The 72,089-nt window shown below is 39.2% G+C and overlaps 2 protein-coding genes across 2 annotated transcripts; both read right to left on the reverse strand.

Annotated features, from left to right (window-relative positions):
* Positions 1–19,870: 19,870 nt before the first annotated feature.
* Positions 19,871–23,830, reverse strand: LOC141587922 (uncharacterized). The gene has a single exon (XM_074409386.1). It carries the CDS (start codon positions 23,828–23,830, stop codon positions 19,871–19,873), a length of 3,960 nt encoding a protein of 1,319 aa, XP_074265487.1.
* Positions 23,831–40,017: 16,187 nt separating this feature from the next.
* On the reverse strand, positions 40,018–46,269 carry LOC141586614 (AP2-like ethylene-responsive transcription factor ANT). The gene is made up of 9 exons (XM_074407905.1): positions 45,404–46,269; positions 43,888–44,431; positions 43,587–43,669; positions 43,140–43,148; positions 42,922–43,010; positions 42,645–42,718; positions 42,487–42,537; positions 41,733–41,809; positions 40,018–41,032 (listed from the first exon to the last, which is right to left on the reverse strand). The coding sequence occupies exons 1-9, from the start codon at positions 45,840–45,842 to the stop codon at positions 40,500–40,502; spliced, it is 1,899 nt and encodes a 632-aa protein (XP_074264006.1). The 5' UTR covers positions 45,843–46,269; the 3' UTR covers positions 40,018–40,499.
* Between the last annotated feature and the right edge of the window lie 25,820 nt (positions 46,270–72,089).

Here is a 72,089-nt window from a genome sequence, read left to right on the forward strand (position 1 = left end):
GGATAGAAAGGAAACATCGTCACATACTTGAAAAAGCAAGAGCCTTGCGATTTCAAGCCGACTAGCCCACTCATTTTTAAGGAGAATGCATACTCACGGCAGCTTATCTTATCAATAGAACTCCGACCCCATTGTTACAAGGACGAACCCCATACGAAATTTTATACAATGAAAAACCGAAATTAGATGGTCTTAAAGTGTTTGGGTGTCTTTGTTATGCTTATAATAAAGATCGACAATGTGATAAATTTAGGGAAAAAGGCAAGCGATGTGAGTTCCTAGGATATCCACATAGCAAAAAGGGATGGAAAGTATATGATTTAATGGAAAAGAAAATATTTGTGTCTCGGGATGTGACCTTTTTTTAGCACGTCTATCCCTTTTCGTTGCCACCCAATACTACCCAGACAATCAACACCATAGAGTCCACGCAAATTAATCAGGTGGAGAGTGTTTTCGAGGAATACGAAGCAGATGGTGATGGTAGTATAAGCACGGAGCAGACCCAAGAAGTAAGGGGGGTTAATGAGATTGAATTAGAGCAGCCACGAAATGAAGTTGTGAATGAAGAAAGGGCTAAAGGCGTGAGGGAAGGCGTAGGTGTAATACCCCGTATTTTATATCGCTAATTGAGTCGAGTTAATTGTTTAGTCGTGTTGATATCGTAAGACCGAGTTACTCGTAAACTTGTTGAGACGGGTTTAACTGAACGATAGCTTACCCATTTACCAATCACGTTACCCATGACCCATTTACCATCTAACTTGATCTTTAACCTAAATTTTAACCTAGTTTTACCCTAACCATACACGCCCCTCATCTCACACGCCTCCCTTCTTCATCAACACCAATCTCAGCCTTTCACGCATAGAGAGAGAGAGAGAGTGGCCGTGGGTGTTGACGGCACAGCAGGGAAGAGCTAGAGGCTTTTGTCGACAACCGTGGGTGGCCCTGGTGGCGGTAGTGGCGGCAGGAAAAAGGTAAGAGCAACCCATCTCCTCTGTTTTCGCTTTGATGTCGGGTTTTTGGGTGTTGTTTCGTGTCTTAGGGAGGGGATGCTGGTAGTTGTTAGCAGGGTAAGGGAATAGTGTGGTAAGGGTCGAGTGTGGTGGTGGTTGTTGAGGTGGTTTTAGGCGGTGGTGGTGGCTGTGAAAGGCGGTAGCGACAGGGGTAGCGTCTGGGTTCGTGGGCTGACGGCGAGTAGGGCTGTGGTGGTTTGGCAGGGGTAAGGTAATGGTTGCGGTGGTGGTAAGGAGAGAACAGGGAGTGGTTGGTGAGGCTCGGCGGTGAACCAGGCCAAATGACGGCCCTGGTTTGACTCGCCGGCGGCAGTCGACCAGCTTGGGGTCGGTGGTTGGTGGTGGGGTCGAAGTGGGGAGCATGGCTGGTGGTTGTCACGGTGGTTAGGTGGCGCGTGGGAGTCGGGAAACGGGTTGGAAGTCGTGGGTTGGAGCGTGTTGTTTAATAGATTTTGATTCGTTTTCCTCATTATTTAAGTTATCGTATTTAGTTAATTAATTTAACTCGCGGGTTATTTAAAATGTTTAGAGACGGTTTTGAGTCGGGATTGTTAGAGTTGTTCAAATGGTTGATTCGTTTCATCGTATAATTCGTTTAATCCTCTAATTATCGTTTTGGTGTAAGTTCCGAGTTATTTAAAATAAAATAATAATTAATATTAATTAATTAATTAAAGACGGGTTTCGAGTCGGGTTTGTTAAAAGAGAAAAGTTACTATATCGGGAAAGTTTTCATTTTAAGAAATTCTATTTTTAGTAACTTCTATTTTGGGAACGGGAATGGTTAAGTGATTGTTTATCATTTAATTATCTTTCAGAGGGAGCATTGTTGTGGAATATTACTGGACACCCGACTATTTGACTGCAGTACTGAGGTAGGGAAATACACTTGACTTCTTATCGTGTTATTGAATTGTGTTGACTTGATTGTGTTTCATATGACCAAATTGTGAACGTGACTTGGTTCGTGGTTGTTGGTTACGCTATGATATGGTTGACTGAACTGTTCGTGTTGAGTGTGTTATCACAACATTTGATAGCTGGCATGATTTCATTCATTGATATACATATTGTATTGCATTGTTTACTGTTGAGCATTCATATGCATTGGAGATGGAGGATGTTGAGGTGATATAGTGTGGTGATGATGATGATGTGATAAGGCCCAGGCGGGTTCTGCAGGACTTGCCCTGGTGTCCTCACCTGCGAGCTGGCAGATCGGCTACGGTCGATATATATAGTCTACCGGGGATCGGTATGGCTGGGTTGTCCGGGTTATGAGTTATGAGATATGAGTTATGAGATATGAGTTATGATATATGTGTTGAGATGGAGATGGAGGTGACGGAGGAGCATGCATATCATATTTTTGTTGTTTCATTGTTTTCCCTACTCAACCTCGTGGTTGACCCTGTGTATTCGTGAACACCTGTGATGAACCTTTTTTATGGGGAGCAGACTTGACAGGTTTAAGAGATAGAACGGGAGCTTGATGGGCGTGAGACACTGGATCGGAAGACTTAGTAGCTAGATCATCATTTAGAAGACTTTCACTTTTATTTATGTTAGTTCCTTGTATTTTGACGTTAAAGAGGTTTTGTAATAATTAAGTTAAAAAAAAAATTATATAAATTGCCATGGAGTTTAATTTGTTATTCACTACCTCGGGAAACCGAGATGGTAACAGTCCGGTTTATTAGGGAATGTCTTGCTAAAGGCTCCTTCATAAATCGGGGTGTTACAAAGTGGTATCAGGGCGAACGATCCTCAGGCCTAAACTAATGAGCCCAATGAACGTAGGATGTGTCTAAATAAAATGAACCCCTTGGAATAAACTGTTAGGAGCTCACAGTGCGGTTAAGAAGGCGCCCTTAATACGTGCTCTTTTGCCCTCACAGTTTTGAACCAGGTAACCCGAGAGAAATTGAGTGAATGGGGTAGTTAGAAGGAAAACCTTGGATATAATCGAGTGGATGTAAACCTTGAGACCCATATATTCTAACCATTCTGCAGGACAACGTTACGGTAAGTATTTTGTATGAATGATGACGTGATCATATGATGTTGTGGAGATGAGAAATAAATTTTCGTTATCAGGCTGATAATCAATGAAGTGTTAGATTGTGATAATCGTGAGCGTGAAAATAATTACGAATTGATGATATTTACCTAGGTGGATGTTGAATGATGTGCTGATAGTACTATTATGTCTAGTGATATGCGGTTATGTGATCCCAAAGCCATGCTAGTATAGTCTTGTGGTAGTAATAAGAAACACTATTGAATTGCATGTTTTTAGTCATAGCAATCGTAATTTAGATGTAAGGAGTAGATCGAGATGCGAAGGGATTCTATGGGGTAGATGTTACGAAATACACAGTGTAAGATTTAAGTTAGGATGAGTTAGTATCGATAGTATGGTTGTAAGAGTTTGGAACATAGAAAATGAACGACTTAGTGCTGAAACCCGTTTTGTTTGATTTTACTCTTTAATTGACCTTACTGCCATTTCTTTTCTGTTTATTGCCTATGGATGAAAATTTTATGAGAGATAGCCTCATGAGTTAGTGTTCATTTGGCGTTAGTTTCATGCTTATAGGATATACGAATTAGGAGTAATAAATATTTTAGTGGGCTGTGGTCAGGAAGTTCCTGTGCAGTGATGTTTTGACCAACGATTTTGTAAAAATCCTCATTTAAATTGTATTAATAATTTTTGCATAATTCCAACTCCATCGATCAGAATATTTGCATATGTTTTCAAATTGATAAGCCACGAAAATTCTTGATGTTTCTATATTAAATGGTAAGTTTTGCAAACTGACCCAAGTTTTGGACCAATTGTTGTCACATACTTGTTTGGACCAACTGAGTTGTAAAATTCTTTAAAAATGGAATTCTTGTGCTTTAGACCTAATTCTTTTTCCCCTGTGTTTTTAACTCTCCGTATTTTATAAAAGTAGTATGAATCAAGTTTTAATCGAACGGTTATTTGTTCGTGGTCTTTGGAAGTACAACGTGAATCATGACTTGTAAAATGTGCGTTCTATGTTGAGTTTTCATACAATTGTTTGGTTATTTCATGAGCCTTATTAATGTGACCTTACAATGTTTTTATATGATGATAGTAGCACGCATGTTCAGTAGTTACGTATCTTAACAAGTGATAGAATTAAAGTTTAGTTGATAACATTGTTGGCATGATAGTATGAGTGAAATTGAATAGCTTAATTTGAATCTTAATCGAGGGTGAAGTATTTTATACGAGTCCAGTTGTTTGCATATTTTATATATGTTTGGCATGTTGTAATATCTCTGGTGTGTTCATCATATTTGTTTGGTGGTCGGATATACATAAATATAAAACTATATTATCATACCTTGGTAAAATTGGTGGCGTTAAATGTTAACTTGATTGTTCTAATACACTCGCATGAATATTTACAATAATTATGTTTAAATGTTTACACATGGATGGTAGTAATGAGTATGTCTAAATGTTCACACATGTAGAATGTCATCTGAGTTCTAACGTCTTTCATGTGAGTTGTGTGCCTATAGTTATACTTATTACCTTCATCACATTAAATTATTTCAGTTGAACCTAAACCTCTGATATGATAATAAAATAGTGTTGTTGTTCCTTATTGGATATGTTCATAGTTGTATTGTCATGAAATGCTAAGGTGATTATTTTGACGGAAATTTTTTTTTCTTATGTCAGCTATGTTGACCAATTATAATGAGATAACCCTTTGATGATTCACATGTCATGCGTACGTTTAATGATAGTCGTTATAGTTACGTGTAGTCGAACCGCGAGTTGCCTATTTGTTCAAACCGTGCAAATCAGAGAGGTTGTTCAAGTTGCTAATCTGTTGTCTTAGACAATGTTTTACAAGTTACATGATGGTATATGTACATGTTTAAGTTGTGTATACGATATCTTTTGTCTTGCTGAAAATGAGTTATACCAAGTTGCTGGACACAATTGAACGATATGGTTGCTAAAATGTTAAACACATGTGTGATATGGGAGTAATGTTGTTGTTGTCATGGATCACACGTTGTTACTTTTGTTGGGAAATATGTTTTCAGAATTTATATCATACAAACTGACTAACTCATGTTGCGTGTCTGATGAGTCAAATGGTTTTGATTATGTGTTATGTTTTCTATGGTTTTAAAGTGTTTAAGTAGTGCATATGCATCGCATGTTCTAATACTCCTGGTGATTGTTTAGTAGTAGGGCGGAATGAATGCGCATATGGTTCAATTGTTCGAAATTAGTAATAGTTTTGTCTTGGGAAAGGAAGTTGGTGGGGTCAATGTTAGATTGTATGCTGATATACGTGTATCCTTGTTGTTGATCTTTCTAAGGTTGTTGTTCTCTGGTAGATAGATAATATGAACTGTGATAATCTTGAGTTGACCAAAACCCTGGTATTTCAGTAGCTACTCTGAAAACTTGATATATAACTTTCGCACACTTAAACCTCGTGAATGTATCCTCTATCTTAACACCCTTCTACGGTAGCATCCTTGTGTCTTAATTTGCTTAACTTTCCACTTTGTAGGATGGATCCCAACAATGTACACCCGCGAGACTGTTACATGTCACTTGATGCTGACTTCAATGAGCATTGTGAGAAACTTTGTGCTGCCATGGACAAGTATGGCCATAATGGACATCCTGAGTACTTAACTAATACTCGATTAAGAGCGTATACCCTTATCGATACTATCCACGACTACGGCATACTAAAGGACAGCAAACACTTCTATATGAGAGAGTTGTCCACCCATTGCATGAGGTTATGCCGTGACCCCAATTCTGCGGCGGGGCGGATACCCGCCCGAGCATACCTTTGACTTTATATCGGGCGACACGAGATACGAATTTTATGCTAATGTACCGATCCGAAAGTACGATCGAACCACCCAAACCGGACTTTGGGGAAGAGGTGGACCAGGAAGGGAATGACATAGAAGTCACCGAATCGAGTAAGCGCGCCCTAGGATTTCGTTAGGTTAGGGTTAGTAACACCATGATCGGTCCGTTATGAAACCGTGTAAACCTTTAGCTCCTTTCTTGTTGTTCTTTTAGTTTGATGTTGTGTTTTAAGTTAAGCATGAGCTAAGTAATAAGTGTTACTTGTTGACAATCAATTAATTTCATAAATAAAACCTTGTTTTCGACTTTAATGTTAATGCGCAATCTCTTATCATGTGTTCTTTCTGTTACATGTGGTTGTGAGTGATTTCTTTGCATATGTATATGAAAGTTGAAAAGAGGTTACGAGGACGTAACCATGTTTCTAGTTGGGTAGGATTGTAAAATCTTAAGGTTTACGTTGCACTTGTTTGTAGATTGTAGTTTTGATCAAGTTGATGTTTCGTTGTGGGGTACCTATGCAAATGAGTTCTATATGTTTTGTTCTTACTTCTGTTAGTTGGTTGATGTATAAAAGGAGAGTGTGGTTAAACTACTGGTAATGAGTTATGAGTTATGGGGCCTATAAGCCGAGTTATGTTTACGGAAGTCATGCTCACGGCTTAATGTGACCATGGTTATTGAGTTACTTGAGTTTGAGATCGAAATTTAGATGGAAGATGACGGTGTTCTCAGGTGATTATTTAGTTGTTATACATTTGTGTTCTCAGGTGGTATTTGGTTGTAGTTAGTTGGGTTAAGGGAGGATGAGTTAATCTTCGGGGCGAAGTTTATTTTTAGGAGGGTAGAATGTAACATTTCGTGTCTGTTATGTTTAATTGATGTGTCAAAAGTGTGTGTTAACTGTGTTAGAAATGCGTGACGTCCGTATGTACGATATACAATACCTCTTCTGATGTTTGAGTACGGGAGCGAACTTCGGGACGAAGTTCATTTTAAGGGGGGAAGACTGTAATACCCCGTATTTTATATCGCTAATTGAGTCGAGTTAATTGTTTAGTCGTGTTGATATCGTAAGACCGAGTTACTCGTAAACTTGTTGAGACGGGTTTAACTGAACGATAGCTTACCCATTTACCAATCACGTTACCCATGACCCATTTACCATCTAACTTGATCTTTAACCTAAATTTAAACCTAGTTTTACCCTAACCATACACGCCCCTCATCTCACACGCCTCCCTTCTTCATCAACACCAATCTCAGCCTTTCACACATAGAGAGAGAGAGAGAGTGGCCGTGGGTGTTGACGGCACAGCAGGGAAGAGCTAGAGGCTTTTGTCGACAACCGTGGGTGGCCCTGGTGGCGGTAGTGGCGGAAGGAAAAAGGTAAGAGCAACCCATCTCCTCTGTTTTCGCTTTGATGTCGGGTTTTTGGGTGTTGTTTCGTGTCTTAGGGAGGGGATGCTGGTAGTTGTTGGCAGGGTAAGGGAATAGTGTGGTAAGGGTCGAGTGTGGTGGTGGTTGTTGAGGTGGTTTTAGGCGGTGGTGGTGGCTGTGAAAGGCGGTAGCGACAGGGGTAGCAAGGGGGTTTAAGCAGGGGTTTTCAGACGGGTTTAAAATGGCTAGGTTTGGGGTGGCGCCACCGTGGACTAGGGGGAGGTCGAGACGGCGGTGCCACTGTGTCTGGGTTCGTGGGCTGACGGCGAGTAGGGCTGTGGTGGTTTGGCAGGGGTAAGGTAATGGTTGCGGTGGTGGTAAGGAGAGAACAGGGAGTGGTTGGTGAGGCTCGGCGGTGAACCAGGCCAAATGACGGCCCTGGTTCGACTCGCCGGCGCGATCGACCACTTGGGGTCGGTGGTTGGTGGTGGGGTCGAAGTGGGGAGCATGGCTGGTGGTTGTCACGGTGGTTAGGTGGCGCGTGGGAGTCGGGAAACGGGTTGGAAGTCGTGGGTTGGAGCGTGTTGTTTAATAGATTTTGATTCGTTTTCCTCATTATTTAAGTTATCGTATTTAGTTAATTAATTTAACTCCCGGGTTATTTAAAATGTTTAGAGACGGTTTTGAGTCGGGATTGTTAGAGTTGTTCAAATGCTTGATTCGTTTCATCGTATAATTCGTTTAATCCTCTAATTATCGTTTTGGTTTAAGTTCCGAGTTATTTAAAATAAAATAATAATTAATATTAATTAATTAATTAAAGACGGGTTTCGAGTCGGGTTTGTTAAAAGAGAAAAGTTACTATATCGGGAAAGTTTTCATTTTAAGAAATTCTATTTTTAGTAACTTCTATTTTGGGAACGGGAATAGTTAAGTGATTGTTTATCATTTAATTATCTTTCAGAGGGAGCATTGTTGTGGAATATTACTGGACACCCGACTATTTGACTGTAGTACTGAGGTAGGGAAATACACTTGACTTCTTATCGTGTTATTGAATTGTGTTGACTTGATTGTGTTTCATATGACCAAATTGTGAACGTGACTTGGTTCGTGGTTGTTGGTTACGCTATGATATGGTTGACTGAACTGTTCGTGTTGAGTGTGTTATCACAACATTTGGTAGCTGGCATGATTTCATTCATTGATATACATATTGTATTGTATTGTTTACTGTTGAGCATTCATATGCATTGGAGATGGAGGATGTTGAGGTGATATGGTGTGGTGATGATGATGTTGTGATAAGGCCCAGGCGGGTTCTGCAGGACTTTCCCTGGTGTCCTCAGCTGCGAGCTGGCAGATCGGCTACGGTCGATATATATAGTCTACCGGGGATCGGTATGGCTGGGTTGTCCGGGTTATGAGTTATGAGATATGAGTTATGATATATGTGTTGAGATGGAGATGGAGGTGACGGAGGAGCATGCATATCATATTTTTGTTGTTTCATTGTTTTTCCTACTCAACCTCGTGGTTGACCCTGTGTATTCGTGAACACCTGTGATGAACCTTTTTATGGGGAGCAGACTTGACAGGTTTAAGAGATAGAACGGGAGCTTGATGGGCGTGAGACACTTGATCGGAAGACTTAGTAGCTAGATCATCATTTAGAAGAATTTCACTTTTATTTATGTTAGTTCCTTGTATTTTGAGGTTAAAGAGGTTTTGTAATAATTAAGTTAAAAAAAAATAATTATATAAATTGCCTTGGAGTTTAATTTGTTATTCACTACCTTGGGAAACCGAGATGGTAACAGTCCGGTTTATTAGGGAATGTCTTGCTAAAGGCTCCTTCATAAATCGGGGTGTTATAGTAGGTGAAGAGCAATTTGGTAGAGGAGCAAGACAAAAATTTGAACCAGCCTGGAGAAAGGGCTATGTATGCAAGTCGACAAGAATAATTAAACCCACTGATAACTGACGAGTCATAATTATATACATATTTATGCCTCCTCTTAGTTACTTTTGATACGGTTTTCGTGCTAGTTTATATTGATTATATGCCTTTTATGCTATAATGTTGTTACTTCCGCTATTTGGTGTTTAATGCAGGAATGAAGCATTTATGGAGCAAAGGAATGAAATGAGCACCGCGGAGTGGGCATGAAGGAATACACGGAGCATGGCACGGGAATCTAGAAGAATAAAAGAAGAGAAGTGAAGAAGACAACACGAAGAAAAGAGCTGAAACGGGAGAATACTCGATCAAACCTGAGCACACTCGATCGAATGGGAGTGTACTCGATCGAGTGCACCTAGGCTCGATCGAGTACACATCGAGCTGACAGTTTTTGCGTAATTTCCTTAAGTCGGTTATACTTTATTATAAATACCCAATTCATACCCTATGTTATGTTTACGCCTTATTTCACCTAGCTACGTCTTATTTACCCTAGAAACTCTCTCAAAACTCTTAGTTTAGTTTTATAGCTCTTATTTCGGATCTAAGCACTCTCTAATTATGGTACTATTATTAATCTTTCTTCTATTATTAATCATTTATTTATTGTTCATCTTAATATTGCCTTTAATCATGTCTTCTATTATTGTTAATGTTGTTTTTATCACTAGTATGCGTAGCTAATTTACTTATCTAGGGTGAATGGGGATCTAGGTTGTTAGAAGGGGGATTAATTAATGAATTGATAGTTAAATTGCTTATTCGTTGTTGTTCAGTTTATTATTCTTCATCTAGTTAGTTAATTACTGATCAGGGTTATTTGACTAGTATAGCGAATTGAGACTTTCACCGACCGGGTTAGAATCAATATAGGCTGCGATAATTGAATAGAGATAATTTAATGATAGCGCGATCGCATGTTAAATTAAATCTAAAGGGAATATTGAATCGACCGATCATATAACCTTAAACAACGTAATTAACTCTGTTAATGAATTAAATCTAACCCCGGATAACTACCTAGTGAACTTGATCCCTAGACTCTTTAATATTATTGAATTTTTCTTATTTACTTTATTGCAACTAGTTTTAGCAAACCAAACAAACATCCTTCAAGAAATTGGTTACGTTTAAGACGAACTTAAATATTAGCAAATAGAGCAATTATCTCGCCTCTCTCTGGATTCGACCTTTTCCTGCCACTAGCTACCAGTTAGTGATAATTTAGCATTTATTTTGATAGGCCAACGACAAAAAATAACCTTACCAATAATGCTCATCACGTCCAAACGAAGTCCCCATGACCAGGTACTCGCTATCCTTTAGTGAATCACGTTATTACGAATTGTTTTTCTAATTCTCACAAGGCTTTCTTGGCAAAGATTGATGAGACTCAGGAGCCGAGTCACTACTTTGAGGCAGCAAAAGACACGGGATGGAGAGAAGCCATGAGTAAAGAAATTGATGCGTTAGAGAAAAATGGAACATGGAAGGTCGTGTCATTGCCCGAAGGAAAGAGACCCATTGGCTTTAAGTGGGTGTAAAAAATCAAATATAAGGCAGATGGAACCATAGAGCGGTACAAAGCGAGACTTGTAGCTCAAGGGTTCACACAAATTGAAGGGGTAGATTATCATGAGACGTATGCACCGGTTGCAAAAATGACCAGTGTTCGATGCATGTTAGCAGTGGCGGTAGCAAATAAATGGACAATTGAGCAATTGGATGTAAACAACGCATTTTTACATAGAGATTTGGACGAGAAAGTGTATATGAAAATACCACAAGGCTTCGAGAAAAGGGGCGAGAATAAGGTGTGCAGATTGTTAAAATCAATATATGGTTTAAAGCAAGCTTCACGAAATTGGTTTGCGAAATTAACAAATGCCTTGAAAAGGTATGGTTTCATTCAATCATTGGTTGATTACTCATTATTCACATACAATAAAAATGGCGTTTTTGTTGTTGTTTTAGTATATGTTGACGACATGATAGTTGTAAGCAACGATAGTGCAGCATGTAGTTCTTTTAAGGCCTTCCTCGACAAGAGCTTTGGTATTAAAGATTTGGGGCGTCTCAAGTACTTCTTGGGCATCGAAGTAGCGCATGGGCCGAAAGGATTATTCCTCAACCAATGAAAATATGCATTGGGGATCGTAGAGGAAGTTGGACTGTCAAGTGCGAAGCCAGTACACACACCAATTCAGCAGCATCATCAATTAACACTAGCTAATGGTCACGTTTTGAAGGATGTGATGAAATATCGAATGCTTGTTGGAAGGTTAATATATCTTACTATCACACGGCCTGACCTTGTGTATGCTGTGCATGTGTTATCACAATTTTAAACGAGCCAAGGTAAGAGCATTGGGATGCGGCCTTACGAGTTGTGCGATATTTAAAAATGAATCCGCGCAAGGGTATCATATTTAGCAAGGAATCGAATTTGCAATTGAATGGGTATTGTGATTCAGATTGGACGAGCTGTCCGTTGACGAGAAGGTGCTTAAGTGGTTATTTTGTGTCACTTGGAAATTCACCGGTGTCTTGGAGAGCTAAAAAGCAAGTGACGGTTGCAAAATCAACGGCAGAAGCGGAATATCGAGTAATGGCAGCAGCCACAAGTGAGTTGATTTGGCTTAAGGCCTTTCTTGCATCATTGGGAGTATTCCATACACGGCCTATGAATTTATTTTGTGACAATCAAGCGACCATCCACATTACGAAGAATCCGGTTTTTCATGATCGCGCTAAACATATCAAAATAGATTGTCACCTTGTGCGACAACATTTGATCAACAAAACGATCAACACGTTTCACATCCGAAATAAAGAACAAGTAGCGGATTTATTTACGAAGGCTCTAGGAGGTGAAGCGTATGATCATTTACAGTTCAAGTTGGGACTTGGTTTACCAAGTGCTCCAACTTGAGGGGGAGTGAAAGAATATTGTATATATTATTTTGATCTTGTGTATATTGTAACTTAGGTATGTAATATCTTTTGTAATATTAGTTGAGATATTTAGGCCTAATTCTGAGGGATAGTTTTTCTAATGAATAAGTTAGTATTGTATATATGGTTTGTTTGACAAACAATGAATGATAAGGAGAATACTTCATCCTATTCCTTCCTCTGCATCTTTCGTTTTATCAAGAAAAATGTATTTAGTTCTTATCTACAATCCTAAGAGTTGTATATATCATTATTGACAAATTCTCATTTTAAGACGGCATATCCGTTCATATATACCCAAGTGGAATGAATCTGACAAAAATGGAATACATAAAATAACGCAAAAGATACCTCCATATTAAGGAAGACTAGCTAGTCGATCATTTCCCATAAAAAAAATTGGTAGTTATTGCGTAAGACTGTCTCACACTAAGAAACGATGCCATTGCGTTACCAATAAATGAACAATTTTTTTATAAAAGTGGACCGTATGGTGTAAGACCGTCTTCTGCTATAATTTACGTGAAAAAAATACTCTATATTATGCCATCGTGTAGGTACATGATATCTGGAATTGCGTATGCTTGAGATTTCATTTCCAATCATTTCCCGTCACGAATTTTAATTCTCTTGGATTGCTTTTACTTCATTAAATGGCAGTATAGATAATTAAACTTAATTCAGGCATGCGATGTTTAGGCAATTATTTGGTCCTACTTATTTGAACCACAAATAACACAAAGGATAATGTAAAAGCGTGATGATAATGATCATTGGACGTGCATTTCCGTTAAATAATACAAATCTAAACTAGGTTAAATGTAAGTAATGTAACGTTAAAGCCCAGACAAGACTGCTATATTCAGACCATAATTATTTCAAGTTAATAATGTTTTTTTCTTACCACATCAAGAAGCTAACTAGGATGTCAATTTTGGTGTTTACGATTCAAGTGTCGCATGCTGTGGAATCATTTGCTAACTACTTGCGTAGTCTTGAGCTACAATGCTATATCGGCCTTGTTATTGGGTGTAAGCTTGATATACAAATCTAATTTTCAATTCATCGATCGGTTCAAAACGGAGATGTTAAGATATAGAATCACTTATTAAGACTTAGTCAGAAATTTATCTTTTAATTAAGATGGTTCTCTCACGCAACATCTTTGAGTTTACTCACTAAATAATTAAAAAAACAAATTGTTGTGCGTGAAAAAATAGCCTAAGAAAATTGATACTTAAAACTTTTATAATATCTAATAACGAGGGACATAATTTATGACTGTTAGTGATTAAATAAGACGATAAAACTATGTTAGTTTCACTCAACTGCAAGTGTTGCATATACCGTACATAGCCACAGTGGAATGTCAAGGTAACATAGACATGAAAATCAATTTATAAATAATTTGAAGAAAGATATAAACTAATTGATCTATAATGCAATAAAAGAAAACTTTTATCAATAAATTTACGACATTTAAAAAGTTATAATTTATCTCAAAATTTATAAATGTTTATCAATGAATTAATGACAAGTAATGCCTAAATTATTTGTTAATCTTTCAAGTATTCATATTGTAAAACTATGTTTTTCAACAAATATAAACATAATTTATCTCAAAATTTAAAAGTGAATATCTATTATACTCCCTCTGTTTGGTCAATTGTTGTCCTTTCGTTTTGACACAAAGACCAAAGAGAGGGGAGAGAGTCAATAACTAAATGATAAGTGGAACAAATTGACTGAGAATGATCAAATTACTCCTCAAGTTCATTCTTAAAATAGAAAGGACAATAATTGACTGAGACACCTCAATATGAAAAAGGACAACAAATGACTGGGACAGAAGGAGTATATTTTTAATATTGAGTAATATTAGTTGACTTGACCCAACGAGTAGACACATGGTGTAGGGCATTTTGGGTTAAGCATTATAAAACGGGTTATTTTCGGTTATTTTTGTTTGTTTACCTTCTATTTTGATAATGTTTTTAATAAATGATTGATCATAAGACTTGCAATTTGATGCACACTATGTCGTTTATTTACCTTCTATTTTAATAATGTTTTAAATGCTTCCTTCATTCAACTTTTATCACCTCATTTCAATATAATACCCCTCACATATATTAGAGAAATGAGATGATAAAAGTTGAATGGAGGAATGGTAAGACTTGCAACTTGTGCACACTATGCATATGTCATCCCACAAATTCTTGTTTCAGACGGACATTTTTGGTCTTATTTGTCAGACGGATAAACTGTTGCCATTTTTTAAGAAAATATAACAAATTAATTCACAAAATGTTATGACTAGAGGTGTCGTTTTTTACCCTGAAAATGATGTGAACAATAATGGTAACATGTTATCAAAAAATAACAACATTTTATTGTAAAATGATGACATGTTACCCGTCTTATTTCAGACCAAAAGTAATGGTCTTAAGAAAAACGGACCGCATGCCATCCAATAATAGCTAAAATTGTTTCCTCCCTTTTATTTGGTCTTTGTCAAAGGCGATTTTAGGATTTGATGGGAAAGGATGCGTAAAATTTTCTAATAATGAAAACATCGAGTTTTCTGGAGAAAAAAATTACTTAGTTGGATAAATGTGTGGTGATATGGTATTGTCTATTATGTATTTATTAGAGAATATTAGAATAGAATATTAGATAGGATAGAATATTAGGAATTACATTGTTATGTGGAAAGATAATATTATGGTTAACATAATATTATCATTTAGAATATTTAGGAATATTCTTGGAGTATCTTCTAAGACGGTATACACTATATAACCGATTCATTAATAATGAGCACGTTATTCAGTTATCTCCCTTCTCACAATCTAACATGGTATCAGCCTTCCGCCGGCCGGAGATGGCGGTCTTATACCATCTCCGGCAAGTATTTCTCTACGTAAAAGAGTAGGTGCGTTTCTTTCTTTGTTTCATGAATAAAAGTAGTAATTTTATTGTTTTTTTAATAAAACAATAAATTAAACACTACTACAAATCCAGGCAACTACAACGCCCCTTTAACAACGTTTATGCACGAAAATCACAATAGACGTTGTAGAATGTATGGCGCGATTTTTACTAAACTTAATTAAAACGGGTATGGTTACATAACCGTTGTTATAAGTTTTAACAACGGGTCAAATTTGCACAACCGTTGTTAATAATTTGGCGCAAAATTGGCACAAAGTTAGTGAAAAGTAATCACAACGGGTATTTTTAAACCCGTTGTTAAAACTTATTTAACAACGGTTGTTGTTTTACAACCGTTGTTAAAACTTATTTAACAACGGTTGTTGTTTAACAACCGTTGTCAATACTTTCCATACTATAAACCACACAAACACAGATCAGCTAAAGCCACAAAACACATACATAACCTAACACAAACACAAACACAGACAAACACAAACACAAACACAGCAAACACACTTTCTCATTGTCTCTTTCTCTCTTTCTCATCGTCGCTTTATCATCTCGCCATCCTTTGTTGGTTTCATCGTCTCTTACTTTCTCTAATTATCGGGTAAATCTCGCCGTCCTTTGTTGGTTTCATCGTCTTTCATCGTCATTATTTTTTTTTTTCTAATTATTTCATTTGCATGTATGATGGGTTTTTATCGATCATTATTATGTTAATTATTATTCGCTTAATTAGCTCGTAAAACAAATTAAATAAAATAAAACAAAGAAGAAGCAAGATGATAGAGAGGAATGCATGATAAACTTAATTAATAATTCATTAATATATATATATATATATATATATATATATATATATATATATATATATATATATATATATATATATATATATATATATATATATATATATAAATACATAAATTAAAAAAGAATTACATTTCTAAAAATGCAATTCTTATATTTTCATAGAGAGTCTTATTCTCTTCTATGATATCCCTCCTCTCCTCCTTAGCTATTTGGAGGTTTCGTTGTTGATTGTTATATCGTCATATAGTTGCAACAATGCTCTCATCAAGCCATTTCTTTTGGCGTCCTTGAGTGCGGCTTGAGCATCCACAAGATAGCTCCTAAAACTGTCCTCGATGTGGAGCAACCGGCGGATGAAGTTGTTGTTGTTCTCGATCATAGTAGAAGTTTTAAGGATGTAATCGTTCATTTTGTTGATGAACTTTGGAGTTGTTTGAAAGATTAATTAGGGTTTGGAGATTGTTTTAGCAATTAGGGTTTGAAGATGGTGAGATAATGGAATAGTGGTTGAGATAATGTATGTATTTATACTAAGTAATGTGTCCTTTGAGTTATTTTTTAATTAATATAATATATGCATGTTTAGGAAGTTGTGTCATAATCATCATATCTCCCTGCTTCAAATCTTATGTAAACCCTTCTCATTCCATATATTGTCCATTCATATGCAGGGATGGCAGTAATAATGCATGCATCGGAATTATAACGGGCCCCGTAATTATGCATGCATCTAGTAATATTTAATTTAATTTTTTTTTATTTTGTAAAAACAAACAACAGCGGTTATGTAGAAACAACCCGTTGTCTTTAGTTATAACAACGGTTCTTTGTAAAGTAACCGTTGTTATAACTTTCCCACCAAAATTGAGTCACACTTTCCACAACGGGTTTTGATACTTAAAACCGTTGTTAATACTATTAACAACGGGTTGCTTAAGAAAACCAACCGTTGTTAAAACCTTTTACAACGGACGCTTTAACAATGTCCGCTATTTTATATAACAACGGTTTTTAGCCGTTGTTATAGCCTGTATCTGTAGTAGTGAAAGGACCCTTTCTCCCTCACCTTTCGTCTCCCTCACCAATACCCTACCAACCCTTACCACTCACCCACCAAACACAGCCAACCGCCACCTTACCTGACCACAAATCCCGCACCAATCCACCCTAGCCAAAGCCCGTAACCCTACCGCATTCTCAACCCCACCCTTCATCCGCCGCACGATCTGACCACCACGTCGCCTCAGCCCTACTGCCGCATTTGGCTTCTCCGTCCACGACCACCACCTCCCTGCCCTCTTTCGCCTACCCCGCCCCTAAACCACCATCTTCGCCACCCCTGCCGTTACCCTCACACCTTGGCCAATACTTTTATATTAGGAATTATATATTTCTCCACCCTCTCCCGCCGTTTATCAATCCGGTATGCCACCGACGATGGTCATTTTGTTGTTCCGTCCATGCCTACACCGCTTTCCGACTTGATGTCGTCCTCCGTTGCTTCGACAACCCTATTGCCTTGTTGCTTCGGCAACCGCCACCGTCATTGCATCCTGCTAGGATGCCCCATCTAAACCACCGCCACGTCACGTCATCGCCTTGCTGCTGTCCGCCTCGGGGTCGCCCAGCAACCACCGCTGCCTAAAGGGCCGGTCGGTATGACATGTCAGGCGTATCTTCTAGTTTGCACGTGTGCTTTATATTTTGGTTTAGGATTATTGTTTTATTTTGTTTGTACGGTTGATTGGTTTGCTTCGGTCCTCACCGTACCGGTGTTTCACGAGTTTGCTTTGGCGCTCGTGCACCAATTGTTTTTTTTTTAATTGTCGGTGTTTTACGAGTTTGCTTCGGCCCTCGTGCACCTTGACGTTTTTATTTTGTGTGTCACGAGTTGTTTCGAATCTCGTGCACCTTTAGTTTTATTGCTGTTACTATTGTGGCTTTTCCAATAGGCATGATCGAGACACGCAAGGCACTACATACGGGTAAAGCATCGACAAAGTACGAGTTGGCTCATCTGCAACGGCATTATCAACTATGTTTAGTCCAGTCAAAGTGTCCGTCAACTACCGTTTGACTGAGGGGGTGTATTAGAGAATATTAGAATAGAATATTAGATATGATATAATATTAGGAATTATATTGTTATGTGGAAAGATAATATTATGGTCATCATAATATTATCATTTAGAATATTTTGGAATATTCTTGGAGTATCATCTAAGACTGTATACACTATATAATGTAACCGATTCATTAATAATGAGCACGTCATTCAGTTATCTCCCTTCTCACAATCTAACAGTATTGTTCATTACAAGGATTGAATCAATGACCTTTAACTAAGAAATAGTTTTGACAACTACTGGACCAACATAATTTTTGTGCTCCAATACTAAACAAAATTATACTCCTTCTCCGGTCATTTATTGTCCTATTTCATTTTGGGGCGTCTCAGTTAATTTAATCATTCACACCCAATTTGTTCCACTCGTCATTCAGTGATTGACCCCTCCTCTTTCCTATGTCTTTGTGCCAAAACCAAAGAACAACAATTGATCGGGACAAATGGAGTATTTATTTTTGGGCTACCGCATCTGCATCTGCATCCACTGCATCTCATCAGATAGCTACTGGCCTTTGTATCAAAAGTCAAAATAAATAAATGATCGAAAAAAAGGGACTTGATTTTACACCAAAAAATTGCCTAGGGGCCAAATAGGTTAGGATGTTGGATCGAGAGATAATTTATTTATTTTGTTCAAATGAGTGCACTATGTCACAGGTAAGAATCGAATCAATTGAGTTAACTCTTATTCTTATCTAAGACCACCCCCAAGCAAGGTCAATTTGGGGGGTCAATTTGTGGAAGGTCACCTTAATTCTTAGTTAAGAAAAAAATTAGGATGACCTAAGGGGTGATCAAGGTGAGTAAAGGTCAATTTGTGACCCTTATTGGCTCAAATTGACCTCCTTTGTGACCCAATAGGTGTCACACTCTGGTTGGTTGTTCAATTTTTTTTTTTTTGCTTTTCTAAGATTTTATTATGTAGAATTAGTTTGGAACTTTTAGAATTATTTATTTTCATGTTTTTTTTATCTTATGTATGCGATTTTTTTTAATTATATTTGCGGTTTTTTTGGTTGTCAATGAAATCGTCTTTTCAATTTTTAAATTTTAACATTGTTATTTAATAATTTTTTTCCAGTAGTGTATCCCATTAAATTAATATTTAACATATTGGACTACTTTTATTTTATGAAAAATACAAAAATAACTTGTGTATATTTAGTTAGTAAATAACTAGTATAGATCCCGCGCGAATGCGCGGTATTTTAGATAGAAACATTAAAGAAAATAATTATAAAACCTGATATTTAACTCAATTTGAAATTTAATTGTAAATTTATTATAATTAATATTTTGTATTAATCGGTGAAAAAGGGAAAGTTCAATATAACCCAGATGTAAATATGATATAATGAAAGCTCAATAATAGACATGATATAATAAAAGTTCAATTACAGATATGATATAATAAAAGCCCAATTATAGCCAAATTCATTTAGGCGGGAAAATTTTGGAGAACTCTTATTCTTTTAGTATAAGGGGGATGATTGAAAAAGTAAAAGAGAGGTTTTAGTGAGGTAGAGAATGTGGGAAATGATTGGAAATGATGAAAGTGAAAAATAATTGGATTAATTGACCCAGGTCGTGACTTTCTGCTTGGGAGGGTGAAATGGGTCAAGTTAATAAGGGGTGATTAAGAGTAAAAATTCTGATTGACCCGATTAAGTCGGCCTTTTTACTTGGGGATGGTCTAAAGGTAATGTTGAGTGTTGACAACTAAAATCCGTGGTGAAAGCTTAGCCTTTTTTTTTTTGAGGAAAAACCCCCAAAGGGGATTACTTAATTAACGATAAATCAAACAACGCAGCCGAGTTCGCCATAGGCGGTAAAACATTCAACCAATCTACTCTACCCTCGATCCTAGGAATCGCATGAGCTAAAGCATGAGCGACACTATTGTTCAAACGATTAGTGTAAGACCATGAAACTGAAAGAAAACTATTACAAATAATAAAAATGTCATCTAAAACTTGTGCCAGAATACTTCGTCCAGATCGCTTCTCCTTCAACGCCTCGATCACCTGAAGACAGTCACTTTCCACCACCACTTTCTGGGCTCCTCTCCTCGCAGCTTCCTGTAAGGCATCCAAAATAGCAACCGCTTCCGCAACCCATGGCTCCCAAGCAACATCTCTCGCAATCGAAACACCCCATAAAACCGAACCATCACTATCTCGACATACAATACCCGTTCCAACCCCTTCACCCTCCTTTACTCCCGCGTCAACATTTAATTTAACCTCCCCCTCAGGTGCCGGTCTCCACCCCTCCTTCTCTATCTCCATTCCCGTCTCTCCTTTCCTGCTCAACCCCGCCACATCCCCCCCTACTCCCTCTTGAATCACATCAACAACCCGTCGCACCACACGGTCAGGGTCAACATCCCGCCCCTCGAAGGCCGCCTTATTGCGATGCTCCCATAGCGCCCAGCATCCCACCATAAACTTACCACAATCCCGAGCATCCAACTCCCTCCACCTTTGTTCGATCCATTCCCTCACATTGCAATGCACCACCTCGTCCTCATCATCAAGCCCTAAACTCTCCCAAACCCATTTAGCCACCCCACAATCCCGGAACAAGTGAAGACACGACTCAGAATAAGAAGAGCAAAGAAAGCAAAGAGAAGACTCACCTCTAATTCGGGCCGCAATATTATCTGTCGTTGCTAGAGCTTCACTACACAGCTGCCAGAAAAAGAGCTTGATACGAGGCCAAACCGGGATTTTCCACAATCGATTCCATAGCCATTTCTCCTTCTCCCAAACCGACGGTCCTCCTCCCTCCTCTCGGAAATCCTCAAGCATAGCATAAGCCGATTTCACCGAATATTCCCCATCCTTCTCCAACCCCCAATACCACGAGTCAGTGCCCCCGTTCGGGCTCAAGCGAATGCTCAATACCCTTTCCCTCTCAAACGGCAGAAAAAACTCCTCCACCTTCGCCAAATCCCAGCTCCTCCTACCCGGCTCCAATAAATGAGAGACCGTCAAATGTTCATTACCCACGCTGCACGGAGAAATTACCTTACCCGTCTGGGTTCCACATATCCACGCCTGCCCCCAAATCTTGGTGTCATTCCCGTCCCCCACTCGTCGCCTCAACCCCTTCTCCAACCCGGCCCTCGCTTCAAGAATACCTCTCCACGTATAACTCGGGGTGTGACCTAGCCCTGCTTCCATAAAATCAGTCGACGGGTAATACTTAGCTTTCATAACACGGGCCCATAGACAGCTGTCATTCGTAACCAACCGCCATGCCTGCTTCCCAAGAAGAGCAAGATTGAAACTACCAAAATCACGAAACCCCATACCACCCTCACATTTCGGCCGACACAATTTCCTCCAAGCAACCCAAAAAATACCTCGTTTCCCTTCCCCATGCCCCCACCAAAAGCGAGACACCATCGAGCATAATTCATTACAGAAGTTAGCAGGAATTTTAAAAACACTCATCACATAGGTAGGGAGTGAATTGGCCACTGCCTTTATAAGAACCTCCCTACCAGCCCTCGACAATATTTTCCCACGCCAACCTTGTAATCTTTTGCTCAGCTTGTCTCGAAGAATGTCAGTAATGACTTTCTTAGATCGACCTATCACCGTTGGTAACCCCAAGTAACGCTCCTGCACTTCAACTTCCGTCACACCCAAACGTTCCACGAGAACGTCCCTCTGACCTCTCGGCACACCCTTGCTAAAAGAGACCGTGGTTTTGTCTAAGCTCACAAGCTGCCCCGAAGCCGCCTCATAACTCCGTAAAATATTATTAATCACATCAGCTTCCATCAAGTTTGCACGGGTAAAAAATATGCTATCGTCTGCAAACAAGAGATGAGAGACAGCTGGAGCTGAGGCCGTCACACGCACACCATGAAGAGCATCCCTTTCAACAGCTTTTTTTAATAAATTAGACAGAGCTTCAGCACAAAGAATGAATAAATATGGGGATAGAGGATCCCCCTGTCGTAACCCCCGCTCCGGCTGGAACTCCTCCGTGGGTACACCATTAATGAGAACCGAGAAGGTGACAGAAGTAACACAATCCATAACCCGACTGACCCATGCCCCATCAAAACCCATAACCCGCAGGACTCTCCGTAAAAATTCCCATTCCACCCTGTCGTAAGCCTTAGCCATATCCAGTTTCAGAGCCATGTATCCGTCCGTCTGTCTCGAATTTTTCATGTGATGGAACAGCTCAAAAGCAACTAGAATGTTATCCGTAATTAATCGGCCCGGGGTAAAAGCGCTCTGATTTTCCGACACAATCTCTCCAAGGAAAGGTTTCAGTCTATTTGCCAGGACCTTGGACACAATCTTATAAACCACATTACATAAGCTAATGGGTCGAAAGTCGCGAATTTTATCGGGCGCCTTTTTCTTCGGAATTAGAACGATATTAGTCTTATTAAATTCATTCGGGGCCAGCTCACCCCGCAAAATACCCAACACAGCTCGGACAACATCAGGACCAATAATATGCCAATAAGAATGATAAAATAGCGCATTCATACCATCTGGTCCGGGTGCTTTAAGAGGATGCATTTGGTTTAAAGCCTCAACTACCTCTTCCTCACGGTAATCAGCTCGCAACCCCAAATTCATCCGTTCATCAACACGGCCCTCCAACCCAGCTAGCAGACCATCGAAATCACGCGGCCTTGACGACGTAAACAGCTCACGGAAATAGTTCACAGCTACCGTGCTCACTTCCTCCCTACCCATACAGCTCACTCCATCATCATTTATTAACTTAGCAATATGATTTTTCCTCTTTCTCTCCGCAGCTCTAAGATGAAAGAACTTCGTATTTCGGTCCCCATCCCGAAGCCAAAGGGCTCTCGATCTCTGCCGCCAGTACTGTTCCTCCTGTCGTTGCAAATTCGCGAGCTCAGCTACAAGTTTTTTCCTCTTGCGAACATTTTCTTCAGTACGGCTTCCCTGATTAAGCCTAGCTAGCTGTTTCCGTTTTCTCTCCATATCACACCCAATCTTGCGAATGTCACTCTTCTTCCACTTCTGCAATTCCCGGGCACACTCTCTAATGGACTCCCCCAACACTCCTCCCCCACGCTCAACTCCCCGGATAACCGCCTCTTCACACCCCATTTCCCCAACCCACATTTGCTCGAATTTGAAGGCCCTTGTCGGTTCACACTCCCTCTCCCTGTAATTAAACACCAGTTTAATGGGGGCATGGTCCGACCATTCCCGTTCCAAGTGTATCAATCTGGCATAGGGGAAAAGATCGAACCATGAGCTTGTGCCCATGGCTCTATCAATCATACTTTGTCGATTCGCCTCCCCCGCTTGCCCATTATCCCAAGTAAACTGGTGCCCCTCCCACTGCACATCTCGAAGGCCACAATCGTCGACAGCTGCTTGGAAGTTATTCATCTGCCACTGTGCTCGACTCCCTCCCAACATCTCAGTAGAAAATAAAATTTCATTGTAGTCTCCAACGCAGAGCCAAGGAAGAGTTGATTGTTCCCCTAAAATGCGTAGCAGCTTCCAAGAAAGGTGTCTGTCAGACACAGCTGGCCACCCATAAAAGCCCGTAACTCGCCACTCCTTCTCCTCCTCTCGAATAACGTAATCCATGTGATGCACAGAGGCCGAGACAAAAGTACAATCAACCTCTTTTCTCCACAAAAACGCAAGACCCCCCGACCTCCCCACGCTATCCACTTCCATACCATAATACCCTTCCAGCTTTTCACGAACCCTCCGCATTTCACGACCACACAATTTCGTCTCGCATAAAAATAGTATGGCCGGGGCTTCCCTCCGCACCAAAGCACGGAGGGCATTTACCGTGTCGGGGTTGCCCAATCCCCGACAGTTAATGCTTAGAAGATTCATTGGGCCCAGCGGGGTTGAGCACCGTCAACCTCCGCCTCAGGTATTAAGACGCCCCCGTCTATAGTTGATCGAATCTTCTTCGCTGTGGCCTCAGCCTCATCATCATTCTCCCTATCTCTTTTTCCTAACTCGCATAAAACAGAATCATCTCCCTCCCCCTGTCCCATCCTCTCCTGCCGTCGCCACCCCCTCCCTCCAAGGAACCCTCGCTGCTCTCGTTGTTCTACATCACCATCCACCCGAGAGCCATGGCCCTCTCCACTTAGCGTCATCACCACATCAGAGACCTCCTCCCCTCCTCCTCCCCTTGTTTCAATGTTCGCCGTGGCCAATTCCCCCTCTATCACAGTACCCCATCCTCCAGTGACATCACCCCGAACCCCACTAGCAATTCCATCCCCTGAATCACACATCGTCGTCCTCTTCTCACATTTTTTCACACGCAAATTAAGGGCAATGGATTGTAACTTCTCAATCATCTTTGAAATGGTATCTTCATGGCATTCTGTTTCAGTTTTTTCTGCCTCAAATTGCGCATTGAGGTCCCTCCTTGCCTTTCCCGAGAGTTCATGAGCTGTTTTCGTAACTTTCCACGGTGATGCTCGCAACCATTCCCCAAACCGTAGCTCCCCATCATCATACGGACCATCCTCGCAATCCTTCTCCCCATGTCCAATCAACCCACACCCATAGCAGAAGATAGGAAGCCGTTCATATTTAACATCAAAATTTATGATCCGCCCTCCCCTTACTTTGATTGGCACTGAGGTCTTCAAAGGCTGTCTAATATCATACATAATACGAATTCGAATAGCCCTATCAAGCTCACTATTCTGCCCCAATTCAGCATCAATAAACGACCCCAGGCACGCCCCAATATTACGGGCATTAGCTACACTAGACCTTCCCTGAACAGGCAAGTCATACACTCTCGTCCATATAGGAATGTGAAATAGCGGGACGTCAGTAGGCTTACCCGTTTCGTTAGGCTCATTGAAACACCATGCGTACTTGTCGAAGTGCCAAGGTTGGCCTTCAAGAACCCTAGCTTTGTCACGTTCCGACCCAAATCGAAATACAAAGATTTTCTCCTTTGCGTCGATAACGTTTCCAACCGTAGGCTTCGTAGGGTTCCAAAGCCTAATCATCGTTTCAACAGCCGCCTTGACATTTATGGATCTCGATGTCCATATTTTCCCAACGAGCATAAGGTCGCTCTTTCCTTCATCCGCCACTCCCCCATCTTCCCATTCAACCGCCCTAATCGAAGTCTCCCCTTCCTCCACATACTTCCCTTTCCCATCCCGAGTTTGGCCTTGAATCGAACTCCTTCCCTGGACCTGCATAGAAAAACAAAGGCAAAACAGAAAATAAAGCAAGAAAACAATTCTCTCGATCGAAATCCAGAGAAAAGCCGCGAATTAGAGGAGGAACTCAGAGGGAAAAGACGGAACCCTAGGAGAGACTAGGACAAAATATATAAAGCTTAGCCTTTTAGAAGCGCAACACTGTAAACATAATAAGAAAATTGGGTCGTAAAATGTGGCTGGCCCATCTGAATGGACGTTACTCTTGAAGTTGTGTTGTTACTAAAATCCTCTGGACTGACATTGGGCTCGGACTCCTTACAGGATTTGTACTGGTTTATTAGCCTCTATCGAGTCAGTTTGTCCATGACTCTTACATGGACCATCTTGGTTGGTATCATGGACCCAATAAAAAAACTCAAGTTCATTCAATTTTCTGTCAAAGATGGAGTACAAAAATATAAATTCAGTCAATTTAATTTAAGTAATATTTGAAAATGCGGAATTGATTTTATTTTTATAATTTTAATGTAGAAATCTAAATGTTTGAATTCAATTCCAATTCTAATCCCAAATATTTATTTGAGAAATTCATAGAATTGGACTTGGTCTTGGGCTGGACGGATTGGGGTCGAGGTCATCAATTTTTGTTCTTATTTTGAAAAAAAAAAAACAAATAGTCACAATATATATTTGTAATAAGAAAAAAATATTATAAATAAAAATATACGATGAAATTTGCATCACACAAAGAAACGTTAATAGTAATGAAATTAAAATGACTACTATATGGTACGTATTTGAGAAACACAAATTTTAACTAGTTGGAATTGATAAGAAATTGAGTCCAATTCCAATTCCAAATTCTAGGGATTTTCAAACGCTTGAAATATCTCAATTACGAAATTCAATTTCAATTCTAGATTTCCAATCATAGCATTAGATAATCTTATCTATATAAATTCAGAAGACAATACTCATTGTACAGCGCGCCACGTCATAAATACATTTTTTTTTTTTTGGAAAATCCAGGTTATGGTGGGACCCATGAGTGTGCAACGTATTTAATTATTCAGATATCCGTTTTTTCGAACATGCGCTAAATTCCGTGTCGCAACAAATTATATAAAATAATCTTATGGAATACTTCTTCGAATTAATATTATGATAAAATTTTATACATTCCGTGTAAAGAAAATGCATAACATTTACGCAAAATTAGTTACAAATGCGAGTAAATGTGATTAAATTACATAATTTTTAAAACAAAATTACATAATTTTAAAAACAAAATTACACAATAAAATTACAGAAGGATTACAGTTAGATACGGGATCGAACATGCAACGGAAATGAATTACATGTATTTTTGTTAATGTTATTGTACCACAAATTCACAACATAATTTTTTAAAACTACAGGGTACAATTTTTTTTTTTTCAAAAAACAATAATGGCGGCATATGTACTTGGAATATAAAACTCGGCATCTTAACTATCAGCCGCACACATCGAAATTGGTAGGTGACAATAATAGGAAACCGAGTTAATATAGTCTTCAACAAGCATTTAAAGCTATTTTTAATTTTTACAAGAGTAGATTACGTTATGTACATCGTTGATTTACACCAATTAGATAGGTACAATAGAAATGCGTGCAAAAACAAATATACATAAAAAAAAACATTCATTCTGACCCAAATACATACCCGTGCAATTTTGCACGGGTTTAAAACTAGTTTAGCCTAAAAGAATAAGATTGTAGTTAACTAAACTTAATTAATATTAATTTAATTTAATTATCTTGATCTGACTTAACTAAATTTTAATTAACATAATTTAGTTAAACTAAATAAAGGGGAATAACTCAACCGAATTCAATAAATTTAAAACAATTTAAACTGAATTGATATTGAAATAAGTTAATAAAGACACGGCCAACCATGCAAAATAAATCTCTCCATTTCCTCAATTGTTTCAAAGATTATTTTGTTAATCGATCAAGAGGAGTTGTATATTATTAGACCATATTTATCAGTTGTTCCTTCAGCCCTATTTAGATCTAGTTCCTGCATTAAATAAAATACTATTATATACTTTTTAACCTATCTACAAGACCTATTTCCTAATTTGGTTGTTTTATTCGTTGTTTTTGCAGCATTACCTTAACCTACTTTAAAAGTAACTAGTTTTCTTGCCCGTGTGTTGCACGGATATTAAAATAATATGTGATAAATTTCATAATAAAATGGAATATAGACATATAGTACATTGTTCATGTCTAAGATTTTATGTATGCCGCATGACCAATAAATAATTCCCGTTAACATAATATTGAAATAAGAATAGAAGAGTGTTTGATTAATAAAATACTCCCTCCTATCCACTCTTTTCTTCCTTATTTCCTAAAACGGATTATTCAGGTTTTCTTCCCCTTTCCTTTTTGAGAAAGTTTTTATTAATATTATACTCTTACCTCTTTCCACTCATCAAACCCCACTATATACTTTATTAATATTTAATTCTAATTATCCCTACCTCTCTCCAATAACCAAACCCCACTCATCTCCTTTATTAATATTTAATCATTATTATTCATACCTCTCTCCAATTACCAAACCCCACTCATATTTTTACCAATATTATACTCCCCACCCTTAATCTCCGTGCCCACTTCAAAGGGGAAAAAAAGGGTGGATAGGAGGGAGTACTTTTTTTTAGGAAAATAAAACCAATATGAAGTTTTTATATATGATACTTGGACTGATAGTTTTAAAAGTTGTTCATTAATACCTGTTTGTTTTCAATTGGTCAAGGAAAACAATAATATCTACTTTGCATAATCAAGTTAATGATGCAACAAATCTCCTTCTTTCGAATAACAACCATAATTTAATCATTGCTGGATCAAATTGTAATTATGTAAAAACATTTAGAGGTAGTTAGAATGTTATATCTCCCGGTCAAAGTATATTTGAATGTGAACCAAATTCCGACGCAATACTACATGCCTAGGGCTGCTTATGACCCCCATCTCTATAGCAATAGTCTTGGCCCCCATCTTCTCATTTGAAACAAAATATTTCACACAGACCCCGATTTTTCTTCCCTATTCATACACATGATCTAAAACAATCTCATCCCTTGAAAGATCGATCATTGTCTCCGAAACTTATTTCATATTTATCCAATCAAGTGAAAAACTAAACTAAACCCCTACTTCTAGAACAATCCACCATCCAATAGAAACTAACTCTTACTCTCGATAATGTTGTTATTTTTTTAGGAAAATAAAACCAATATGAAGTTTATATATATGATACTTGGGACTGAGAGTTTTTAGATTTTGTTCATTAATACTTGTTTGTTTTTCAATTGGTCAAGGAAAACAATAATATCTACTTTGCATAATCAACTCAATAATGCAACAAATATCCTTATTTAGAATAACAACCATAATTTAGTCATTGTTGGGTCAAATGGTATTTACGTAAAAACATTTACATGTAGTTAAATGTTATATCTCCCGGTCAAACTATAGACGTACCTTTGAATGTGAACCAAATTCCAACGCAATACTACATGGCTGGGTGTCACGGTCCGCTACTTTTGCCGGACCGTGGCGCGCTGTAACGCCCCGAAAATCAAGCAGGCAGCTCAAAATAGCTCTTTTTATGAATAGTAAACAGCAGCGGAATTACAAGGGCGTCACCGCCGTATTCCCCCTTCGGAGAATACAAGGCTTATACAATAAAAATAAATAAACTATTAAAGCTTAAAACTATTTACAACTTATACTTATTGTCCTCTATAATGTCAATTCCTCACACTTGACCTTCCCTGATACCTGTACCTGAAAAAGAGTGCAAGTAACGGAATCAGCCAACCACAGGCTGAGTATGACTCCAGTTCCCTCCACCGGCCTTATGTCATATTCTTTATTCAATAGAATTCTCCTTATTACCATATATTATCCAATTAACTTACCAAAATACAACATTCCATGCCAGGAACCAACCCGGTATCCCAAAAACATTAAATGACTATCATACCAACAGGATATATATTCATATGACACTACTACCGGTATACCATTACTGAAGAGATATAGACATTACTTTTTTTCTCATGGGCCAACGCCCTGGAGCCAACGTCTATAGTACCAACGTTGCTCCCTTGTATGGAGCCAACGCTCCCTTTTTAAAATGGGTCAACGCCCTGGAGCTAATGCTCCCTTTTTACTATGGGCCAACGCCCTGGAGCCAACGTCTATAATACCAACGTTGCTCCCTTGTATGGAGCCAACGCTCCTACTGTGTACACAGTTTTTATTCCCTGTAATGTCATCTCAAACCAATAATCGTATCCCGAATGCTACAATTGGCCAATTATGCAATATGACAACAGTAACCTTATCACAGTAATATACTTATAAGACGATAACCTATATATCATGAGAGCAGTATAACAATCATAAGATGAAATTAACAATAAAACTAATATAACCAATTATTTCTAAACTCTTATTTCAAATGTAAATAAAGGTAAATAATTACTTATATCGACAAAGGGTCCCGAAATCATACCCTATTATACACATGAATATGTATAAAGATCTCTGGCTAGCTCAAAATACCCGACTGACTTATTGCTTGTTGAATCCTATTCTTTCTTTCCTTCTCTCGTTTGCCCCTAATTGAGTTTGATGAATACCTCTAATAACAATCACATAATACTATGTATTTTTTTAATTAGGTAGTAGATAGATATGAGGATTTGAAGAGTCACTTGTTAAGCTACGTGGAAGTAGTTTGTGTAAATATTTATTATTATTATTATTATTATTATTATTATTATTATTATTATTATTATTTCCTTTTTCTTTTTCTTTTTCATAATTATCTAATAAAGTAGTAAAACCGAATGTCGTAACGAGTCCGACTCATATACTCTTAGACAAATTACTAAAATGGAGCCGTCTTCATATATACAGAAAAATATACGAGTTTAGTCTATAAAGTCTCTAATGGTCCTATTAATATATATATCTTAAAATTAATTTTATTCGGGGTATTACACGCGCACCCTTGCCCGTCTCAAGGCAAGATGCAAGCGACAAGGATCTTCGTACTAGTGAGGGATCGCCCACTAGCACGATACTCGGGTCTCGGGTCGGTGTGTGTCGGAATCCTAGTCACGATTATCAAGTCCGGCACACGAAAGCAATAAAAGTAAGCAATACGATTATTGAAAACAAGCAACAAGCAACAACAAGCTTTTGGATGAGAAGCGGTTTTTCATTGACTAGCACCTCTCATAGAGGCAAATTTGATAGTTTGGTCCTGGCAGCAGGAAACATTGAATTTACAAGTTTAGTTCAGAATAGCGATATACCTATTCATGGAAACCTATTCTAAAACTACTAAGAAAATACATACTACAAATGTACAAAGAAATGAAATTACATAAGTATAAATAAATCTAAGGGTTCAAGTGTGCGGATCGTCACACTGGGTCTGCTTATGACACCCCCCTATAACAATAGTTTTTCCCCCATCTTTTCATTTGAAACAAAAACCTTCACGCAGACCCCTCTTTTTCTTCCCTATTCACACACATGATCTAAAACAATCTGATCTCATCCCTTGAAAGATCAATCCTTGTCTTCGAAACTTCTCTCAAATTTATCCAACCAAGTGAAAAACTAAACCCTTACTTCTAGAAAAATCCACAATCCAATGGAAACTAACCCTTACTCTAGAAAATATGTTTAGAATTAATATTTAATTTAATTTGGATTGATGGGGTTAAGATTAAATTTATCAGTATGATCTTTTGAGGTTTATTGTTATTATTCATGTTACCTATATGTTTTAATACAAGCGATATTTTGCGGATAAATAACCTTATTTATTATCACTATCCTCGTTGAACTCACCACCCTCCACAAATGCACCCTCCCTCCACCCCACTAATTTACGCGCAAAATAAAACATCAGTCACTCTGATTAGTTCTTACTACTTGAAACAACCTTCAATCCACTACCACTATCACTACCTTTCTGCCACGTTTTACATCTAAGAAGTCATAAATCATATTCACCTCCATTAAAATATGGATCATTGTCTCCCTTATCGAAGACAATTTATTTCTCCTTCAACAAAGAAAAGTTTAAGAAGCAATCTTCCCTCTTATCTCTCTCCTTTTCCCTTCCTAGTCGTTTTCTCGTCCTCTCCCCTACCTCAATTCCAGATACTCAAACAAATTGTTTAGGTACTATGTTTGTAAACTGAATAAGTTTGAATATTGTATATATACACGAACTTTGTTATTTATTTCATATTGCATAATTAAATCTTACTATCTCCATCTCATTTTTATTGTCTTTTTTTATTCAAATTTTATTATCTCATAATTATTATCCCCTTTCTAGATCTAGTAAGGAAAAACTTTAGTCAACCAACTCGTAGCAATGAACCTCATTCCCACTCGAAACAACCTTTAGCCGACTACTTAATCCCTTCGATTCACACATAAAACGGTCTAACATGCAAAACTTTCATCTCTCTCTTGAAAAGTCCATCTAACTAACAGAAACCTAATCGCTACTTTATGAACTTCATCATTTTTACATCCCGTAAAGCTTAAGTTGAACATAAAAAAAAAATGCAGAAACTTAGGTTTTGTTTGATAACGACAAATTGAACATTTTTTTTAGCATTTTGAGAGTTTTTGCACTATTTAAATAACAAATGTGCTGTTTTGAGTGTTGATCATCGATATATTGAAATAGTAGATTGTGGTGTAATTTACTGTTTTACATTATGATCTTTAATTAGTACGGAGTATATTATAAGACAATAAAAATTGATTTTTTTTTTATCTCTGAGGAAATTAAAGATGAAACTTTATCTATATCATATTTATAATTAATATTCTTCACTTAAAATATATAAATTTAAGCAAGTTCAAATAAGTTATCTAAAAGTTATAAATCACACATTGTACGAAGCTGTATAATCATTTTTTTTATTAATATGAAATAAATGTCATAAACTTCATGAGAATATTAAGACGGTAGAGAAGTATAGAAGAGTTGACAAGTACGTGACCGCCTTTTAGGTTTAAATTTTTCATTTATTTTTATATTTTCGCCTAAAGGTGGTTAAAGCATTGTATTATGCATGACGAATATGTCTCACCCTTCCCAATTTGTATCTCTCCCTAAATTATACTGATGATGTGCTCAATTTACAAAAAAAAAAAAAAAAAAAAATATAGCGTCAACAATAATTAGTTTGCTCCATATAATTGAATAGTACCGTTTTTTATGCATGTAAATTTGTCTGAAGAAAAGTTTGAGAGAAACGGTCTTCACTATATTAGGGAAAGACTACACTTACCCTTTTATGTGTTTTTCATGACTTTTTTTTAATGTATCTGATAATTTGAATCATAACCTTATACTATTTCTATAATAAGTGTATCTAATTTACCTCAAGCCTCATTCAAATCTATTTTATTACTCGTGGTACCATTTTTACTTTAAATTGTAAAACAATCGCACAATAAAGTTTTTTCAAAACATTTACTCATTTGTCATAATATGATATTTCGATTTGCAAATTAGCAGCAACTTTCTTTATCTTTTAATACTCCTTGAAAAATAGATATCGAACTTTTTACTTATCAATAATTTGTGAATATCTTATTTAAATTTTGATTAATATAGTTTTATATAATGATAAATGAATGTAAATAATATAATAAAAAATTATCGATAGAAGTTGAAGTGTATTGTGAGAGAAATAACTTTAAAATTAGTAGGAGAAATACATATGACATTTGAAAAATAAACTTCGTATTATGTATAACTAAATATGACATTAGCAATAACAAAAAAACGTAGGAGCATATTTCAGCGTTCATTTTACTCTTTACATGAGTAAATTCCATGTAGTACGTATTATGCATTCATACTTGTCACAACCTAGTTCGGCCTAGAGCCTTTTAGCCTCATAATACCTCATTTTTTTTATCGAAAGTTGTTATAAAATTGGATATTATAAATATATCAGTGTTTTTTTGGCCTTCTAATTCAATAAAAAGTGGACAAATGTTAATGAATAATTTTTAATATTAATAAATTGTAGATAATTAATTTATTTCTTGTTTCAAATAATAAAATTGTAAAATTAATTAATTCTCATTTCTAATAGGAAAACCATATTCCTAATTATAATAGAAATTTTTAAATAATTATTATCTCCTAATTCTAATAGTATAATTAGGAAACATAAGCCTTAATAAATTGTTAATTTATTTCCTATTTCTAATAGGAAAATTCTAAAATAATTAATTAATTCTCATTTCTAATAGGAAAATTATATTCCTAAGTATAATAGAAAAATTGTAAATAATTAACTATCTCCTAATTCTAATGATAATAGTATAATTAGAAAAAAAAGCCTCCTTTAGTTATATACTAGATTTAATGCCCGGGCGATGCCCGGGCCAACTTGTAATAATCTATGATTATGATGTATTAATACTCTAAGGCTCCGTTCTTTTGCACTTGCTAAACTGAACATATAGAAGATGAGCTGAATTTATAAGAGCTTACTTTCTCTAAATCGAACTTATAGGGGCTGAATTGAACTTATAACTTAACTTATAGAAAAATGGGTATAAATTGAGCTAACGTCTTTAAACTGAATTTATAGGAGTTGAACTAAACTTGTAGAAGCTTAAGTTTTCTGAACTGAGCTTATATGAGCTTAACTTTTCTCAACTTAACTGAATTTATTATGATGTAATAATACGCTTAATTAGGCCGTGTGACTGAACTTTTCTCAATTTTTACATCTTCATAATAATCTATAACGTTTTAACCAAGTGGTTAAAATGAAGCACGAAAACTTAAGAAAAACGGTATTCACAAAAACTTAAGAAAAATGGTATCTTACTATGCTATCGGGAGACTACCCTTATGTACCGCATTATGTGACTTTTTATACTTGTTTATCAATCCAACGATAAGTTCATTCATACTTTTTTTATCCTTATTTAAATTAGTTATGGGATGTCATATATTTAGGCCCTGTTCTTTTGGACTAAAACTTATCTGATCTGAACTGAACTGAACTTATAGGATCTGAACTGAACTTATTGGATCCGAATCGAATCGAACTTATAGGATCCGAATCGAATCGAACTTATAGGATCTCGAATCGAATCGAATCGAACTTATAGGATCTCGAATCGAATCGAACTTATAGGATCTCGAATCGAATCGAATCGAACTTATAGGATCTCGAAGTGAACTTAAATTAAGTGAGGTATAGGATCTGAATCGAACTTATAAGATCTGAATCGAATCGAACTTATAGGATCTCGAATCGAATCGAACTTATAGAATCTGAACTGAACTTATAGGATCTGAACTGAATTGAACTGAACTTATAGGATCTGAAAGGAACTTATATTAAGTGACTTTAAGTCCAAAAGAACAGGGCCTTAATCAACAGAGTTTGTGTTTTTGTTTTCAATTTATCCCACGAATTAGATAGATACATGATTTCCTTGAACATACAATAGTCCATGTCTTAGTGTTTTGATTATCTTTTATTTTCAGTAAAATAAATTTCTCGTATGAATCATGAATGCCTCCGTTCTAATATGTAGTTATATATTTGACTTTTTTTTTATAAAGGAAATTTCGAAATAAAGATAACTATTAATTGGAACGGAGAGAGTAACAAACAACATAAATTTAGCGATATGCTTTCATGATTAGGTTCGTACTCTTCTGGACCACTTTAGCACATCAAACGACAACTTGTTGTCCAATTTCCGTTGTAAATTAGCTAGCTATGTATCTTAATAAAATTCTACGCATGATGGTTTATTATTTATCCACAATTATAATTCCATCCTAAATACTTCTAACATAAATTGACGACATATTGTGAATTATCCTCAAACCTTTCTAATTAACAATAACATAGAGGCTGATGAAGGAAACTGCTAATAAAGATTTAACGCTTAAAATCATCTAAAAAGCTATGTCACGTGATTATGGAGTACTTATTAGCAATTATTCAGTAGTATAAAGCAATAATAGTCAAGAGCGTTTATACAAAGCATCTACCGTTAATAGTGATCAATGAAAATACTTGTTAGAAAACCTACTTTATAATAAATTTATGTACAAATGTTACACAATTATTTTTAATATAATAAGAACACAACAAAAATATAGAGAGTTTATAGTATAAACGCTACGCCCATGTTACATTCTCAGTCTAGTTTTATTCCTCAAATTTCGAAATTGAGTTGCTTTATTACTATATGTGACTGATCATGATATTATTCCTAAGAAACAGTATCAATAAACACGATTAGCATAATCAACATTACAAAGTGTAGTAATAATCAACATTACAAAGTGTAGTAGTAAAAAAGAGAATTAAGAGAACCAGCATTGATAACTACGTTGTCGAAACATCAGTGTTAAGAAAATGTATAAATTTTTATGTTGACAACTATTATGAAGCTTAAAGAACCCCATCCCGACACTCCATGTTGAAACTCCAAAAACTGAATAATAATAATAATGTATTGTATTAGAAGATCTAATTAATAATAAATATACCTTTTACGATGGCATATAAATTATTTCTAGTTCGTCGAGATGATAACAACTCTTCAACAAACTGCACATACAAAAAAAAGCTCATTATTTACCACACAATTATGTATGTATGCACAAAGTCATCGTCAAAAAACCAAACATTAAATTATCTAGTAAAACATAAAAGAAAAAAACTGACACGGTATACAATATATAATCAAAGTAATAATATCAGAAAAAACAATAATATTATTCATGCTCATTATTAACAACACAAACAAAAACCACAAAAACTGGTTAGGCGATTATGCATGAGAAATCCCTTTATATAAGAAATTATTATACTTATTAGCTTAGGTCTTTATAAGTCGACAAAACTCATCCCACAAGAATCCTACCAAATTTGGCAAAAGTGACCTAAGAGCAAGTACAATGGTAAGCGACAATCAACTAGCTTGGCAATTCCACCTCATCCTCTAAGCTACTAACATTCTAAGCTAGTAAACTATTCCAATGGTTTATTAGCTTTTATACTAGCTTGATGGGACCCACAAATAATAAGAATAAATAAAAAAATTAATAGAGCTAATTTCCTATTGGTTGTTTGATAAATGTGGGGTCATCTAAGCAAGTAGCTTAATGAAGCTACTAGCTTAAGCCAAGCTAATATATATATCCTTCTCCAATGGTGTAGCAACTAGCTTGCAATTTTATGAAATTGCAAGCAAGTCCCTAAGCTACACCATTGGACTTGCTCTAATACTATCAAAGTTTTTGTTTCATGCTGAGTTATAGATATAATCAAATTCATGTTGAGTTTTCTATATTTTGATGCATTATGATATTATGATATATACGTATATAATGTTGAACTCTATTGATCATTATTTGTAGATAAGATTTGATACATGTAATTTTTTAAATTATCATTTTAAGTAGATTTTAAAAAGCTTTATTTATTAATATAGATAGATATAGATGTTGGTAGTGGACTTTTATCTTTCCTTCAATACGTAAATAATATTTTATTATATCTAATTATAAAACTTTTTTATATTATTATTGGTCGAAAGTCTTTCGCGAATGTTGGAGTCTCTGTAATCGCTCGAAAAAAGCTTCCTTTATTTATATAGATAGATATTGATTGATTGATTGATTGATAAAGATAATAATAATAATAATAATAATAATAATAATAATAATAATAATAATAATAATAATAATAAAATATCAAATATGGTCTTCATTTGTAGAACGTAAAAATTTATGAATATTGATATGATTTTTTTTTTCAAGTTTGTAAATTATAGTTAAATATGATTCTTTACATTAAAGTTGATAGGGGTTCAAAAGTGTTCCAACCGTTCTAATTTGGAATGTTTGTCATTGTTTCTCAAATCAGGTCTGGCATTTTTATTTCTTTTATCTTTATTTTATTTCTTTTAATTTTGTCTTTATTCAGGACCTATCCATAAACATGGTATTATCATCTTAATCCCTCGCCTTTGGGTATACAAGCTTAAACAGGTGTTTGATTAAGTGTTTTAGAATGAATTGGAATGGATTTTTCTATTTGAGTGTTTTATAAGCTTATTTTGAAATAGAGGTAGATTAATACAAGATGAATTTATGAAATAGTGGTCTAAAGTTTGAAATTCATATTTTCGTACATTCTATATATCACATTCGAATTCTATTTCATCCTATATATCACATTCGAATTCTATTTCATCCCATGTTTAAAACCAATGTCCACTTATTTTCTCAATATAGTACTTGGCCATGGCGGAGTTAGGGGAGGGTTAGCAGGGCGCTCGCTTCCGTTAGAAGATAGAATTTTTGAATTTTTTCTAGTTTATCTGATACCTTTAACCACTCGCCAGTCGACCCCTGTAATTTTTTTGGCTCTCGTCAATTTTAAACCCTGACTCCGACACTCGTTATATTTGTTATGGTTACTTTTTGCAACAAGGATCCTCTCTATTTTTTTTCTCTCCATTTACTCTCACAAACTCATTTAATAATATTATCTCCTCTATACTCTATTAACCCTTTATTTTTAATGCATAAATCGTAAACCGTTCGATGTTGACCAAATACAATCTAGACCGTTAATAGAATGATAGATATTTTCTTCTCTCCATTTACTCTCACAAACTCATTTAATAATATTATCTTCTCTATACTCTATTAACCCTTTATTTTTATGCTTGAATCGTAAACCGTTTAATGTTGACTAGATACAATCTAAACCGTTGATAAATAATAACCTCTCTATTTCTTTTTAGAAAATGGAGAGGATTTTGACTCTACTTTTTGTAATAAATTTTCGAAGTAACCAATGTACTAGGGTTCACATATCTTTATACTAGAGATCCAAAAATGTGTGTCACGTTTCACTACTAATGTGAAGTAGAACAAATTAACAAAAAGTATAGTTTAATGATTTTGTCTAATTAGCACCACTAAGAATCACTTTTGTACAATATTGCATCGCTAATAGTCCTAATATACTATTATTAAAATCGCACTATTATCAGTATTAATGCATTACATGATCAAACTCAACTTTACAGACAATACTTCACATATTAAAGCAAGCATGGTGTCTGTTAATGGCAAAACTTTAAACGTAAACTTTTGAATCCCACCATATAGATTTGAATCATCATCATCATGGTTCAACCTCAAAAATGGTCAAAACATGCAAATCAACCGCACGATCAGTACTTAGTGTTACACGAGGGAGATAGGATTGTGTGATGAATCTAATCTTTACTATAAGTTCGATGATGATGAGCAATGATGCCTACTTCCACTGTGTCACTGTTCTATACTAAGCAATGGAATTGCTTTTCGTGCAATTATTATATTTTTGCTCCTATTCATGTTTATTTTGAAGTCGCTCACTCGCTAAGCGACTTTATGACAAATCGCTCAGCAATTGAAGGACTTCTTTCAGAAGTAGTTTCAAATATTTCGATTCTATGTGGATTCATTTTCGCTAATATTCTCTCTATCTCAATGAGATGTTTACGTATACTTTAAACACAAAGATCAAGGTACGAAAAAAAAAGGAATTACTTTAAATATTATTAAAGATAAAGTAGAGATTAAAACATACCGAGAAAAAGAAAGTGTAAATTATTGATTGAAACACCTAAAAAAAGTGTAAATTATCAATCGGACTAAGAGGTAAGTTTCAACTTAGTCCTATTTTGTTAAATTCTTTCATTTTAAACTCCTGAGCACTTAAATCAACCGGCAATTATAGGTTGTTTTCGCTTAACCAGAGGTCACGTGTTCGAGCCCTAGGAATACATTAGTGCTAAAACTCATAAGGGAGAGTTTTACCGCTATAATGGTCCTACCTGGCTCAAATCCGGACTAAATGAAAGTAAATATTCTTTCGGATAATTTTTACTCACTTCACTTCTTAAAAACCAGCTTCGAATCAAAATGTAAAGAATTCGATAAGATGATGAGGAAATAGTGAGATGGACAGCTTACAAATTCCAAATCTTCCCTATAGGAAGTGGAAGAATATCAAATAATCACAGAGAATGTTGCAAACTTTATAGAAAGCAAAAGGCTAAGAAAAGCTAAAAGGAAAGGATATCCGCAATCATAGTGTAATGCAGATTGAGGAACATAGATAGTTGAATAACATCATCATTGGGTCAAACCTATGATCCAATCCCATTTTTGCATTATCATATCATGCAACATTAGACTATATTTTTGTACTTCAACTAGTCACTAGTAACTCCATAATTGTACTCTACATTTGTTTTGGAAAAAAAAGGTCCATAATTGGAATCGAAATTATGAGTCATTATTTCCGATTAATTAAGGAACTTATAAAGCCACTGGCTAAAGTTATAACGCCACAAACATCCTACTAAGGAATTGCAAGTGGTAATTAATTACTGCACTCATACAAATCGTGACATTAAAGATTCTTACTCTGGCATTATGAGCGCCCATAATTTAGAATACGATTCTAACAAGGCTCATCTGTTATGTCATATGAGAATTGTAGAGTCACTTCTACACATAAAAATAACGCAAACTTAAGGATAAGGCTAGGCGGACGGAATAAACTAATACACCAGAAATACTACATTAACATATGAATTAGATTTATGTACTTGATTTAGTACTAGATAACATTTTTTCTTTTTCAAAAGTACCGAAAATTAATTCAATAAAAGGGAAAGAGTTTAGAGAATTAGACATTTTCGACTACACTTAACATTACATGATACTATGGTACTACTATATGGGCAAGACTATGCCATAACCATGGAATATTAATCATTGGATATCCCTTTCAAAATCCATTACTAGTTACTACCTTTTCTTTTCCCTCCAAAAACTCTACATCCCAATAAGAGCCAAAAACTTTGCACCAAATTTGACAAAATTCCCAACATTTTTGCCAAAACAAAGGCAAAATTGGACCCCATTTTTGTGACATGTCCCTCCTAATTAAGTCTAATCACCACCCTCTAATTTCTTCCCACTAAAACACCAACTTTGTTCCCCACAAAATTAAAGATCTCCCCAACTTTCCTTTTGTTCTTTAAACACGACCCAATTAAACATCGCCCCATCCGACAAAGAGTGGATGGTTATCCATAGGTATCGCGGACTGAGCCCAAGGGCTCACCACACTACCTACCCCCATAAATCTCGAGGCCTCATTCGCACCAGGACTACCTTCCCTAGAACTATTCAAGCTAGTCACCAAAGACGAGGTGTTTGAGAAATGTGATTTAGCCGAGTCATGGGCCTCATGGCCAACGATGTCTTGTAATGCGAGTGCAAAGGAAGGATTAGCATAATGCCCATTGTTAATGCATGAATTAGATTGTTGCTCTCCTTGAGAATCATGGTATGGCATCATTTTCCAATGAGAAGAATCCCCTGCAATTTGGGCCGGTGGAGTCTCGTAATTAGGCTTGATTAGTTCAACCTTGGCCCGTTTCGCTTGATCCCCGGCTAATAAAGCATTGCTAGACATAATTTTTTCAACGTCGTAACGACTTATGTCAAAGTTAGTCACTGCACTTAGTCCTCTGAACTTGATTGCAGCAACATCATATGCTTCTGCTGCCTCCTCTTGAGTGCCTAATAATATGAAATTAGATTATCAAAAAATGGTCACATTTTATCAGTCTTAATTTCAGACGGAAAATACTTGCTGATTGTAGAATTGATTAAAGCTTGGCTATTGATAACAGCCTTACAAAAGGTTAGGCTATGATAGTCTACATAACAAGAAGTTAAGAACACATGTTTCAGCTTTTAGAAAAGCAATACAAGTAGTGGTAGCAGCTAAAACTGAAGCATGGGTGAACAGAAAAGTTGAAATAAAATGCAATCAAGACAATTTCTAAAGCTTCATTTAATGCATTGTTTTTGTAGGGAAGAGTTTGACTAAATCGGCTTTTTTTTTAACTTGCTCTCGCTTTTTTTTTCATTTTAAGGGAACATTAGTGTAAACCCATCTTAACTAAAGTCTATGCAATGGATTTGATCGACTAAATCGGCTTTTTTTAACTGGCTCTCGCTTTTTTTTTTCATTTTTTTTTTTCATTTTAAGGGAACATTAGTGTAAATCCGTCTTAACTAAAGTCTATCCAATGGACTTGATCAAACTTTTCAAAACCAAATTAGTCTCGTGTAAGATTTTTGTATTGAAACGTTTTTAGAGTACACCGATATAATTCTAGTACTTAAATTCGGAGACATTAATTTCAACTAAGTAGAAATTAAACAAAAAAGGACATGTATTGAAAGGGGAAAATGTAGGGTATGGTAGACTCACTAAAAGTCCCAAGATACAAGTCCTTATTCCCAGCAACCCTGCCTATTCTTGCTTGCCATCTACCATGTTGATGATGCCTGCAATGGAAGAAAAATCAGCCAAATATTTATGTTTACATATGAACTACATTTAAAGCAAAACCAGTTTCAAGATTATTAATATGTGATGTGATGTTTCTCAATTATTAACTTCTCTATAATTTAGGATATGGTTTGCAAAGACTCTCGATATAAGTGGAAATCTACATAGTATAAAAGCCAAGTTTTTTCTTGGCTTTTGATTGGTTGGTGATTTTTACGTGAGTCCCGTAGTATCTCTTATCCTATTTAATTACTTTCTCTCCTCAAGCCAATTCCTCTTCCCGCCATGTCTCTTATCCTATTTTAATTTCTTACGTTAAAATATAAGTTAAAATGTCACAATTTACATAAATGTTGCAATTTACAATTTTACATACATTTAACGGGTCTAACATGTCAAATACCTTTAATATAATTCTAACAATATAATCTGATATTCAAATCTCCAAATATGGACTTTATATTGTCACGGTATTGAACGCTTAATCACGCTCAATTATATGTTCATGTATCTAATGATAGCGTCTGCTATTACGACCCGTGCATTTTTTGCACGGGAATAAAACTAGTTTCCGTAAAATTCTACTGTAATAATTTACTCGTTCAACCAAATAAAATTTCGTCAATTTATATTCTTCTATCGAAAATTTTATCAAATACAGAGTACATGTTACCTTGTCACTCCTCGGTATATTGAAGCACCTCTAGAAAATCCACTACTTTTCCTGCGGTTTTACAAAGTTGCTGTATAAGAAACTATTTTCGAATGATTCACATAATAATAAGAAAACTTCATTATAAAAGAAAGTTGTGATTCCATAATCTTGACTACCTTCTCAAATGAGCAACATATTCTTGGCGCGTCATATTCTTCATTTCCTCAATTTCGTCTTTGTAATTTTCTATCTGATAAATTCAAATTTAAAACACAAACATTTCTCATTAGGGTAACTTAATGATAATTCTATCGATAAATGAGTCCATTTCACAATTAGAACTTGTACAATGGTTGAGAACTTGTCACGCCGTTTTAAGTTGTAACCCTTTCAATTTAAAAAGCGCTTTGAAAATAACTATTCCGACAAAATCATTTAAATTTTGTAACATACAGGGCAATTAGTGTGAGTTTGAAGTCCCCAGTACTTCAAGGCAGCAAGATCATAAGCTCTAGCTGCTTTTTCTTCCATATCATAACCACCTGAAATTTAACCAACAACCAAAGTCAAAATCTTCAGAAAGTGCACAAAAAAAAAAAGAATAAAAATATAAATAATAAACAAATAATTGAAAATACAGTTAGTACAGTACTATATTGAAAATTGCTTACCAAGATAGACTGAAAATTGCAGCATTTGATTAGAATGGCATCACAGCAAGGCCATGGACATGACAAAACAAAATATTGAAAATCAGGTCATCAGATTGGGCCCAAAAATATCAGAATAAATAAATAAATTACTACACTATTATTATTATTACTATAATAATAATAATAATTTTATTATAAATAATAAATCACAAATTCTCATTTGTGACAGACATATCCGTCGCAAGTTTGCGACGGGTCAAGTACTATCCATGTGGGGTAGATAAAACAAAAGCATAGTGCCTAGGGAGTAACAATTTGTTTTGTCTTATCTAACCCGTCGCAAGCTTGTGACGGATATGCCCGTCACAAGAGAAACTTGCCGTAAATAAATAATACAACTAGCATTCAAACAAAAATAATGGAAAACATAGATTCTTGATTTACAATTTGTGTTTGTTTGATTACCTTGTCTTCCTTTTCTTGTTTGCCCTTCTTTTTTGCAAGAATTGTCCCATAGATGTGCCTCATATCTTCCTGTCCACCTATGCCTGATATTTCAAAATATATCGCAACATTAAATTAGCAACATTAACATGAAGTGGCGGAGCCAGGTTTTAAAGTCAGCGGGGACGAAATATTTCAGTAAAATAAGCTAGGTAACCTCGGAAAAAATTGGAAAATTTTAACTATAAACTTTGAAATTTTCATACCTAGACACGTAGGTAAAGACCGTCTCATACAAAAGTAGCTGAAGCCGGAAACTTACTTGGTAACACCTCTATACTGAGAAGTTCTTTGGCCAAAGGTCTCAATGGATTTCCTGTGAACAGTTTGCTTATGACACACTTTCCCAAATGCTCTCTTTTTAGTAATTTCAACAGCATTACTGTAAATTACAGCAGAATCTGATGCAGCATTAGCTGTAACACAGCTTGACTGAGAACCAGGACTCATTGACAAAGACAAAGACTGCAGTTCACCACAGCTCACAGGTTGCACAGCAGCAACTGAAACATTTGAACTATTATTACCACCATTAGCATTAACATTAACATTATGGATTAATAACCCGTTATGATTAATGTTATCGACGTTGTTAATCCAGTTCTTAAACAGCCCTTCTTCGGAATACCCGTGGCATGATATTCCGGAGAAGTATGAATCAAATTGTTGCTGCTGCTGCTGTTGTTGTTGATGATGCGTTTCCGAGTCTTGTGTTTGCTGATAGTAGATACTGTCTAAGCTAAGTGCCATTGTTTCCCTTTCTTGTCCACCTCCAAAAAAGTTCTCTAGCTTTGGTACTGAAGGAACTACATCAATTAATCAAGTCATTAACTAATTATTATTAATTCAATGAGCATGTACTGAGTGCATAATAATTAAGTCTAGTCTGCAACATGAGAATTTGTGATTAAAAGCGTCTCATTATTTACGGGGATATCCGTCTATAGCTATAGACGGTCCAAATGTCACCACCTTGCCGCCAAATGTCACCAGTACCATTTCCATGTGATAAACTACCTGTTGTAGCTTAGGAAATGGCACTCGGTGATATTTGGCGTTAAGGTGATGACATTTGGCCCGTTTTACTTAAAGTGGGTGGATATTTGGTTCGTCTATAGAGATAGACGGATATGCGCCATCTATAATGAGAATTTGTATTTGTGATTACTTTATGTCCTAAATAGCCAGGATTAAACAAGATATCCTTCCGATTTAAATCATTTGTTTATACGAGTATTTGGTTAAAATACTCACTCACGATAAATATAAAATGTAATCCAAGACGGAAAGAGTGTAAAACTATTGGAAATACACATTGGAAGATTAGGATTCTCTAATACGGAGTATTACAATAAAATCTACTTTTGTGCACAAAAAAAGTCTAGATATACAAATGTTTTTTTTTATAACTGAATGGCTCATAGTCATAGTGCATTCGTAAGTTGTACTCGTAACTGAATGCACGTAGTCTTACCTCTACTTGTAACATGATAAAATTAGTAGGAAGTGGACTAGATAAACATATGCAAGACATGGTGTAACTAGAAGAAGTGATAAAACTCTACTAGCGATTTCATCTATAGTTCTATGTAACGACATAACATGTACGCAATCTTACCCTATCGAGTCAAATTTTGTAGGGAATAGAATAAATAAATAAATAAATGCATTTACACACATGAAAAAGAGTGTAGCTAGAGTGCAAGTACAACGGCCAACAAATAATACTACTAGTAAAACAATAAAAAAACAGAAAATGTAAGAAAATATATACATACCTTGAGTTTGTTGGGATCTTGTGAGAGCTTCCATAATACAAAGAGAACCATCTGATTTGAGTGGCATGACAGTCAAAGGAGTATTCATAAACCCACCATTATTATTATTATTATCATTATATTTAATATTATTATTAATATTGGTAATATTATTGTTATTATTTTCTTCAACACCAACATTATCAAAGCAAAGTGGTGCACTATTAAGATGATGTTGGTGTTGTTCTTGAGCAGAAAGATACATATTATCAGTCTCATGATTATGATAATGATTAAAATGAAGATCAGTATTAATAGTACAACTTGGAGATGATGAAGTAATATTATTATTATTATTATTGTTACTATTATTCTCCATTTTCATATTTGGTGACAAAGAAAACCCTAACCAATTTTGAAAATCTTCATTATTTTCATGGTTTTCACTCAAACTTTTCATTTTTTTTTACTTAAAAATCTCACTTTTACCAATAAAAAAAAACTAAAAAAATGAAGAAAACTCTTAACTAATTGAAAAAAATGCAACTACCCATTTCTTAAAATTCTTTTTCAAATAAAACCCACTTTTTTTTTGTTTGGTAGTAAGAGAACAAAGTAGAACTCTCTATAAACTAGTAAACAAAGAGAATGAATGAAAGAGCAAAAAAAATGGTAGAAATAAACATGGGGATCTGTGTGTGATAGTGAGAAAGACAAGTCCTATAAGCTTTGGTTATCTTTATTAGACTTTGTCACCCCACTCTTGTTTGAAAAATGAAAAAAAGCCTTAGATTTTCTATTGGATTTGCTGAGGCACTCTTTGAAGAAATGAGATTACTAAACAAGGATAAAAATCCAGGGTAAGTCTGTGACATTCAATGGTAGTATATAGTGTGAGGCAAAAAGGCAACTCTGTCCCCTTTTACTAATTACTCACTTATTCACACCAAATAGTCCAATACCCAACTATATTGTCACTTTCATTGCACTAAAGTCGTATTAAGACGGAGTATTCGTCTTGAATTTTTTTTTTTTTTTTTTTTTGACAACAATGAACCATTATATTAAAGGACAAAGCAAAATACAGAGTTAGCCTGTTGCCAGACTTACAGACCAGTAAGGATAAATTACAAACAAAGCACGGATTTCTCGAATGGAATTCCGCACAGTAATTGGGACTGGCAAAGTAGTTGCCAGAACGGCAGATAGTTTACGACAAGTAACCTGAAAAGAAACAGAAACCAGGCCCACTGAATGGGCGTATTGCATAGCTTGTAACAGAGCTCTAGTCGATGCATCCAAAAATGAATTTGCACGTAAAAAGCGTGAGGCATTGAAATGCAAATCAGAACAGCGGATGCAGCAGGTAAAGCAACGCGTGCGTGGGGCAGTGCTTAGTGAAACAGATATCAAAAACACTGTTCGTGGATGGATTGATTGACCCAGAACAGCCTCAGGCGCAGCTATACCATAAAGCGATTTTAAAAGTGGAAGACGCACCTCTGGAAATCGACTATGTGAGTGTATCAGATCCTGAATAATGCCACATGTAACCACAGGGTCAACCATATGGTTTCGAAAAAGCACTGAGTTGCGAGTAGTCCAGATGGCCTGGAGAACACAGCAGAAATAAAGCAGCAGCCATTTTCGATCCGATGCCAAAGCTTGGCGATATAGATAGGACACAAAATCTGCAATCCAAGAGACGAAAGGAGTAGATGGGTTAGCAATGGAGTTAATCCCAAGGGCAGATGCTTTCCAGATATGCTGGGCAAAGACACAAGTCCGAAACAAATGCTCTGCAGCTTCAGGAGATGCCCGACATAGTGGACACACGGAGTCGACTGGCACATGTTTAGAAAGCAAATTTTCAGCTGTTGGCATAATGTTATGGGCTATCCGCCATAACATAACCGAGTGTTTGGGTGGAATTTCCTTTCTCCAAACGAGCTGCCAAGGAAAGTTATTGACAAATGAGCGAATACAGCTGGAAGCTGGAGATTCTGACCATAGGAGGGAATAGCCAGACCTAGCTGAGTAAGTGCCATCTTCAGTATATTTCCAGTAAAGGAAGTCATCAAAGTTCGTCGCAGGTGGTTCCAAAGCAATTATCTCCTTTGCACAGGTAGAAGTAAAATATCGGAAAACCATAGTAGGATTCCAATCACCCGATTCCAGTAAGAAATCCGAAAGAGAAGGTACAGAATCCCGAGCTTGTGCTGGAGCAGAAACAGATGGCAGAGCACCATCAATCCAACGACTGGACCAAATATCTACCAAATTCCCGTTACCAATCTTCCTATGAAAGTCTTTATAGCTCTCTTGTTGGTTAAGTTTGAGCTCTCTTAACATATCTTGTTTTTATGCTATCTAAGTTACTTTCCTTTTTGTACAACTTCTAAACTTTCAAGCTACCAGTTTCGATTCATTCTTAAAAGTTTATGTCACTTCTGCAAACCTAACCTATTTTTAAAGATCTGAAAATGAAAATTTGATTTAGTTCCCTATTCCTTCCTTAAATATAAACTCATTTATCGTAATTTTAATTACTAGACCCGAGATTTCTTTAAATTTTATCCAATTTCTATTAACCTTGATCTATTTATGATTTCTTTGTCAAAGTTTAAGATTACATTTTCAGAAATTTGATTCCTTTTCGAGTTTAAAAGTGAAACCTTTATTTCTATCTAGACTTTTTGCAAAAGAAAATTTGAGTAGATTACCTTTCTCTTAGTTTGATTTTAACGTTGATCGGATGTTAGAACTAGTTATTGGAAACGTTTGATAACTTGTTCTACGCTTGTCGGCGAATAGTTTTTGTTTTAAATTTGTCTCTGACTTGGAAAGTTAGCGTTCTTGTGTGCACGACAAGAGCAATTCCGTTCCATGAATGAGACTTATATTTTTGAAAACTCTTCATTAATGTTTTTGAAGGTATTTTGATTTTTGATTTATACAAATGATTTGCCTTTTGACCTTATCTTGGATTTGGAATGTGATGTTCTTGAATGCGCAACGAGAGCACTTCCGTTCCTTTGATGAGAATCTGGTTCTGTCGGAAAATTTTATTTGAAACTTTTGAAAGAATTTTGATTCTTACGATAAGTGACCTTTTAAATGTTTTGGTTACCGATTCCAATTTCAGTTTTATTTTTATAACCTTTCATTTATACTTTCAAGTTTCGAGGACGAAACATTTTAAAAACATGGGGTGATTGTAACACCCCGTATTTTATTAAGTTGGATAAAATTCTTTTAATTGCTATTTTGAATTTAATTACATCATTTAACGGTTTATATATTTATGCTTAGCTAATTAATTAATTTCATCATAATTCGATACGTTAATTTTAATAATCATTAATAAGTTTATTTAAAGTTAGTTCGAGTTTATTGAAATTAGTTCGAGTTTATTTATTTAATAATTTCCGTTTCTTTACGAGTCCTTATGAAAGTTGTTTTAAGTAAACCCGAGATGGATTTTGGGAACAAAACCGTCCAATTAGCTATTTTGAGCTTATTTCACTAAATTATCAATTTTTATTAATATCCGTTAGTTTTGTAAAAATCGCTAATAATTCCGATTCAAGCTGATATTGTATTATTTCCGTTAACTAGCTGAGTTTATTTTATTTTCACTCATTAAATTTATTTATTATTGATTCCGTTTTTATTACTGAAACTTTTACTTAAATCGGTTAAATTTAACTCGAAACGATTTTAATAACGATCGAAGTTTCTTAACGACGAAGAAACGTACGTATAATAAATAGCAGGCTAGCAGGCTGCTGTCTCATTTCTAATTTCTCACGTCTCTTTTCTTCTTCTTCGTTCTTTTGTTCTTCTTCTGGCGATTAATTATTTCCTTTTCAAATTTGATCTGTTGATCGACGTCGGTACTTCGTTCCTTATCCGTTTTCAACTATTTTTGTTCCATAGCGCTCCTTTCGTCGTTCTCGTCAATCCGTTGTAAGTAAAATTCATTTTCGTTATGTATTTTTACAAACCCAATTTATATTTTTAGCTTTGTTTATTATAAGACGGTTGTATGTACTAAAATAGACGGTCTGGTAGAATATTTGTTAGTCATAAATGATTAGTTCAATCGGAAAAAGGTAATAATGATAGGTTACTCAGTATTACTTGTTAAATTTGTGTATTTTGAAAGCTGGTTAGTCTGTTGTATAGTTGAGACGGTGTATACTGATATGTGGAGATGATTGAGACGGTGTATACTGACCTCTAGGGATCATTTGGGATGCTAGCTAGTAAGTGGTATATTTGAGACGGTGTATACTGACATGTAGGGATTGTTTTGGGATGCTATTTGGGATCTTGTTTAGTTGTGGTATTGTGCAAGAAATTAGGATGTTTTTGAGTCCGCTTTGCAGGTACTTTGGGACTTTTTTTGGGACTGTTTTGACTCGGTTTAGGACTGGTTTAGGATTGATTGAACTCTGTTTTGGTACCAGTTTTTGTGCAGCCTTCTGACTGTTTTGGGACAGTCGAAATGGAGGCCGTGTGGGCTGTTTTGGCCTCGGTTTTGGGAGCCGTGACAGGCTGGTTTGGGCTCAGTTTTGGGACGGATAAAATGGTGCTTTATGGGACTGTTTCTAGGGCGTAAAAGTTGTGAAAATTTTCTTGGTATGCCTGTCAAAAGGGAGGTTCATAATGGTTTATGAACATAAGACAGTAGCTAATGAATATGTTTACATGTTTTGATTTAAATTAATTTCCGTCTCATATTTTATATAAAGATAATTCGTTAATATCGTCCTTTCACATAATGATTTTAGGTGGCTCATATGTGGTTGAAGAGGAAGAGTAATTTTGGGTTTTAGAAGCTTTATCAAGTTATTGCCTGTCTCTTTGCTAGCTTAAGGTAACTATTCCGAGTTACTCGACGAATTAATGTCACATTAGTAGTAAATGTGGTGCTTGTTGTTTGTTAAGTGTTTAGGTGATTGATAATGTTTTACTTTCATTTTTCACATGATAGAAATTGGAAATAGCATGAGAATAATATAGCGATAAAATTTGTAATTTGGGCCAAAGTAGGCCAAGACTCTGAGCTGGGCCAGATTGACCGAACGAGTTTGGTCAAACTAGGTTTAAACCAGTCAGCCTCGATTTGACCGATGACCCGTCGCGGGACTCGGGTCGAGGGTTTGTCTTTGAGGTGAGATTGGTTGTTTTTGGATGTTTTATGTTGATGCCTTAATAGTTGTAATTATCATTTCACATGTTGGTTGTTGGATGAATTGGTTGCCTTATACTTCAGTCTTCTTGTCTTGTTGCCATTTTAGCTTGTTCTCATGAATTATGAGATTAACGGTTAACTGGAATTTGGATTATTGTTGATATTGAGGATATTGTTGGATTGTCTGCTGAATAGACATTTATATAGCCTTTCACATGATAGAATGTTAGCATTTATGTTGGTAAGTTGGACTCTTTGCCCTCTTATGGTTAAGTGGGTGTCCTATTTGTCTTGTGTGGTGTGGGCTAAAGTATTCAAGCTGGGACTAGCAGGGACTAGGTCCTAGGTGAGTACTTCGGCCTTCATCATAGATAGGTCTTTATAGTCTCTGACGAGTATATGTTCACTGCTTGATAGCCTTTGTGTTCCTGACTAGTGGATTTATATCCAAGTTGGGGCATGACCTCGTTACTTATTTTGATAGTATGGGGTCGGCTTAAGTACTAGCCAACCCTTCGGTGGTGTCCTTAGGGTACTCACTTCACTTTGTTTTAAAAAAAAGTTGTGGGTCTTGGGTGCGGTGGTGTGTATCCGCATGTCTAGGTCTGCGCAGATTTTAGGCTAGGGTTGTGTTGTCTCTTGGCCATGTTTTCTTAATAGTAACCGCTGAGCCAAGATACCGGTTCGATTACCTTCCCTACCTCGTGGTATAGACTCGAGTTACAAAGTGACTATTGACCGTGCTAAGAACTTATGCCTGTCTTTGATATATTGCCCTTTCTTGTTTGATGATTCTATGAATCATAGAAGATGAGATGCAAGCCGGCTATGGTTGATAGAGTTTGGATTCCTGGATGTTATGTGATTCACATGATAGTGTAGTATGAGTCGGTCTAGTATTCACATGCTAGGACTATGTGTTGTTATATTGTTGTTCACATGATAAGCACGATTGTCTAGCATCTATATGCTAAGGCATCGTGTGATTCGTATTCATATTCTTATGTTTACATGTTATATTAATTATGACATTTCGTGGCTGGGAGAACTCGGAGTTACTCCCCACTGACTGTGGCTTTCGTATTTGTATAAAATGCGAATGACAGGTAGGTGATGCATATATGGGGTACATGGACGAGCTAGCGAGCAAAGTAACCTTGGGACCTAGACTGGTTTTATTTTATTGTGACCCTTAAACCCTTTTTATGTCACATACATTTTAGGGACATATGTCTCCCTTTTTCATAGTTGGGTTGTATAACTTTGTTTCGCGACTTTAGCGATGTTTCATTCATGAGATTTATTTTGGACCTTGCATGTTTGACACCTTCCCTTTTGGATATCTTTACAACAGGTTCAGGTTTTAAAAATTACAGGTTTTTACTATAATGAACCTATTACAAACATATCCATGCAGTTTTATTCTGGAATTACGTGTTTACTTTTCCGAACTTGGTGCCTGGTAATAAAAACAAAATTTTTAGCGTTTTATTGGCAACTTATCATGTGATTTGGTATGTATTTAACTTGTACTTCCTCCATTTAACTCCACAGTACCTATTTCTATTTTCTACACTATTCACAAGTGCACATTCAATCTCGATTTTCTCTTCATACATAAGTGAAAATATATTCATGTAGGATCTTGTTTGATTCGTCTTTACGAGTACATTAAAAATACTAACTTTTATAATTTTTACAAATACGTAGCTAACGATATTTACCGCGTAAAACACGCGTTGACGAACGTGAAAAAGCAAAGTGGTAGAGTGAAGTTGAATGGAGGAAGTATTAAGCTTAAAACGGATAATGTTCGTCTTCAGTGATAATTTGTGCGTTCTTTGAGGGTGCTCTCTGTTTTTGTCAATGATTTTACCTCGTATAAGGCCTGGTTCTTTTCAATTAAAACAAAATTGATCTAAATTGAAAAAATTGATTTTTTTTATTATGTAAGAAAACTAGGTTGATCCTCTAGGGTAGGACCAACCAATCTCATCCTTTCGAATGAGGGAGGTAAGTTGAAGCCACCGGCTATCAAACCACCTCGAAAGAATTGAACATGAATGTCCAATAGAAGACATGAAGTCAGCAACTTTGTTGGCTTCACGAAAGCAATGTTTAATTATTACTCATCGAAAAAATGAAGGTCTAATTTCACATCCTTGATAATACTAGAAATTTCCCAAAGAATTTGCCAAGTATCACGAATTGAGGAGAAAAAGGAACGTACATCGGATGTATTACCTCCAATTTTTTTGTTTTTTGAGCATATATGTATCTTTTTTTTGAGCTTATTACCTCAAACTTTATTTGTTTTTTGAGTATATGTGTATTTTTTTTAGCATATTAAAGTTGTTCCGGGTTTAATTCCAGAGCAGGTGTTTGTTACCACTCGTAGCTAGTAGAATGATGTCCTTGCTTGAATCCTCCTTGCGGTCTCCTGAAACGATGAACAAACTGAGGGCTCGGCTTTGGCCGAGCGTACTCACTCCGACGCTCAAGTCAGTGAACTTAGAGAGAGGTTGTTGTAACCTGGCTAAGAGTGTATTGTAGAGAGATAAGGAAGATATTACCAGATGAATAGTGGTTATTAGGTCAATTTGTGGATGCTTTCCTCAATGAAGGTTGAGGAGTATTTATAGGCTTTCGCCTTTTGTCACGTAGTGGCCAAGTGGCTATCGGTGAAAAGATCGTTATACCCTCGGCCGATGGACTGTGGCGAGCTCGCCGAGGGTCTTGGATATGAGTACGCGGATTTGTGTCCCTACTGCCTGGCGGTTTGTCCGGCCGAGACCAGTGTGACAGCCGATGGGCTTCACCGGCTAGACTGTCTAAGTCGTTGACTTTGCTGTGAATACCCTTGACCTTGCTCAATGTGTTGATTTGGTCAGCGGTGCAGAATATGCCCCATCAATTTGCCCCCAGCGTAGTCTATGCCGTGGTATGGGCTTCGATGTATGTGAACGTATATTCTGCGTAAGTATTTTTGCAAAATTTTTGGTATCGGCTTCTTCTGAAGCATCGGCGTGGTTCTTGTTAGGCCGTACCAGTACCATATATCCCCCCTCCACATGGATGCGTAAAGGGTATCCGATGTGGGAAATAATATGACGCTGGCCGAGACCTGGGCCGAGAGTGCTTGGTCACTTTTGATTGCCCCGGGTGCTTCCGGCATGGTCGATCATGTGGCCGGCGGAGAGCAGGTGCCTAGGAATTTGTTGAGGAAGATGAACAGGCGAGGAGATGTGAATGGGCGTGTTGAATACGCTTGGTAATCGTAGCATTGATTGACATTCAACGTTGCATGTCCGACACGTGTCCGCTTCTTTGATTGGTTGACGCTTCATGGGCCGTGCCCCGATTGGTCCTTCTTCATGGGCTTTTCCCTATAAATAGGGTAAGTACTCCGTGATTTTGGCCATTACTTTCATTTCCTCAAATTTTCAAAAATTCTCCCAAAATCTTCCTCTCTTTAAACTTTCAAGGGCTTTCTATTCTTCCAATCTTCGGTCTTCGATCCGTGAGTGTATTTCTTCAAGGTAATCAAACAAATTTTCTTTTATTTCGTTAGTAATTTGCGAACATGTCCTCTGTTGATGCCGGGGCTAGTACTTCTGCGCCGGGGTTCCCGTCGCGCTTTGACGAGGAGGAGATATTAGAAGCCGTCCCGTTAAGGTTTGGGGGCCCTAGGTCTCCCTCTCCCATTGTTGGTCCGCCCCTTCCGGAGGAGTTGGAAGATGAGGATGATGACGATGATGAGGGGGCTCCCGTTGATGGTGGAAGGACGATTAATCCGGATCATGGTGAGGCTCGCACGATCGGCCTCGACCGTGCATTTACAAATAAATTCGCAAGCGCCCGGAGAGACTCTTTTCGGAGATCATTTCTCCTTCGGTGAGGGGTATAAGATTGTTATCCCTGAGGAGGGTCAGGCGGTCCGTTGTCCTCCCCGGTCATATTGGCGTGTATATTAGGCATCCGGAGTATGGGCTCCGGTTTCCTTTGAATGAGCACGTCATGGCCATTATCAAGGCTATGAACGTCGCCGTGGCCCAACCGCATCCGGCCATGAGGACGATAGTCGACTTTGTGTGGATCTGTCTTTTTAGGGGGAGGTCCCATCGTTAACTTGTTTCGCCGCCTCCATAGTCTTCGGCCGTCAAAATCCGGCAAAGTGGGGTGGTACAGCGACAGCGGAGCGGGCTACGTTTCGTGAACAAACTCACTTCTTGCAAAGATCGGCAAGGGCGATGGGTGTACGTCCGGTGCCGGATGACTACCCATTGCCTCGGTCTTTCCGAGCCCCGTTCACTTACGGTGTGAGACCCGGGATGAGTATGAGAAACACATCACCCGGGGTAGCAAGGTTAAGATGGACGCTTCGTTTGTCCCCCATCGCGGATGAGAAGCGGGCGTGCACTGTTTGATGCTAAGGAGGGATGGTCGCCCCGACTCGATTATTATCCAGGATGAGTCGCTATGCCGCGTCGGCCTCATACCGGCCCTCACTGGGGTGAGTGGGGTCGGTGTGAGGCCCACCTTTGTTTGTTATGTTTCTTTTTCAGAGCGTTGTTTTACTTCCTTTATGTAACTCTTGTTTGATTTCTTGCAGATCGGTTTGGGCGGGATCTGTCTAAGAAGGACTTGAAGAGGCTAGGGCTTGACAAGGACGGGAAGGTTGTCAATCAAGCGTCCCACGGCCGATTCGAAAGATCGCAGCTATCCCCCAACGAAATCATGGAAAAGCAGACTAGGGGATTGGATCAGGAGACGGCCCATGCACGGGTTCTTGTGGGCGTGCCGAAAAGATCGAAGAAGGCGGCGTCCAAGTCGGCGGTGGTTTCAACGCCAACTCCCTCTTCGCCCCCGGTGGTCCAAAAGGATCATGTGGAGGTGATCGACATTACTGAGGAGGAGGCGACCGTTGCTAAGGTTCCTTCTCCGAAAAAGAGGAAAGACCCACCGTCTGCTTCTACCGATGCCGGGAGAAGCTTTGCTCTACCAGACCCTCCAAAAAGAGGGTCCAAACGGTACGGATCTAACTTGTGGTTTGATTTAGCCGGATTCGTTGGGCGTTCGATGACAGACTTTCGATGTGCCAATGCACGGTGACATGGATGCCCTGTGTAAATTTTTTGTAGATACATCATCGGCGGCGGCGTTCTTCGAACGGCAAGCGGGGAAGCAACCTGAAAAGACGATTGAGAAGGCGGGTGACAAGAATGTCACCGTTGACTCCTCACCCCAGAAGGCTACTCCTACCGAGCTCGTGGCGGAGGGTGAGAGAATATATAAGAGGTTGGGGAAATGGAGCCGTCTAGCCGCCTCCCTCATCATGGAGCAGAAGCAGCCGTGGCCCAATCTGGGCCAACGATTGCAAAGCTCAAGCTTGATCTCTGCCGCGAGAGGGGAAGCCGGTAAGGCTAAGCTGGATCTTCGTGTTGCCGAGAAGCGTGCGGAGGAGGCCGAGAAGCCGCCAAGGCCGAGAGGGCCAAGGTTGAGGAGGCGATGGCGCCACGGCCAAGATGATGGAGGAACCGGAGAGGTATAAGGGTGCCTACGACGCCGTGGTTGCCAAGAGGGACGAGTGGGAGGATCGGTTCCGAAGCCGGCGGAGGGTGCTCAGGAACACACAGGCTATCCTTGCTCAAAAAGAGAAGGATGTTGACATGCTTCAAGATGATCTCCTCCCTAAAATGTGCGTTCAATTCCGGGACCAGGCCGAGGAGGCGGCTAAGGAGGCAATCAGAAGGCTCGACCCCGACGGCACTTTACCGTGGGATAAATATGACCAGCTCCTGGATGAGATAGCTGAAGCTGCGGAAGCGGGCCGCCGAGAAGGCGGAGGCGGCGAAAGCGGCTCGGATAGCGTTGGCCAAGGCGGCCTATGATGCAAAGGAGGCCGAGAAGGAGGCTGAGAGGCAAAAGGTGCCTGAAAATGTCGAGCCTTCTCTTGAGCCGGCCACCGCAGATGCTGCTGCCTCTGATGGAGGGGAGCAACATGTAATACTCCGTATTTATGGTCTTGGGGGTACTCTATCGAGTAGCCCTTACTCTGTCGAGTAAGGGTATGTTGCAGAATAAAATAGTTTCTGACCTGTTGGGCACTCGATCGAGTAGCTCGGGCACTCGATCGAGTAGGGAGTACTCGATCGAGTACCTTGGGTACTCGATCGAGTAGCCGGTTTTACGGGGGAGTTTTCGCGGGTTTTGTTAATTATGCGATTAGGGTATTTAAACCAATTCGTCTTTGTTTTAAAACACTTTTACCAAAACCTAAAACTTGTTTAAGAGAGAAAAAGCAGATTCTTCTTCCTAATCGCATCCTTAACGATTCCGGAGTTGAGACGGTCGATTCTCGTTGTTTTTCGTGTTGTTGGATTCCTTGCGTCGAGGGTAAGCTTTTAACATAAGTTTTATAATGTTTTGATAAGGTAGTTGAAACCCTAATTTAGCAATTGGGGATTTTATGAGTAGGAATTGAATGGTAGTCTTTATGTGTTATGTATGATAGGAGGAGAGTTCGTAGAGGAGCCGTTTTGAGACAAATTGTTTAGATCGTCTGCGTGTTTGCTTTCAGGTAGGATTTCCTACTCGTATTAGTCCCATAATGGGATATTGGTGATGTGTTGTAGTTAGTTATTTGATATGATTGTGATTGTGATTGTGAATGTGGTTATGGTTGTTGATGGCTCTCGAGATGCGTTCTCGGCTGAGTGGGGTCACTTGCGGGAGTGATCTCACGCCCTAGTTTCGCCTTCTGTGGAACCCGCCACAGAAGGGATGTGCACATTAATGATACAGGGTTATCGCTCGTACGATGAGCGGGGCTTAGGTGGGAACGGCTGCGGTCCCCCACGCGGTGGTCGGTCCGGTGGACGGTCGGTGATTGAGACGGTTGGTTGGTGTGTGTGTGTGTGTGTGGCGGTTCAAATTGTCTGTTTGCCTTATTATCGTTGTCTATATTGATTGTGTGATTAGTACCGACCCGGTGTTGTTTTGTAAAACTGCGGTGATCCATTCGGGGATGGTGAGCAGATATTGAGCAGGTATAGAGATGGTACTGGATAGCTGGGGATGGCCACGACATGACGATAGAGTCTTCCGCTGTAGTTTAGTCTTTATTTACATTTCAGTTGAGAACAGACAGTTTGAATAATGTATTGCACTTTCAGTTTGGTTTCGAGGATTGTATTCTTTCATTAAACTATTATAATAAATGTTGTTTCTATTTTGTCTATTTGATTATCATACCTCGGGCAACCGAGATGGTGATGTCTCCATACCTGAGTGGTCCTGGTAAGGCACTTGGAGTGTGGGGGTGTTACAAATGGTATCAGAGCGACGATCCTGAAACCTGTAACCAATGAACTTAATGAACATAGGGAGTCGATTAAAATGAACCCGGGGTAAAAGTTGTAGGAGCTAGTGCAAAGGCTTGGGAGACGTCCTAAAGTCGCTGGGGTCGCCCTACAAACTTTGAACCGGTCACATGGGGGAAATGTGTGTTGAGTCATGTGTGTGCTTAGTAACTTGTGCAGCAAGGTGATGAAGTATGTTGATTGTTTGGTGTTGAAAATAGGAGGTTGAGCATGTGAAAGAAAATGATTATATGTTGAAACATGTTAATGAGATGATAACATGTTGAATGATTTATGATGTGGCTTTTATAGCATGATGATTTGATTTTATTGATAAGTAGAATAGATGCGTAGCATATTGATTATGATATCATGCGATTTTTTTTTTATAAAGTTAGCAATGTTAGTATGTGACGTAATATGCGGGTAGCTTTTACGTATTAGTGGTACTTGATCGAGTAAGACTGACTCGATCGGATAGGTTTTTGGCAAAATTGAGTCCAGAATCGCGTTTTGGGGCACTCGATCGAGTAACTAGGGGTACTCGATCGAGTAGGGGGTCACTCGATCGAGTAGCCTATATACTCGATCGAGTGGGTTAGAGATCAGAAGGTCTGTTTGGTTCTGGAGTTTGGGTACTCGATCGAGTACATAGGGGCACTCGATCGAGTAACCCGTCACTCGATCGAGTGGGTTTGGATACTCGATCGAGTAGGTTCTGGGCAGCGAGTTTTCGTGTTTTGAAGTTTAGTACGCATGTTCATGTTTACCCTTTCTTGTATACGTATAGTTTCAAGATGCCGCCCAAGAAAAATGCCTTGTACGCTAGAGCAGAGCTTATGACTATGGATGACATCGTTAAGATGTTAGAGCACCAGGACGCTCTTACTGAGACCCTGAAGAAAGTGAACGAGGACAAGAATAAGGAAAAGGAGAAGGAAGTTGACCATGCTAAAGTCAGCCTTTATATTGCAAGGTTCAACCCAAAAGAGTACAAGGGAGTTGAGGAGCCTAACCTTCTCGATAGTTGGTTGAGGGAGATGGAAAACATACTAGACTTAGTCCATTGTCCGGATGAGATGAGAGTGGATCAGCTGCATTTTATCCGAGGGAGGCGGTGGCAAGTGGTGGGATTCGGTGAAGGTGAGTGCTAAGGAGTTGTATACCAACCAAGGATTACCTGCTATACCTTGGGAGGAGTTTCGTAGGGCTGTGAGGAAGGAGTTCGTACCAGAACATGTGAGGAGTAAGTTGAGGGAGGAGTTCGACAAGTTTAAGATGACTTCTGAGATGTCCGTGGCGAGTACTACGACAGTTCAATGAGAAATCTAGATATCCGAGGACATGGGTTTGAGTGACGAGAATTTGGCTTTGAGGTTTGAGAGTGGACTAACCACGAAGATTATGGATAAGTTACCCGTGGGAGTCCTCACTGATGTGAAGGAGGCATATGAGAGGGCTGGGAGAGCTGAGAGACTAGTGGAGATGGCTCAGGAGAGGTCTGGTGGTGAGAAGAGGAAGTCGGAGAGCGAGGGTGGTGGCCAATCTAATTACAAGAAAGGCAACCACAATCAGTCTAAGGGGTTTTCTTCCGGATCCGGGTTTAGTCTTTGGAACTTCCTTTGGGAGAGGTCGTGGGAGTGTGAGCAACGGTGGGGAGTGACTCGCTTTAGTTGTGGTGGCGTAGGCCACAAGAGACATGAGTGCACGAGTGCACCGGGATCTTTCCGAGAGACTGCGCGAGCTTTGCGAGCAACAAAGACCGGCGGGATCATGGCCAAACCGGGAAGTCGAGCTACCAGAGTGGAGGCAACCGCAACGGCGGTAATTCTTATCGGAAGACACCGATGAACAACAACAACAATCAAGGGTCGGGTGCTAAGCCGACCGCATCGCCTAGTCTTGTCCGGGGAGGTGGGCGGAAGACCGGTGGCAAGTTGTTCATGATGGAGAAGAAGGCGGTGAGGAGGATGCGCACGTTATCACCGGTACATTCCTTGTTAATGGTATTCCTACGTTTGTTTTGTTTGATTAGGGGGCTTCTCAGTCGTTTGTGTCTTCGAGTCATGTAAAACAGTTGGGTTTGAGAGTATATGAGTGTTAAAGAGCAAGTATTCATACCTTCGGGTGAGTCCGTATCGTGTGGGAGGTTGTTTAGAGATGTATCTTTAATAGTTGGGCAAGTCGATTTCCCTGTAGACTTGCTAGAGTTTCCTTTTAATGGTTTTGAGATGATAGTTGGGATGGATTGGTTAGGAAAGTATAAGGCTAAGATAGACTGTCATCAAAAGAAAGTGTCCCTAAGAGGTCCTAAGGGTGTAAGTGTGTCTTATCGTGGGTTTCTAGTTAAACCCAAAGTTAAGTTGATTGCATTTTGTCACCTTGAAGTCGTATTCGAGGAAGGGATGTCCTCGATTTTGTGCCATGTGAGAGATGACCGGATAGAGAGCCCGGCAGTTGGCGAGATACCAGTGGTGGGAGAGTTTGCAGATGTTTTTCCAGAGGAGATTCCGGGGTTGCCACCGAAGAGGGAGATAGATTTCACCGTTGAGTTGAAGCCAGGGACGGGGCCAATCTCTAAGGCACCGTACCGTATGGGTCCTAAGGAGATGGAGGAGCTTAGGAAGCAGTTGGATGATCTGATAGAGAAGGGATACATTAGACCAAGTGTATCGCCGTGGGGAGCACCAGTTCTATTTGTGAAGAAGAAAGATGGAACCTTGAGGTTATGCATAGATTACAGAGAGTTGAACCGTGTGACGATAAAGAACAAGTATCCTTTGCCAAGGATAGATGACCTGTTTGATCAGTTGAGTGGTGCAACGGTCTTTTCTAAGATCGATTTGAGGTCGGGGTACCATCAGGTAAAGATTAGAGATGTGGACATACCGAAGACAGCTTTCACGTCGAGGTATGGCCACTATGAGTATGTGGTGATGCCATTTGGGTTGTCTAATGCACCGGCAGTGTTTATGGACTTGATGAATAGGATCTTCAGACAGTTCTTGGATCAGTTCGTGGTGGTGTTTATAGATGATATCTTAGTCTACTCTAAGACTAAGGAGGAGCATGAGGAGCATCTGAGGATCGTGTTGCAGACCTTGAGAGATCATGAGTTGTATGCTAAGCTGTCTAAGTGTGAGTTTTGGTTGGAGAAAGTTGCTTTTCTGGGGCATGTAATTTCTAAAGATGGAGTAGCTGTGGATCCGGCGAAGATTGAGGCAGTGACAAAATGGGAAGCACCAAAGAATGTTGCAGAGGTTAGAAGTTTCTTGGGTTTAGCTGGATACTACAGGCGGTTCGTGAAAGATTTCTCCAAGATAGCTAGACCGATGACAGCGTTGATGAGGAAAGAGAACAGGTTTCGTTGGGATGAGGGTTGTGAGACGGCGTTCCAAACATTAAAGGAGCGTTTGACCACAGCTCCTGTCTTAGCATTGCCTGAAGGAAGCGAGAATTTTGAGGTTTATACCGATGCTTCGAAGAATGGGTTGGGATGTGTGTTGATGCAGAATGGTAAAGTGATTGCCTATGCTTCTAGGCAGTTGAAGCCTTATGAGGAGAACTACCCTACTCATGACACCGGAGTTGGGTCTTTGTGGTGTTTGCTCTCAAGATTTGGAGACACTACCTGTATGGAGCAATCTTTAAGGTATTTTCGGATCACAAGAGTCTCAAGTACATCTTCACGCAGAAGGAGTTGAACATGAGACAGAGGAGGTGGATGGAGTTGATTGGCGACTACGACATGGAAATCATCTACCATGAAGGGAAGGCCAATGTAGTTGCTGATGCTTTGAGTAGAAAGAGTGTACATTCCTTGTGTACAGCTCTATCTTTGATGAGGCTGAGGGATGAGGTAGCGAGCTTTGGGATTCATATGATGCAGAAAGGAGATGCTATGGGTGATATGACAGTGCACATGGAGTTTTATGATGATATTCGAGGTAAACAGGCTTTGGATCCTAAGGTGGTGGAGTGGAGAGCTGGAGTAGAGAGAGGGACAGTGTCCCGGTTTTCGATACATTCAGATGGTAGTTTGAGGTTCGATGGTAGGTGGTGCGTTCCTAATGACGAGGAGTTGAAAAAGACAATCATGACGGAAGCGCATTGCACACCATATTCAGTTCATCCGGGTGGAGACAAGCTTTACAAGGATTTGAAGAAAACGTTTTGGTGGCCTGGGATGAAGAAAGAGATAGCTGAGTTTGTGTCCCGTTGTTTGACATGCCAGAGAGTTAAAGGGGAACAGAGAAGACCACAAGGTAAGGTTCAGTCTTTGGAGGTGCCTGAGTGGAAGTGGGAATCCATTTCCATGGATTTTATTGTGGGTTTGCCAAAGAGTCAGCAAGGTAACAACATGATTTGGGTAATAGTGGATCGGTTGACCAAGTCAGCTCACTTTGTTCCAATGAAAGATACATGGACTAAGGCACAATTGGCTATGGCCTATCGAAAGAACGTGCTGAAGTTACATGGAGTCCCTAAGGACATAGTGTCTGACAGAGATGCGAGGTTCATATCGAGGTTTTGGAAGGAGTTGCAGGAATCGTTGGGAACAGCTTTGAAGATGAGTACAAAGCATTTCATCCCGACGGATGGGCGGGGACCGAGAGAACAATCAAGACTTTGGAGGACATGTTGAGAGCTTGTGTGATGGATTTTGGTGGTAGCGGGAGCGAGAGGTTGGACTTGATAGAGTTTTCTTACAACAACAGTTATCACACCAGTATAGGTATGGCACCGTTTGAGGCGTTGTATGGGAGGAGATGTAGGAGTCCGATCTGTTGGGACGATAGTCTTTGAGGCAAAGTGGTTTTAGGACCAGAGATGGTACATGAGATGGTAGAACAGATTAAGATGATCAGAGAACGGATGAGAGCAGCCCAGGATCGACAGAAGAGTTATGCAGATCTACATCGTCGGGACATCGAGTTTCAGGTTGGGGACAAGGTTCTTCTGAAAGTGTCCCCTATGCGTGGAGTTATGAGGTTTGGGAAGAAAGGCAAGTTAAGTCAGAAGTTTATAGGGCCTTATGAGATCTTAGAGCGAGTTGGGGAAGTGGCTTATCGGTTGGCTTTACCGGCTGCATTGGAGAGGGTGCATAATGTGTTTCATGTATCGCAGCTGCGGAAGTATGTGAGTGACCCGTCACATGTGTTAGAGGCAGAGAGCTTAGAGCTGGATGAGTCTTTATCATATCTTGAGGTACCTAAGCAGATCCTAGACCGAAAAGTTAGAAAGACTAGGAGTGGTGAGACAGTTTTGCTTAAGATCCTGTGGTCTAACCACGAGACCGAGGAAGCTACATGGGAGGCCGAGGACATAATGAAAGAGCGCTACCCTTTCCTTTTTGATCAGGTATGTATGGTTACGGGGACGTAACCTTGTTTCTTTTAGGGGGGTAGGAGATGATCGCGAGAGTTTTTAGGAGTTCTATACACCTTTTATATGTTGTGTCGGGATGTTTGGCTTGGGTTTGTATCATGTTTTTATTTGATGGTTGAGTCGGGAATGTTGAGGGAGTACCTTTGTTTTTGTTGTGGTTTGAACTTCGGGGACGAAGTTCCTTTTAAGGAGGGAAGACTGTAATACTCCGTATTTATGGTCTTGGGGGTACTCTATCGAGTATCCCTTACTCTGTCGAGTAAGGGTATGTTGCAGAATAAAATAGTTTCGACTGTTGGGCACTCGATCGAGTAGCTCGGGCACTCGATCGAGTAGGGGGTACTCGATCGAGTACCTTGGGTACTCGATCGAGCGTCCGGTTTTACGGGGAGTTTTCTCGGGTTTTGTTAATTATGCGATTAGGGTATTTAAACCAATTCGTCTTTGTTTTAAAACACTTTTACCAAAACCTAAAACTTGTTTAAGAGAGAGAAAGCGGCAGATTCTTCTTCCTAATCGCATCCTTAACGATTCCGGAGTTGACGGTCGATTCTCGTTGTTTTTCGTGTTGTTGGATTCCTTGCGTCGAGGGTAAGCTTTTAACATAAGTTTTATAATGTTTTGATAAGGTAGTTGAAACCCTAATTTAGCAATTGGGGATTTTATGAGTAGGAATTGAATGGTAGTCTTTATGTGTTATGTATGATAGGAGGAGAGTTCGTAGAGGAGCCGTTTTGAGACATTGTTTAGATCGTCTGCGTGTTTGCTTTCGAGGTAGGATTTCTACTCGTATTAGTCCCATAATGGGATATTGGTGATGTGTTGTAGTTAGTTATTTGATATGATTGTGATTGTGATTGTGAATGTGGTTATGGTTGTTGATGGCTCTCGAGATGCGTTCTCGGCTGAGTGGGGTCACTTGCGGGAGTGATCTCACGCCCTAGTTTCGCCTTCGTGGAACCCGCCACGAAGGGATGTGCACATTAATGATACGGGGTTATCGCTCGTACGATGAGCGGGGCTTAGGTGGGAACGGCTGCGGTCCCCCAGCTGGCGTGGCTGGTCCAAAGGGTGGACGATCGTGATTGAGACGGTTGGTTGGTGTGTGTGTGTGTGTGTGTGTGGCGGTTCATTTTTGTCTGTTTGCCTTATTACGTTGTCTATATTGATTGTGTGATTAGTACCGACCCGGTGTTGTTTTGTAAAACTGCGGTGATCCATTCGGGGATGGTGAGCAGATATTGAGCAGGTATAGAGATGGTACTGGATAGTGGGGATGGCCACGACATGACGATAGAGTCTTCCGTTGTAGTTTAGTATTTATTTACATTTCATTGAGAATGACAGTTTGAATAATGTATTGCACTTTCGGATTTGGTTTCGAGGATTGTATTCTTTCATTAAACTATTATAATAAATGTTGTTTCTATTTTGTCTATTTGATTATCATACCTCGGGCAACCGAGATGGTGATGTCTCCATACCTGAGTGGTCCTGGTAAGGCACTTGGAGTGTGGGGGTGTTACACAACAGGCATAGGGAGACGGGCGGTCGTCACCAGACTCACCCGGCATCTCGGATAGCCTTAGCTGTTCGGGGGCCAACTATTGAGCCTTTCCTCCCTGCCATCTTTTGGCGCTTCAATTGACATGCTTGTAACCTTTTGCTTTTCTTTTCCCTTGTTTGTAAAAACTTTCTTGGTAGGTTGTGTTTAGGCTTACCCCTATGGGGACGGCCGTAAATCGTATTCTTCTTACAACTCTTTTAACAAAGTTTATCCTTTTGGCCTTTGGCTTGGCCGAGGCATTGATCAACCATCTTTGTTTGTCCTTTTTGCGTTATTAATTGAGTGCCTTCGTTTTTACCTTTGGTATGGCCGAGGCAGTTCGAATGTATATCTCAACTGCGTAACGTCTTTGGTGTACTGACCGGTGCGTCCCCGTTGCTCTCGGCAATTTGCGGAGGTAACGGGGGTTCCGGCTCGATAGCAATTCTTCTAGCGTACCGGTCATTGTGTCCCCGTCGCTCTCGGCCAATTGCCAAGGTAACGGGGTTATGGCTCGGTAGCAATTCTTCTAGCGTACCGGTCATTGTGTCCCCGTCGCTCTCGGCCAATTGCCAAGGTAGCGGGGTTATGGCTCGGTAGCAATTCTTCTAGCGTACCGGTCATTGTGTCCCCGTCGCTCTCGGCCAATTGCCAAGGTAACGGGGTTATGGCTCGGTAGCAATTCTTCTAGCGTACCGGTCATTGTGTCCCCGTCGCTCTCGGCCAATTGCCAAGGTAACGGGGTTATGGCTCGGTAGCAATTCTTCTAGCGTCCCGGTCATTGTGTCCCCGTCGCTCTCGGCCAATTGCCAAGGTAGCGGGGTTATGGCTCGGTAGCAATTCTTCTAGCGTACCGGTCATTGTGTCCCCGTCGCTCTCGGCCAATTGCCAAGGTAGCGGGGTTATGGCTCGGTAGCAATTCTTCTAGCGTACCGGTCATTGTGTCCCCGTCGCTCTCGGCCAATTGCCAAGGTAGCGGGGTTATGGCTCGGTAGCAATTCTTCTAGCGCACGGTCATTGTGTCCCCGTCGCTCTCGGCCAATTGCCAAGGTAGCGGGGTTATGGCTCGGTAGCAATTCTTCTAGCGCACGGTCATTGTGTCCCCGTCGCTCTCGGCCAATTGCCAAGGTAACGGGGTTATGGCTCGGTAGCAATTCTTCTAGCGTACCGGTCATTGTGTCCCCGTCGCTCTCGGCCAATTGCCAAGGTAACGGGGTTATGGCTCGGTAGCAATTCTTCTAGCGTACCGGTCATTGTGTCCCCGTCGCTCTCGGCCAATTGCCAAGGTAACGGGGTTATGGCTCGGTAGCAATTCTTCTTTTTGGGTGGCGATTATGGAGGACAGGCACTTGGATGGAAAACTTGGTTGTTTCTTCATTTAAGATCACGCGTTGGGGTGTCCACATTGGGTTTGGACACCTCCGCCGCTATACAAAGTACTTTCTTAAGTTGTCGGTGTTCCAATGGCTCATCAAAGGCACACCCTCCATGTCCGTCAGCCGGTATGTACCCGGTCTCATTTCTTCAATCACCTTATAGGGACCCTCCCAGTTGGCCGTTAGCTTACCGTGAATATTTCCTTTGTTGGTGGCGGCCGACTTTCTTAGGACTAGATCTCCTACTTTTAAGTCCCTCTTGTGGACTCTTCGGTTGTAGGCTCTTCTCATCCGGTTTTGGTATACTGCCAAGTTGAGGCGTGCCGTATCTCGGCTTTCTTCGACCAGATCCAGGGAGGCTTTAAGGCCTTCCTCATTTTCGATCGGATTAAAGGTAGCGATTCGAATGTAAGACCGTCGCTTCAATTGGTAGGATCGCCGGATCCGTAGACTAAATGGAAGGGAGTGTACCCCGTTGCTTCTTTCTCGGTGGTCCGTAGGGACCATAGGACGCCGGGTAACTCATCGGCCCATCTTCCTTTAAGGTCTTCCACTGTCTTCTTCAAACCGTTGAGGATTGTCTTATTGGTCGCCTCCTTCGTCCGTTGCTCGTGGGTGGCAGACGGAGGAATACGCATACTTGATGCCAAGCTCTTCTAACCAGTTCATTATCAGGTCACTCCAAAATTCTCGGCCGTGGTCAAATACCATGACTTGGGGTAATCCAAAACGGGTTATAACATTTTCCCAGCATTACCTTTCGACGGCCATTGTGGTCTTTGCCGCATCTTACTACGGCTTCAACCCATTTGGTGAAGTAATCAACGGCGACGATCAGGAACTTCCTTCCTCCGGAGGCCGTTGGAAACGGCCCTAGCATGTCCATCCCCCACTGTGCGAAAGGGAGGGGCTAAGCACACGGTTGTAGGTCTCGGGAAGGAGCATGTATCACCGGGGCATGCATCCGACGGTTCGTGCACTTCTTGGTCTTTGTTCGGAGTCTTGAAGCATGGTGGGCCAGAAGTAGCCGGCTCGGAGAGCTTTGTGGGCTAGTGTTCTTGCCCCCATGTGGTGTCCGCATATGCCCTCGTGAATCTCTGTCAATATTAGCTCTGCGTCGGTCGGACCGACACATTTCAAGAGTGGTCTTATTACGGACCTTCCGTACGTTCCCCTTCGAATACCAAGTACCTGGCGGAGATCCTTTTGAGCTTAGCCGAGAGATTGCGGTTATCCCAGAACTCACTTGTGAGTTTGTATTTCATTATCGGAGTTATCCACGTCGTCTCGGTTTCCACGTCCCCTACCATGCCGATGGTCTCAGTGATGCTCTTCGCATTCCTGATGTCTACAAGCACGGTTCGGCCGACGTTTTTTTGACGGTTGAGCTGGCAAGCTTTGAGAGAGCGTCGGCTCGGTTGTTCTCGGACTGGGACACATTGGATTTGGAAAGATTTCAATCTTGCTATGTCGGTTTTTACCCTTTCCAAGTATCTCACCATCCCGTCATCCCGAGCCTCAAACTCTCCTCTGATTTGGTTAGTAACCAAAAGTGAGTCCGTCTTCAACACAATGTGTTCGCTCGCGGCTCGGCCATCTCGACTCCGGTTATCACCGCCGTATTCGGACTCGTTGTTGGACGCCGAGAAGGTAAATTTCAAAGCGTACTCAAACTCGTCTCCGTTTGGGCTGATGATAAGGATGCCGGCTCCCGAGCTGTTCGTCGTGGAGGAGCCGTCGGTGTAAACCTCCCATACACCTGGGTTTGGCTCTTCTTGATATGTGCATTCGGCCAGGAAATCTGCAAGTGCTTGCCCCTTTATCGAAGGCCTTGGTTTGTACTGAATGCCGAAGCCAGAGAGTTCTACCGCCCATTTGATAAGCCTACCGGATTGTTCGAATTTCTCCAAAGCTTTTTCCAAAGGCTGGTCGGTTAGGACCGTCACGGGATGAGCGTCGAAGTAGGGTTTTAACTTCCTTGCGGCGACGACGACGGCGAAAAGTCGCTTTTTCAATTAGCGGGTAATTTCTCTCGGCGGGCAGCGGTGTGTGGTCGACGAAGTAGATTGGGTGTTCTTTGTTTGTCTTCTTTCCGATGATCACAAGACCGACCGTGGTCGAGGTAATCGCTATGTAAAGGTACATCGTCTCCCCAAAGATCGGCCCGGACGAGTTGGGAGAGAGTCGAAGATGAGCTTTTAGTCGCTTGAAAGTCGTGCTTTGTTCCTCCCCCAGTGAAGTCTTTATTCCCTTTCAACACTTTGAAGAATGGAGTACTTTTGTCGGCTGACCGAGAGATGAAACGGGCGAGAGCCGCCATTCTCCTGGGTCAAGCATCATAACCTCTTTTCGATTCCTTGGTTCCGCAGATTTAGGATTGCTTGGACTTTAATGGATTAGCATCAATGCCTCGCACCGACGAGTACACCGAGGAATTTACCGCCGGACACCGAAGTTGCACTTCATTGGGTTGAGCTTCATCTTGTATTTCCTTAGCGAACAAAACGTTTCCCGTAAATCGGCCAGGTGCTCATTTGTCGGACTTGCTTTTTCACGATAGCGTCGTCGACGTAAGCCTCAATGTTTCGCCCTTTTTGACTTTGGAATACTTTGTCCACCGTCCTGGTGTATGTTGCCGGCGTTTTTCAAACCAAACGGCATCATTTTGTACATGTATGTGCCGTTCGCGGTGATGAATGCGCATTTAGGCATGTCCTCCTCATCCATGAATACCTGGTGATATCCCGAGAAGGCGTCTAGCAGGCTCGGATGGTGTAGCCCTGCCGTGGCGTCGATTAAGCTATCTATCCGAGGCAAAGGGTAACAATCCTTGGGGCATGCTTTATTAAGGTTGGTAAAATCTACGCACATTCTCCATGCCCCCGATGATTTCTTCACCATTACGACGTTGGCTAACCACTCAGGATAAGTACAAGGCATAATAAAGCCTGCTGCTAGTAATTTATCTACCTCGGCTTTGATGGCGTCATCTTTCTCGGCCGAGGAGTTTCTCATCCTTTGCTTGACAGGGCGAGCGGTGGGGAGTACGTTTAACTTGTGAATGATTACCTCCCGGCTCACGCCTGGCATCTCGGCCGTTGAGTAGGCGAAGACGTCTTTGTTTTCCTTCAGCAGATCTAGGAGAGCGGCTCTGAACTTTGGCTCCAAGTCGACACCGATAGTCACGGTGCGGCCTGGGTCAATCTCTACCTCCTCGGTCTCCGCTCCCTCTACCATGCCGACGGTGGTATCCGTGTGTTTGCCATCCTGTCGTAAGGATGGGCTCTTCCCCTTTTCTGATTTCTTCGCCGCTTTGAAGGATTGCGGGTTGCACCCCCGGCGGATACTTGGATATTGACCACCTCATCGGTCTCGTTCTTCGAGACGAGCTTATGCGCTTCCCCCGGTCCGAGACATACATCAATGTCGAGCCGGATGGACATCACCGCGTCTACCTCACTCAGGGTGTCTCGGCCTATGAGGACGTTGTAGGCGGATGATCCGTCGATGACCACGAATTCCGACATAACGCTCTTGGCTGCACCTCGCTCTCCGAACGTTATCGGGCGGCTGATTGACCCCTGGGGGTACCATGCCGGCCCCGAGAAGCGTACAACGGGCTGGTGCAGGGGGTCAAGTCCTCAATCTTCGCACCGAGGCTAAGAAAGCATTCCCCGTACATAATATTTGTGTAAGCGCCTGTGTCAATTAGGCACCTCTTCACCAAGTGGTTGGCTATGTCGTGGTGGATCGTCGTGGATCGTTTGTGAGGTGCGACGACTCCTTCGTAGTCCTTCTTCCCGATTGTCATATCGGGGACGTTGGAAGCGGGGGTTACTAAGTTGGGCACAAAGTTGATGGCTTGATATAGCTCATTCAGGTGCCGTTTGTATCCACGAGTGGACTCGCCGCCCTCGTTGCCCCTGATGACGACGTTAATTACTCCTTTCTGTTCTAAGACGGGTTTTTTATTTGGTCCGCCGGCATCTGCTCTTCGGCCTCCGGCAATATATTTGCCTAGGCTTCCCTTCCGGATCAGTTCCTCAATGGCATTTTTCAGATGTCGGCAATCGTTTGTTAAGTGGCCGGTGTAGCCGTGGTACTCGCAATATTGGCTTGTGTCTCCGTCGCCCCTTGGCTTAGGGGGCCTTTCCCACTTCTGACCTTCGCTTTTGCTCAGAGCGAAGACTTCTGCGGCGGATACAACCAGGGGGGTGTGATCATCGTACTGCTTTCGGTAGTGAGGTGCCGAACTCCCCCCGGCGTCCGCCGAGTTCTGTTTCCTGGCGGACTTAGACTGGTTTTATTTTATTGTGACCCTTAAACCCTTTTTATGTCACATACATTTTAGGGACATATGTCTCCCTTTTTCATAGTTGGGTTGTATAACTTTGTTTCGCGACTTTAGCGATGTTTCATTCATGAGATTTATTTTGGACCTTGCATGTTTGACACCTTCCCTTTTGGATATCTTTACAACAGGTTCAGGTTTTAAAAATTACAGGTTTTTACTATAATGAACCTATTACAAACATATCCATGCAGTTTTATTCTGGAATTACGTGTTTACTTTTCCGAACTTGGTGCCTGGTAATAAAAACAAAATTTTTAGCGTTTTATTGGCAACTTATCATGTGATTTGGTATGTATTTAACTTGTACTTCCTCCATTTAACTCCACAGTACCTATTTCTATTTTCTACACTATTCACAAGTGCACATTCAATCTCGATTTTCTCTTCATACATAAGTGAAAATATATTCATGTAGGATCTTGTTTGATTCGTCTTTACGAGTACATTAAAAATACTAACTTTTATAATTTTTACAAATACGTAGCTAACGATATTTACCGCGTAAAACACGCGTTGACGAACGTGAAAAAGCAAAGTGGTAGAGTGAAGTTGAATGGAGGAAGTATTAAGCTTAAAACGGATAATGTTCGTCTTCGGTGATAATTTGTGCGTTCTTTGAGGGTGCTCTCTGTTTTTGTCAATGATTTTACCTCGTATAAGGCCTGGTTCTTTTCAATTAAAACAAAATTGATCTAAATTGAAAAAATTGATTTTTTTTATTATGTAAGAAAACTAGGTTGATCCTCTAGGGTAGGACCAACCAATCTCATCCTTTCGAATGAGGGAGGTAAGTTGAAGCCACCGGCTATCAAACCACCTCGAAAGAATTGAACATGAATGTCCAATAGAAGACATGAAGTCAGCAACTTTGTTGGCTTCACGAAAGCAATGTTTAATTATTACTCATCGAAAAAATGAAGGTCTAATTTCACATCCTTGATAATACTAGAAATTTCCCAAAGAATTTGCCAAGTATCACGAATTGAGGAGAAAAAGGAACGTACATCGGATGTATTACCTCCAATTTTTTTGTTTTTTGAGCATATATGTATCTTTTTTTTGAGCTTATTACCTCAAACTTTATTTGTTTTTTGAGTATATGTGTATTTTTTTTAGCATATTAAAGTTGTTCCGGGTTTAATTCCAGAGCAGGTGTTTGTTACCACTCGTAGCTAGTAGAATGATGTCCTTGCTTGAATCCTCCTTGCGGTCTCCTGAAACGATGAACAAACTGAGGGCTCGGCTTTGGCCGAGCGTACTCACTCCGACGCTCAAGTCAGTGAACTTAGAGAGAGGTTGTTGTAACCTGGCTAAGAGTGTATTGTAGAGAGATAAGGAAGATATTACCAGATGAATAGTGGTTATTAGGTCAATTTGTGGATGCTTTCCTCAATGAAGGTTGAGGAGTATTTATAGGCTTTCGCCTTTTGTCACGTAGTGGCCAAGTGGCTATCAGGTGAAAAGACTGTTATACCCTCGGCC

This window comes from Silene latifolia, chromosome 6 (genome assembly GCF_048544455.1).
Source record: "Silene latifolia isolate original U9 population chromosome 6, ASM4854445v1, whole genome shotgun sequence".
Taxonomy (NCBI): domain Eukaryota; kingdom Viridiplantae; phylum Streptophyta; class Magnoliopsida; order Caryophyllales; family Caryophyllaceae; genus Silene; species Silene latifolia.

Excerpts from the sequence above, each read along its gene's own strand:
- LOC141587922 (XM_074409386.1), bottom strand. The coding sequence starts at position 23,830 with ATGCGGAGGGTTCGTGAAAAGCTGGAAGGGTATTATGGTATGGAAGTG.
- LOC141586614 (XM_074407905.1), bottom strand. The coding sequence starts at position 45,842 with ATGAAAAGTTTGAGTGAAAACCATGAAAATAATGAAGATTTTCAAAAT. Across the intron at positions 43,670-43,887 it reads CAGTATAGAGGTGTTACCAA|GCATAGGTGGACAGGAAGAT; the intron begins GTAAGTTTCCGG and ends TTGAAATATCAG. Across the intron at positions 41,810-42,486 it reads ATATACCGAGGAGTGACAAG|GCATCATCAACATGGTAGAT; the intron begins GTAACATGTACT and ends CTTCCATTGCAG.